Raw genomic sequence first — 72,089 nt, 5'->3', positions numbered from 1 at the left:
CTCTCTCCCCCCGCTCTCTCCCCCCCCCTCTCTCTCTCCCCCGTTCTCTCTCTTTCCCCCCCGCTCTCTCTTTCCCCCCCGCTCTCTCTCCCCCCCGCTCTCTCTCTCTCCCCCCGCTCTCTCTTTCCCCCCGCTCTCTCTCTCCCCCCGCTCTCTCTCTCCCCCCGCTCTCTCTCTCCCCCCGCTCTCTCTCTCCCCCCCTGCTCTCTCTCCCCCTGCTCTCTCTCCCCCCGCTCTCTCTCCCCCCCGCTCTCTCTCCCCCCCCGCTCTCTCTCCCCCCCCCCGCTCTCTCTCCCCCCCGCTCTCTCTCCCCCCCCGCTCTCTCTCCCCCCCCGCTCTCTCTCCCCCCGCTCTCTCTACCCCCCGCTCTCTCTCCCCCCCCGCTCTCTCCCCCCCCGCTCTCTCTGCCCCCGCTCTCTCTCCCCCCCCGCTCTCTCTCCCCCCCCTCCTCTCTCCCCCCCCCCCTCTCTCTCTCCCCCCCCGCTCTCTCTCCCCCCCCGCTCCTCTCTCCCCCCCGCTCTCTCTCCCCCCCTCTCCCCCCGCTCTGTCTCCCCCCCGCTCTGTCTCCCCCCCGCTCTGTCTCCCCCCCCGCTCTCTCTCCCCCCCCGCTCTCTCTCCCCCCCCGCTCTCTCTCCCCCCCCGCTCTCTCTCCCCCCCCGCTCTCTCTCCCCCCCGCTCTCTCTCCCCCCCGCTCCCTCTCCCCCCGCTCTCTCTTTCTCCCCCCGCTCTCTCTTTCTCCCCCCGCTCTCTCTTTCTCCCCTCGCTCTCTCTTTCTCCCCTCGCTCTCTCTTTCTCCCCTCGCTCTCTCTTTCTCCCCTCGCTCTCTCTTTCTCCCTCGCTCTCTCTTTCTCCCCTCGCTCTCTCTTTCTCCCCTCGCTCTCTCTTTCTCCCCTCGCTCTCTCTTTCTCCCCTCGCTCTCTCCCCCCCCGCTCTCTCCCCCCCCGCCTCTCTCTCCCCCCCCGCTCTCTCTCCCCCCCCCGCTCTCTCTCCCCCCCGCTCTCTCTCCCCCCCGCTCTCTCTCCCCCCCCGCTCTCTCTCCCCCGCTCTGTCTCCCCCCCCGCTCTGTCTCCCCCCCGCTCTGTCTCCCCCCCGCTCTGTCTCCCCCCCGCTCTCTCTCCCCCCCCGCTCTCTCTCCCCCCCCCGCTCTCTCTCCCCCCCCGCTCTCTCTCCCCCCCGCTCTCTCTCTTTCTCCCCTCGCTCTCTCTTTCTCCCCTCGCTCTCTCTTTCCTCCCCTCGCTCTCTCCTTTCTCCCCTCGCTCTCTCTTTCTCCCCTCGCTCTCTCTTTCTCCCCTCGCTCTCTCTTTCTCCCCTCGCTCTCTCTTTCTCCCCTCTCTCTCTCTTTCTCCCCTCGCTCTCTCTCTTCTCCCCTCGCTCTCTCTTTCTCCCCTCGCTCTCTCTTTCTCCCCCTCGCTCTCTCTTTCTCCCCTCGCTCTCTCTTTCTCCCCTCGCTCTCTCTTTCTCCCCTCGCTCTCTCTTTCTCCCCTCGCTCTCTCTTTCTCCCCCTCGCTCTCTCTCTTCTCCCCTCGCTCTCTCTTTCTCCCCTCGCTCTCTCTTTCTCCCCTCGCTCTCTCTTTCTCCCCTCGCTCTCTCTTTCTCCCCTCGCTCTCTCTTTCTCCCCTCGCTCTCTCTTTCTCCCCTCCCTCTCTCTCCCCCCTCCCTCTCCTCTCCCCCCCTCCCTCTCCTCTCCCCCCCTCCCTCTCCTCTCCCCCCCTCCCTCTCCCACTCCCCCCCCTCACCTCTCCTCCCCCACCCTCTCCTCTCCCCCCCCTCACCTCTCCCCCCCTCTCCTCTCCCCCCCTCCCCTCCCTCACACCCCCCTCCCTCTCACCCCCCCACAACCCCCCACCCTCCCTCTCCCCCCCCCTCCCCACTCCTATCCCCCCACCCTGTCCCCCCTCTCCACTCCCCCCTCCCTCTCCTCTCCCCCCCACCCTCTCCTCCCCCCTCCTTCACCTCCCTCCCCTCCCTCTCCTCCCCCACCCCTATCCACTCCCCCCCTCCCTTCCTCACCCCCCTCCCTCACCTCACCCCCCACCCTCTCCACTCCCCCCTCCCTCTCCTCACCCCTCCCCTCACCCCCCCCTCTCCTCCCCCCCCTCCCCCACCCTCTCCCTCCCCCCCTCATCCTCACCCCCCCCTCCTCTCCCCCCTCCCTCTCCTCCCCCCCACCCTCTCCTCCCCCCCCTCCTCTCCTCCCCCCCTCCCACTCCCCCTCCTCTCCTCTCCCCCTCTCCCCCTCCTTCCTCTCCCCCCTCTCCTCTCCCCCCTCCCTCTACTCTCCCCCCTCCCTGTCCCCCTCCCCCCCTCTCTCCCCCTCCTCTCCTCCCCTCCCTCTCCCCCCTCTCCTTTCCCTCTCCCCCCTCTCCTCTCCCCCCCTCCCTCAACTCTCCCCCCTCCCTGTCCCCCTCCTCCCTCCCCCTCCCCCCTCTCTCTCCCCCTCCCTCACCTCCCCCCTCCCTCTCCCCCTCTCCCTCTCCCCCTCCCTCTCCTCTCCCCCCCCCTCTCCTCTCCCCCCTCCCTCACCCCCTCTCCCTCCCTCTCCTCTCCCCCCTCCCTCTCCTCTCCCCCCTCCCTCTCCCTCTCCCCCCCCTCCCTCTCCTCTCCCCCCTCCCTCTCCTCTCCCCCCCTCCCTCTCCTCTCCCCCCCCTCCCTCTCCTCTCCCCCTCCCTCTCCTCTCCCCCCCTCCCTCTCCTCTCCCCCCTCCCTCTCCTCTCCCCCCCTCCCTCTCCTCTCCCCCCCTCCCTCTCCTCTCCCCCCCTCCCTCTCCTCTCCCCCCCCTCCCTCTCCTCTCCCCCCTCCCTCTCCTCTCCCCCCCTCTCCTTCTCCTCCCCTCCCTCTTTCCCCCCTCCCTCTCACCCCCCCCTCCCTCTCCCCCCTCCCTCTCCCCCCCTCCCTCTCCCCCCACTCCCTCTCCCCCCACTCCCTCTCCCCCCCCTCCCTCTCCCCCCACTCCCTCTCCCCCCACTCCCTCTCCCCCTCCCTCTCCCCCCTCCCCCCTCCCTCTCCCCCCTCCCTCTCCCCCCCTCCCTCTCTCTTTCCTCTTCTCCCCCCCTCCCTCTCCTCTCCTCTCCCCCCCTCTCCTCTCCCCCCTCTCCTCTCCCCCTCTCCTCTCGTCTCCTCCCCTCCCTTCCTCTCCCTCCCTCTCCCCCCATTCCCTCTCCCCTCCTCCCCTCCCTTCCTCCCCCCCCCTCTTCTCCCCTCCTTTCTCTCCCCACCCTCCTCTCGTCTCTGCACTCCCCCCTCCCTCTCGTTTCTCCCCTCCTCTCCTCCTCCCCTCTCCTCTCTCCTCCCCTCCTCTCCCCCTCCTTTCCCTCCCCCCCTCCCTCTCCTCTCCTCTCCCCCCTCTCCTCTCCCCCCTTCCTCTCCCCCCTGCCTCTCCTCTCGTCTCCCCCTCTCCTCTCCCCTCCCTTCCTCTCCCCCCCTCCTCTCCCCCTCCTTTCCCTCCCCCCCTTCCCTCTCCCCTCCTCCTCCCTTCCTCCTCTCCCCTCCTTTCCCTCCCCCCTCCCTCTCCTCTCGTCTCCCCCCTCTCCTCTCCCCCCTCTCCTCTCCCCCTTCCCTCTCCTCCCTCTCCTCTCCCCCCCCTCTCCTCTCCCCCCCTCTCCTCTCCCCCCTCTCCTCTCCCCCCCTCTCCTCTCCCCCCCTCTCCTCTTCCCCCCTCTCCTCTCCCCCCCTCTCCTCTCCCCCCCTCTCCTCTCCCCCCCTCTCCTCTCCCCCCCTCTCCTCTCCCCCCCTCTCCTCTCCCCCCCTCTCCTCTCCTCTCTCTCCCCCCTCCCTCTCCTCTCTCTCCCTCTCCTCTCACCCCCCCTCCCTCTCACCCCCCCTCCCTCTCACTCTCCTCCTCTCCCTCTCCCCCCCTCCCTCTCCCCCCTCCCTCCCCCCCCTCTCTCTTTCCTCTTCTCCCCCCCTTCCCCTTTGCCCTCCCCCTTTCACCAGGTCTCTTTGGTCCCTGTGGTGTCCCAGCTCACACACTGAGGTGTCCTGACCTTGGTGGAATGTTGGTGTCACGCGCTGGACATTCTCAGGGTGACAGATTCTCTGCGCCCTGGGGCAGCATGTGTCAGGGAAACCGGTTCTGTACGCACAAGGGGTATCAGCGGGGTAACGGGAAGGCGACAGGGGCAGAAAGCGGAACAATAGGGGCCTGTCAGAGGAAAGGGAGTCGTCACAAGATACATACTATACATAATACACACACACACACACACACACACACACACACACACACACACACACACACACACACACACACACACACACACACACACACACACACACACACACACACACACACACACACACACACACACACACCCCCCCCCCCCCCCCCCCCCCCCCCCCCCCCCCCCCCCCATCCAGGAGAACTGCACACAGAGATTGATATTCAAAAAACTGTATTGAAGAACAACACACAAATGGAGGTTTCGATCCCACACAGGTTGGTGTAGCACGCTCGGTGCGCACGCGCGTTCCAATAATAAGGCGGTGCCTGATATAAGAGAGCCTTTCCTTGGATCTAAGCGCGGGTATAACGCCAACGTGGCTTGTGAGGGAAGGGCGAGTGTACAAAGTGAGGGAAACATAAACATCGGTCCATGGAAGGGTTAAAATAAGCAGAACGTCTCCATAATGTTATAGGAAAAGCGACAGCAATATATGCACAAGCAAGTATGGTCAGGACGGTATCCAACCCATGCTGACACTAGGACGGTATCCAACCCCATGCTGACACTAGGACAGTATCTAACCCCATGCTGACACTAGGACAGTATCCAACCCCATGCTGACACTAGGACAGCTGGGTGCTGCGAGTGTAACAGGTGGAAATGCAAAAACCTACAGTATGATACAGTCCTTGTGTCACCGGGGGCTTGGGAAATCTGGTGCAGATGATGTACTGGACCAGCGCCAGTCTTACCGGCACTATTCATACAGAACGTCCAAGATTGAGGTCCTCATTGAGGCATACATTCACTCTCAGGCACGCATACGCACGCACGCATACATTCACTCTCAGGCACGCATACGCACGCACGCATACATTCACTCTCAGGCACGCATACGCACGCACGCATACATTCACTCTCAGGCACGCATACGCACGCACGCATACATTCACTCTCAGGCACGCATACGCACGCACGCATACATTCACTCTCAGACACACACGCATACGCACGCACGCATACATTCACTCTCAGTCACACACGCATACGCACGCACACATACATTCACTCTCAGACACACACGCATACGCACGCACGCATACATTCACTCTCAGTCACACACGCATACGCACGCACACATACATTCACTCTCAGACACACACGCATACGCACGCACGCATACATTCACTCTCAGTCACACACGCATACGCACGCACACATACATTCACTCTCAGACACACACGCATACGCACGCACGCATACATTCACTCTCAGACACACACGCATACGCACGCACGCATACATTCACTCTCAGACACACACGCATACGCACGCATGCATACATTCACTCTCAGTCACACACGCATACGCACGCACGCACGCACGCATACATTCACTCTCAGACACACACGCATACGCACGCACGCATACATTCACTCTCAGTCACACACGCATACGCACGCACACATACATTCACTCTCAGACACACGCATACGCACGCACGCATACATTCACTCTCAGACACACACGCATATGCACGCACGCACGCATACATTCACTCTCAGACACACACGCATACGCACGCACGCATACATTCACTCTCAGACACGCATACGCACGCACGCATACATTCACTCTCAGACACACACGCATACGCACGCACGCATACATTCACTCTCAGACACGCATACGCACGCACGCATACATTCACTCAGACACACACGCATATGCACGCATACATTCACTCTCAGACACACACGCATACGCACGCACGCACGCACGCATACATTCACTCTCGGGCGCATACGCACGCACGCATACATTCACTCTCAGGCGCATACGCAAGCACGCATACATTCACTCTCAGACACACACGCATACGCACGCACGCATACATTCACTCTCAGGCGCATACGCACGCACGCATACATTCACTCTCAGTCACGCATGCATACATTCACTCAGACACGCATGCATACATTCACTCTCAGACGCATACGCACGCACGCATACATTCACTCTCAGTCACGCATGCATACATTCACTCAGACACGCACGCATACATTCACTCTCAGACGCATACGCACGCACGCATACATTCACTCTCAGTCACGCATGCATACATTCACTCAGACACGCATGCATACATTCACTCTCAGACACGCACGCACGCACGCACGCATACATTCACTCTGACACGCATACATACGCACGCACGCATACATTCACTTTCAGACACGCATGCATACGCACGCATACATTCACTCTCAGACACACGCATACGCACGCACGCATACATTCACTCTCAGACACGCACGCATACATTCACTCTCAGACACACGCATACGCACGCACGCATACATTCACTCTCAGACACGCATACGCACGCACACGCATACATTCAGTCTCGCACACGCATACATTCACACGCATACATTCACTCTCAGACAAGCATGCATACGCACGCACGCATACATTCAGTCTCAGTCACGCATGCATACATTCACTCAGACACGCATGCATGCGCACGCACACATACAGTCACTCTCAGTCACGCATGCATACATTCACTCAGACACGCATGCATGCGCACGCACACATACATTCACTCTCAGACACGCACGCATACATTCACTCAGACACGCATGCATACGCACGCACGCATACATTCACTCAGACACGCATGCATACGCACGCATACATTCACTCGCAGATACGCACGCATACATTCACTCTCAGACATACGCACGCATACATTCACTCTCAGACACGCATGCATACGCACGCATACATTCACTCACAGACACGCATACGCACGCACGCATACAGTCACTCTCAGTCACGCATGCATACATTCACTCAGACACGCATGCATGCGCACGCACACATACATTCACTCTCAGACACGCACGCATACATTCACTCTCAGACACGCATGCATACGCACGCACGCATACATTCACTCAGACACGCATGCATACACACGCACACATACAGTCACTCTCAGTCACGCATGCATACATTCACTCAGACACGCATGCATGCGCACGCACACATACATTCACTCTCAGACACGCACGCATACATTCACTCAGACACGCATGCATACGCACGCACGCATACATTCACTCAGACACGCATGCATACGCACGCATACATTCACTCGCAGATACGCACGCATACATTCACTCTCAGACATACGCACGCATACATTCACTCTCAGACACGCATGCATACGCACGCATACATTCACTCACAGACACGCATACGCACGCACGCATACAGTCACTCAGTCACGCATGCATACATTCACTCAGACACGCATGCATGCGCACGCACACATACATTCACTCTCAGACACGCACGCATACATTCACTCTCAGACACGCATGCATACGCACGCACGCATACATTCACTCAGACATGCATGCATACGCACGCATACATTCACTCTCAGACACGCATGCATACGCACGCATACATTCACTCTCAGACATACGCACGCACGCATACATTCACTCTCAGACACGCATGCATACGCACGCATACATTCACTCACAGACACGCATACGCACGCACGCATACATTCAGTCTCACACACACATACATTCACTCTCAGACAAGCATGCATACGCACGAATGCATACATTCAGTCTCAGACACGCATGCATACGCACGCATACATTCACTCTCAGACACGCATGCATACATTCAGTCTCACACACGCATACATTCAGTCTCAGACAAGCATGCATATGCACGCATGCATACATTCAGTCTCAGACAAGCATGCATACGCACGCACGCATACATTCACTCTCAGACACGCACGCATACATTCAGTCTCAGACAAGCATGCATATGCACGCATGCATACATTCAGTCTCACACACGCATACATTAAGTCTCACACACGCATACATTCACTCTCAGACACGCATGCATACGCACGCACGCACACATTCACTCTCAGACACGCACGCTTACATTCAGTCTCACACATGCATACATTCACTCAGACACGCATGTATACGCATGCATGCATACATTCAGTCACACGCATACATTCACTCTCAGACACGCATACATTCACTCTGACACGCATGCATAAGCACGCATACATTCAGTCTTGCACGCATACATTCACACGCATACATTCACTCAGACGCGCATACATTCACTCAGACGCGCATACATTCACTCAGACGCGCATACATTCACTCAGACGCGCATACATTCACTCAGACGCGCATACATTCACTCAGACGCGCATACATTCACTCAGACGCGCATACATTCACTGTCACACACGCGAATACATTCACTGTCACACACGCGAATACATTCACTCTCACACGCGAATACACTCACTCTCACACGCGAATACATTCACTTTCACACGCGCGAATACATTCACTTTCACACGCGCGCATACATTCACTCACACGCGCGCATACATTCACTCTCACGCGCGCATACCTTCACTCTCACGCGCGCATACATTCACTCTCACACGCGCGCATACATTCACTCTCACACGCGCATACATTCACTCTCACGCGCGCATACATTCACTCACACGCGCGCATACATTCACTCTCACGCGCGCATACATTCACTCTCACGCGCGCATACATTCACTCTCACGCGCGCATACATTCACTCTCACGCGCGCATACATTCACTCTCACGCGCGCATACATTCACTCTCACACCCGCATACATTCACCCTCACACCCGCATACATTCACCCTCACACCCGCATACATTCACTCTCACACCCGCATACATTCACTCTCACACCCGCATACATTCACTCTCACACCCGCATACATTCACCCTCACACCCGCATACATTCACCCTCACACCCGCATACATTCACTCTCACACCCGCATACATTCACTCTCACACCCGCATACATTCACTCTCACACCCGCATACATTCACTCTCACACCCGCATACATTCACTCTCACACCCGCATACATTCACTCTCACACCCGCATACATTCACTCTCACACCCGCATACATTCACTCTCACACCCGCATACATTCACTCTCACACCCGCATACATTCACTCTCACACCCGCATACATTCACTCTCACACCCGCATACATTCACTCTCACACCCGCATACATTCACTCTCACACCCGCATACATTCACTCTCACACCCGCATACATTCACTCTCACACCCGCATACATTCACTCTCACACCCGCATACATTCACTCTCACACCCGCATACATTCACTCTCACACCCGCATACATTCACTCTCACACCCGCATACATTCACTCTCACACCCGCATACATTCACTCTCACACCCGCATACATTCACCCTCACACCCGCATACATTCACCCTCACACCCGCATACATTCACCCTCACACCCGCATACATTCACCCTCACACCCGCATACATTCACCCTCACACCCGCATACATTCACCCTCACACCCGCATACATTCACCCTCACACCCGCATACATTCACTCTCACACCCGCATACATTCACTCTCACACCCGCATACATTCACTCTCACACCCGCATACATTCACTCTCACACCCGCATACATTCACTCTCACACCCGCATACATTCACTCTCACACCCGCATACATTCACTCTCACACCCGCATACATTCACTCTCACACCCGCATACATTCACTCTCACACCCGCATACATTCACTCTCACACCCGCATACATTCACTCTCACACCCGCATACATTCACTCTCACACCCGCATACATTCACTCTCACACCCGCATACATTCACTCTCACACCCGCATACATTCACTCTCACACCCGCATACATTCACTCTCACACCCGCATACATTCACTCTCACACCCGCATACATTCACTCTCACACCCGCATACATTCACTCTCACACCCGCATACATTCACTCTCACACCCGCATACATTCACTCTCACACCCGCATACATTCACTCTCACACCCGCATACATTCACTCTCACACCCGCATACATTCACTCTCACACCCGCATACATTCACTCTCACACCCGCATACATTCACTCTCACACCCGCATACATTCACTCTCACACCCGCATACATTCACACACACACACACGTAAACATTCACACATGCATACACTCACTCGCACGCAGACACACACATGCATACATTCACTCGTTCACTTGCACACGTAAATTCACTAGTTAGTTCACACGCACATGTATGTGTGTATATATATTTATACATACAATACATATATATAATATGTACAAACACTGTGTTTAGCATTGGCATGTGTGTGTGTTCCTTTACTCCCTATATACACACTACTGCACATAAATATTTTATTTAGTATGAGAAATATATCACTGCTGGTGCGTGTGTGTATATTCTGTCTATCTATGTATCTATCTCTCGCTCATGGACCAGAAGTGCTGTGTAACGTGATTGTACTGTAGCACACACCCGTGGTATTATTAGCTGTGTAAATACACCCCAGGCTTTCTCTAAGTACCCGTCACTCAGGGTGTACGTAAGAAGTAGGTTTTCATTCACTCACACGCGCATACATTCACTCACTCACATGCGCATGCGTTCACTCACATGCACACGCGTTTACTCACACACATGCATACATTCACTCACACGTGCATACATTCACTCACACTCATGCATACATTCACTCACGCATTCACTCAAATGCTCACATTCACTCACACTCATGCATACATTCACTCACGCATTCACTCACATGCTTACATTCACTCACACACATGCTTACATTCACTCACTGACATGTGCATACATTCACTCACACACGCATTCACTCACACACACACGCATACATTCACTCACACGCACACATTCACTCACGCATTCACTCACACGCTTACATTCACTCACACACATGCTTACATTCACTCACTGACATGCGCATACATTCACTCACACACGCATTCACTCACACACACGCATACATTCACTCACACATTCACTCACACTCACATGCGCATACATTCACTCACACAAGCGGATACATTCACTCACACGCGCATACATTCACGCACACACGCGCATACATTCACGCGCATACATTCACTCACTCACACGCGCATACATTCACTCAAATGCGCATGCGTTTACTCACGCGCATACATTCACTCACACACGCGCATACATTCACTCACACACGCGCATACATTCACTCACACACGCGCATACATTCACTCACACACGCGCATACATTCACTCACACGCGCATACATTCACTCACTCACACGCGCATACATTCACTCACTCGCATGCACATGCGTTCACTCACACACATGCATACATTCACTCACACACGCATACATTCACTCACACACGCATACATTCACTCACATACATTCACTCGCGAGCATACATTCACTCGCGAGCATACATTCACTCGCGACATACACGCATACATTCACTCGCACGCATATATTCACGCACAAACGCGCGCACACATTCACTAACACACACACACTCATACATTCACTCACATGCATACATTAACTCACACACACACACGCATACATTCACAAACGCGAGCATAAATGCACTCACACACATACATTCACTTACTCGCATACATTCACTTACTCGCATACATTCACTTACTCGCATACATTCACTCACATGCGCATACATTCACTCACATGCATTCATTCACTCACACGCGCATGCATTCACTCACACACACACTCACATACATGTGAGTGAATGTATGCGTATACATTCACTCGCACACATACATTCACATACATACAAGCATACGTTCACTTACACGCATGCATACATTCATACACACATGTACATTCACTGACACCACACACACATGCATAAATTCATACACACAAGTGCACATACGTTCACTCAGACACACGCATACATTCACTCACACACACATGCATACATTCACACACACACACACACACACGTAAACATTCCCACATGCATACACTCACTCGCACGCAGACACACACATGCATACATTCACTCACACGCACGTGTACGTTCACTCGTTCACTTGCACACGTAAATTCACTAGTTAGTTCACACGCACATGTATGTGTGTATATATATTTATACATACAATACATATATATATATATAATATGTACAAACACTGTGTTTAGCATTGGCATGTGTGTGTGTTCCTTTACTCCCTATATACACACTACTGCACATAAATATTTTATTTAGCATGAGAAATATATCACTGCTGGTGCGTGTGTGTATATTCTGTCTATCTATGTATCTATCTCTCGCTCATGGACCAGAAGTGCTGTGTAACGTGATTGTAGCACACACCCGTGGTATTATTAGCTGTGTAAATACACCCCAGGCTTTCTCTAAGTACCCGTCACTCGGGGTGTGCGTAAGAGGTAGGTTTTGACAACATCCCCTTCATCATCATTATTATAATGATTATTATTATTATTAATGTTACGTCACGCTGCAGCAAATTCTGCTCTGGCATAAACCGAGGTTCCCTCGCTCCCCGTACCGGCTCAGGACTCTGGGTAGAAAAGTGCCGATTTCAGTCAAACTTTGCAGCGTTACCGTGCGAATTACCCCCCCCTCCCGCCCCCCCGCTACATTTACGCTAAAAGAAGAATTTCTTCAGGTATTTGAAGAAATTCCGTCACAAATGCCTCTCGCATACGACATGAAAACTTCCGCGTTTATTACATGGTTGGCGAGCGTAGAGAGGAGCAGGGAATTTCCCCAAAACGTCTGCAAAGAATGTGAAATAATGACGCTTTTTTATATACATGTATGTGTATATGTATGTATGTGTGTATATGTATATGTGTGTATATATAGCAAATGGAAATATTACTGTGTATTCATTTGCATGTCTTAGACAGGTGTGCAACCCTGTCTTTCACCATTATCACGCAGCACTTCCACTGCAGCAAGGGATTCTGGGAAATGACATGCAAATGAGTGTTTATGTATATGTATGTATACTGTTCTGCTGCCCTTCTGGATGGTATCGTACTCTTTACATTATTTATGGGACTAGTACCAGGCCTCTCTGGATATCTACTTTGCTATATATATATCTATCAAATACAAAGATCACTTGTGAGCACATTGACATGTCGTAGACAGGTTGGCAACCCTGCTTTTCGCCATTATCCCCAGCATACAGTGCTTCCACTGCAGCAAGCTGTGACCATGCAGCAAGCTTAGGCCTATAGGGAACCATGTTAAAAATGGTTTTGAAGCAAAAGGTGACACTGTGTGCGCATTTGCATGTCATTTCCCAGAATCCCTTGCTGCAGTGGAAGTGCTGTGTGCTGGGTGATAATGGTGAAAGGCGGGGTTGCAGACCTGTCTAAGACATGCAAATGAGCATACAGTAATATTTCCATTATATATATATATAATATTTTGGCCCCAAATTAGCCAGTTTTTTTAAATACAAATCCCACTTGTGGTGCTTTTGCAAGTCTGCTGTCCTGCCCTTCCCCATTATCTCTTAACATACAGTGCTGCCAACTGCGGCCAGGATTTCTGGGTAATGACAGGCAAATCGGCACACCGTGTCACTTTTTTTTTTTGCTTCTTATCCATTGTAACATGGGAACCCCTATAAGTTTGTACGCCTGCCGCATTGCGCAGCCTGAGTCATAGAAGTGCAGAGCCAGTGAACCTACTCGCAGACCGCTTTTGCGACCTTTTTGGGTCTCCTCCGTGCCAGGCCGGTTGCTGGCTATGCCAGGTGAAGCTGGTACGTGGGTATAACCAGACATTTAAAAAAAAAAGTTATGGTGGGTAATAAAAAGTGACAAAAACACTCCACCTTCTTTTTAATTAATCCCATGCTGTTCCCCCCCCCCCCCCTTGGTGGTTGCCAGAAGCAGAGCGCCCCCTTTGGTATACGTCTGCAATTATTATAATAACCCCCCCACCCCCCCAAAAAAAGAGTGGGACAAATTAAATGTGACGGCACACTTCGTGCCCAGACATCTCTGTGCAGAATTACAGCCGTCCTACTGCTGGTTATATGCCAAGGCAGAGGACCGGTACCGTTTCGGCTCTCTCCACGTGCTGCTGAAAAGGGGGCAGTCCCGCCCCCCCCCCCCTGTCGCCTGTGAGGCCCGCCGTCTTTAAACACGGCCCCGTCCGCCGGGCGTAGCTGCAGGAATCCCGATCCGAGGAGGCTGCAGAACCAGTGTGGCGAGTTACCGAGAGAGAGACGGAGACACACACACACACGGAGACGGGGGGCCACCATGTAGGGCATCCCAGCTCTTGCTCCCGATAACCGCGGCACGCAGTAGGACGTGGGGTGGTGAGGCGGTTCTGGTCTCTCTGTCAGTGGTGATATTGGATACCGAGGCTTGAGCCCCATTTCTCCCACGTTCTCTCGTTTTGAGTGTATTGTCGCACGTTTAGAAAGCTTCTTGATCTGGGTTACTTCCCAACAGTTGAGTTGGTTTCACAGGGTCAGCGCTGTGACGGGTGGGGTGGTGAGCCTGAGCTGAAGTCCTAAATACTAAAGGGGTTTTTTTTTTTGTGGAGGGGGTGGGCAAGAGGTCAGATGAAGAGGTCGCGCTCTGGCTCCCGATGCCCCAGTGTCGGTTCTCTGTCGGAGGATCCCTCCATGCTTTGTTTACTCCAATAAAGGAATTTGGCATCATTGGATCCGCTCCTCGCTCCTGTTTGGCTGCGGTCTACTTTTTTGCTTCTATTCGGATTCTGTCTGCAGCAGCACGTCCACCCAAACCTAGGCGGTGACTGTGAATACCATACCTCTATGCTATATGGACATTCCCAATGAAATTGAGAGTGAGTGGTCACTCCACTTACCCCCTTCAGTTTTCAGGGATCATGTAATTGCTTTATGGATACACTCATTTTTCAAGTCCTATTGATGCACCTATTCCTATGGGATCTGGACTTTAAGTATCATTACCAGGCTTGTACTTGAGCACTCTTCCCACGCTTCTTATCAGGAGGATCCCATCTGATTCTTGCTAGCGGTGAACGCTCCGTCTCCCCGCCGCGTCTCTCGGCTCCGTCTCTCCGCCGCGTCCCTCCAGATTCTTCTGGCGGCTGGATGTAGGGTTATTTTTTCATCCGGCGGTTGTAGGGTTCCCCGAGCGTGCTCTCCTGTGCTCGGGGGGGGGGGGGGGGCGAGGGGAGAGATGGAAGACCCCGAAGTCGTCTCTGTGGGGTTTCCTATAACCCGGATTCCGAGACCCCAAATCCTGAACGGCAGCCACGTGCTTCCTCACACCGGCAGGTACACGGTTAATGGCGTTTTTCCCCGTTCTGTCACTGACAGGGTGTAGGTCCAGTCCAGTAGGGAAGGGGTTAACTCCTTATCTGCGCCTCCTGGCACTGATGTAGGTCCAGTCTGGCAGGGAAGGGGTTAACTCCCTAGCGGCGCTTCCAGTCACTGACGGGGTGTAGGTCCAGTCCAGCATGGAAGGGGTTAACCCCCTAGAGGCGCTTCCTGTCACTGACAGGTTTGTAGCTCCAGTCCAGCAGGGAAGGGGTTAACTCCCTAGCGGCGCTTCCAGTCACTGACGGGGTGTAGGTCCAGTCCAGCATGGAAGGGGTTAACCCCCTAGAGGCGCTTCCGGTCACTGACAGGGTTGTAGGTCCAGTCCAGCAGGGAAGGGGTTAACTCCCTAGCGGCGCTTCCAGTCACTGACGGGGTGTAGGTCCAGTCCAGCATGGAAGGAGTTAACCCCCTAGAGGCGCTTCCGGTCACTGACAGGGTTGTAGGTCCAGTCCAGCAGGGAAGGGGTTAACTCCCTAGCGGCGCTTCCAGTCACTGACGGGGTGTAGGTCCAGTCCAGCATGGAAGGGGTTAACCCCTAGAGGCGCTTCCTGTCACTGACAGGGTTGTAGGTCCAGTCCAGCAGGGAAGGGGTTAACTCCCTAGCGGCGCTTCCAGTCACTGACGGGGTGTAGGTCCAGTCCAGCATGGAAGGGGTTAACCCCCTAGAGGCGCTTCCTGTCACTGACAGGTTTGTAGCTCCAGTCCAGCAGGGAAGGGGTTAACTCCCTAGCGGCGCTTCCAGTCACTGACGGGGTGTAGGTCCAGTCCAGCATGGAAGGGGTTAACCCCCTAGAGGCGCTTCCGGTCACTGACAGGGTTGTAGGTCCAGTCCAGCAGGGAAGGGGTTAACTCCCTAGCGGCGCTTCCAGTCACTGACGGGGTGTAGGTCCAGTCCAGCATGGAAGGAGTTAACCCCCTAGAGGCGCTTCCGGTCACTGACAGGGTTGTAGGTCCAGTCCAGCAGGGAAGGGGTTAACTCCCTAGCGGCGCTTCCAGTCACTGACGGGGTGTAGGTCCAGTCCAGCATGGAAGGGGTTAACCCCTAGAGGCGCTTCCTGTCACTGACAGGGTTGTAGGTCCAGTCCAGCAGGGAAGGGGTTAACTCCCTAGCGGCGCTTCCAGTCACTGACGGGGTGTAGGTCCAGTCCAGCATGGAAGGGGTTAACCCCCTAGAGGCGCTTCCAGTCACTAACGGGGTGTAGGTCCAGTCCAGCAGGGAAGGGGTTAACGCCCTAGCGGCGCTTCCAGTCACTGACGGGGTGTAGGTCCGGCAGGGAAGGGGTTAACTCCCTAGCGGCGCTTCCAGTCACTGACGGGGTGTAGGTCCAGTCCAGCAGGGAAGGGGTTAACTCCCTAGCGGCGCTTCCAGTCACTGACGGGGTGTAGGTCCAGTCCGGCAGGGAAGAGGTGCGTAGATGGGGTGCAGGTAAAGGGACGGGGACTGCGGGGAGGCGCAGAGGGGAGGCGCTGTAATGTGCATCACGTTCCGGTTCTGCCCTTCTCTTTCAATCAGATTTGTGTCCTTGTATTAGGAGCAGGGGTGAGAGGTATAGCTGCCTGTGTTTTTTATGAGGGGGGGAGAGGTATTTGTGTATGTGTAATAGAGGGGGGGGGGAGAGATTAAGAGGTATGTTACCCTGAAGTCTGTAGTAGGTGGGGTAGGTGTGTGCCCCTGATATCTGTGTACTAGGGGGGTGAGAGGTGTATGTGTCCCTGTATATTCAGAGGTAAGAGGGGTATGGGTCGCTGTGTATTAGGAGGAGGTGAGGGGCATGTCTCCTTGTGCAGTAGGAATGGGGGAGGTGTATGTGCCTCTATTAGAAGAAGGTGAGGGGTATGTGCCCCTGTGTATTAGGAGTGGGGGTAGGGTATGTGTTGCTGTGTATTAGGAGGGGGTAGGGTATGTGTTACTGTGTATTAGGAGTGGGGGTAGGGTATGTGTTTCTGTATTAGGAGGGGGTGAGGGGTATGTGACCCTATGTATTAGGAGTGGGGGTAGGGTATGTGTTTCTGTATTAGGAGTGGGGGGTGAGGGGTATGTGTTACTGTGTATTAGGAGGGGTGAGTGGTATGTGCCCCTGTGTATTAGGAGGGGTGAGTGGTATGTGCCCCTGTGTATTAGGAGGGGTGAGTGGTATGTGCCCCTGTGTATTAGGAGTGGGGGGTGAGGGGTATGTGTTGCTGTGTATTAGGAGGGGGTGAGGGGTATGTGTTACTGTATTAGGGGTGAGGGGTATGTGTTACTGTGTATTAGGAGGGGGTGAGGGGTATGTGTTACTGTATTAGGGGCGAGGGGTATGTGTTACTGTGTATTAGGAGGGGGTGAGGGCTATGTGTTACTGTATTAGGGGTGAGGGGTATGTGTTACTGTGTATTAGGAGGGGGTGAGTGGTATGTGTTACTGTATTAGGGGTGATGGGTATGTGTTACTGTGTATTAGGAGGGGTGAGTGGTATGTGTTACTGTATTAGGGGCGAGGGGTATGTGTTACTGTGTATTAGGAGGGGGTGAGGGGTATGTGTTACTGTATTAGGGGTGAGGGGTATGTGTTACTGTGTATTAGGAGGGGTGAGTGGTATGTGCTCCTGTGTATTAGGAGGGGTGAGTGGTATGTGCCCCTGTGTATTATGAGGGGTGAGTGGTATGTGCTCCTGTGTATTAGGAGGGGTGAGTGGTATGTGCCCCTGTGTATTAGGAGGGGTGAGTGGTATGTGCCCCTGTGTATTAGGAGTGGGGGGTGAGGGGTATGTGTTTCTGTATTAGGAGGGGGTGAGGGGTATGTGACCCTGTGTATTAGGAGGGGGTGAGGGGTATGTGACCCTGTGTATTAGGAGTGGGGGTAGGGTATGTGTTTCTGTATTAGGAGTGGGGGGTAAGGGGTATGTGTTACTGTGTATTAGGAGGGGGTGAGTGGTATGTGCTCCTGTGTATTAGGAGGGGTGAATGGTATGTGCCCCTGTGTATTAGGAGGGGTGAGTGGTATGTGCCCCTGTGTATTAGGAGGGGTGAGTGGTATGTGCCCCTGTGTATTAGGAGGGGTGAGTGGTATGTGCCCCTGTGTATTAGGAGTGGGGGGTGAGGGGTATGTGTTGCTGTGTATTAGGAGGGGGTGAGGGGTATGTGTTACTGTGTATTAGGAGGGGGTGAGGGGTATGTGTTACTGTGTATTAGGAGGGGGTGAGGGGTATGTATTACTGTGTATTAGGAGGGGGTGAGGGGTATGTGTTATTGTGTATTAGGAGGGGGTGAGGGGTATGTGTTACTGTGTATTAGGAGGGGGTGAGTGGTATGTGCCCCTGTGTATTAGGAGTGGGGGGTGAGGGGTATGTGTTACTGTGTATTAGGAGGGGGTGAGGGGTATGTGTTACTGTGTATTAGGAGGGGGTGAGGGGTATGTGTTACTGTGTATTAGGAGGGGGTGAGGGGTATGTGTTACTGTATTAGGGGTGAGGGGTATGTGTTACTGTGTATTAGGAGGGGGTGAGTGGTATGTGCCCCTGTGTATTAGGAGTGGGGGGTGAGGGGTATGTGTTACTGTGTATTAGGAGGGGGTAAGGGGTATGTGTTACTGTGTATTAGGAGGGGGTGAGGGGTATGTGTTACTGTGTATTAGGAGGGGGTGAGGGGTATGTGTTACTGTATTAGGGGTGAGGGGTATGTGTTACTGTGTATTAGGAGGGAGTGAGTGGTATGTGCCCCTGTGTATTAGGAGTGGGGGGTGAGGGGTATGTGTTACTGTGTATTAGGAGGGGGTGAGGGGTATGTGTTACTGTGTATTAGGAGGGGGTGAGGGGTATGTGTTACTGTGTATTAGGAGGGGGTGAGGGGTATGTGTTACTGTATTAGGGGTGAGGGGTATGTGTTACTGTGTATTAGGAGGGAGTGAGTGGTATGTGCCCCTGTGTATTAGGAGTGGGGGGTGAGGGGTATGTGTTACTGTGTATTAGGAGGGGGTGAGGGGTATGTGTTACTGTGTATTAGGAGGGGGTGAGGGGTATGTGTTACTGTGTATTAGGAGGGAGTGAGTGGTATGTGCTCTCCCCCGGGGTGTTGGGGACCTGCTGTAGCCTGCGTGTAAATCCTGCATACTTTGTACTCTCTATCCCGGGAGGAGTCTCTCTCCGCGGTGATATCTCCGCGGTGAGATATGGTGAATTTCAGCGCCCGCTCTCCTTGGCCAAATCCCACTGTGCCTCACTCACCAGAATTAGACTGTCAGCTCTTCGGAGCAGGGAGACTCTATGTACAGAGCTTTATACGCTGTCAACACTGAGCAAGAAGGATGATTCGTATTGTACCCCTTACCCTAAATAGCCCCTTATCCTAAAAAAAACCCTATCCTTAACCCCTACCCTAACTGCTAACCCCACTACATGAACTTATTTTGCTGGCGAGGCGGCGGAGTGACGCACTGGTCCCATTGCGCAGACCGCCCTGCCTCGATGCCCGCTCCCCTCGTTCATCCCTCTGTCGCCTCTCCCCCCCCCCTGTCGCAGCCCCGGCGCCTTCCCGTGCAAAATGAGTGGACCCCCCGCCGTCCCCTCCAGGCAAGACTCGGACCCCTTCTCCATGAGCGACTTCTGGCGGGAGTTGGAGAACATCCAGCAGGCTCGCGGGTCCGACGCGGAGGAGGGGAGCCCCCCCGAACCCAGGACCCCAGAGGGTAAGTGACCCCACCCCCCTTTCGGTGACACCCGCAAAGTGACGCCCCAAGTTATAACATTCATTTTAATATTACGTAAAGATGGGTAAATCTATCAATAAATCGTACAGAGCAAAAAACAAAAAGGTTTATTCAAAGGCATTATAAATCTAATTAGTATGTAGTCCGAAATACTGTATACAGAACAAGAACAGAGACATAAGTCCCTCATTGTGCACACTTGATATCTTTATGGGAAAAAATGGGATATGACGGATAATTAATATATAACTTTTCATTGTAATATTTAACGATCCAGTCCAAGCATTTTAATGCTGCCGTTCAAGCAATATCCTACATGTGTTTTAAAATCAATCAGTTCTGTACTATGATAAAATACTTGTGGCATTTAAAATGAAAATTAAAAAAACTATTTTAAAGAAATGTTAAATGTATTCTAATGTAACAAGCATTTTGAGTTCCTATAGCAACCATTTACAAAGTCACATCCCCTTTCCCTTCTGAAACAGCATCACCTTTTTGAGCCCTGCCCTCTCTCTAGCAGTGAATCAATTGCATTTAGTGCCTGTCTGGTCACATGATCTTCCTTCAGCCAGTGAAATTCAGCAGCTACAATGTATCCTGATATTACTAAGGTAACATTATCTGTTGTTACAGCTTGCAACTCAACCGGCTGGGAATATTGACAACAAATTATCCCAAACAGGAAAGTGTTGCAAAGATCTTGCACTGCTGGGGAGGTGGCTAAATCCTGCTATAGGAATCAAAGGAGGCTCAGCGTATTAAAACTCATTAAAAATGGCAATGTGTTGAATGTTTAAATTAAACAAGGTAGCAAGTACCTAATACTACAGAACGGATTAATTAAATAAAAAACACGTAGGATATATTGCTGGGATTGCTCCTTCAAAATGCGAGGTCACGGGTCACGGAAATATATGAAGGACACAGACATTGTACTTTTGTTCCCAAAAGGGACATTATCTCACAAATAGTGTAATCAATCTCACTAATATTAATAAACGGCAGGGACACTATGTACCACGTCCAAAAGCGTGTGTGGTTCAGGATGTTTGGGATAAAAGCAACAGAACGGGATATCTTATGAGGATTTACTTTTTAAAACAAATCAGTTCTGGAGTATTAGATAATACATACCATTGTTTAAAAAAAAAAAAAATCAACTCCGGGCCATTTTTAATTTATTGAGCCTCCTTTGATTTCTATAGCAGGTTTAGCACCTCCCCAGCAGTGCAAGATCTTTGCAACACTTTCCTGTTTGGGATCATTTGTTGCCAATGTTTCCCAGCAGTTAGAGCTGCAAACTGTAACAATAGACAATGTTACCTCGTTAAAATGTTCTGCTTTTTCAACGGGAACACTGGGGGAATGGGGGAGATTTCTGTAGGGGAAATGGGGGGGGGGGGGGAGATTTCTGTAGGAGGAACTCCTTTTTATGAAGGTTTCATTTCTGTAATGCAGCGCACAAGTAATACTGTAGGTGGGCCTGTACTCCATACTATGTCCCTGTCACAAAGAGCCTTTAGGTGCCGGGCTCTGTATTCCTGTGCCGTCCATGCCTATAGGTGCCGGGCTCTGTATCCCTATGCCGTCCATGCCTATAGGTGCCGGGCTCTGTATCCCTGTGCCGTCCATGCCTACAGTCATGTGAAAAAGAAAGTACACCCTCTTTGAATTCCATGGTTTTACATATCAGGACATAATAACAATCATCTGTTCCTTAGCAGGTGTTAAAATTAGGTAAATACAACCTCAGATGAACAACAACACATGACATATTACACCGTGTCATGATTTATTTAACACAAATAAAGCCAAAATGGAGAAGCCATGTGTGAAAAACTAAGTACGCCCTTACTGCTTCCATAGGGATTAAGATGCTAAGTAGCAGACAGGTGCTGCTAATCAAATGCCCTTGATTAATTGATCATCAGCAAGTGTGACCACCTCTATAAAAGCCGAAGTTTTAGCAGTTTGCTGGTCTGGAGCATTCAGGTGTGTGTTAACACAATGCCAAGGAGGAAAGACATCCGCAATGATCTTAGAGAAGCAATTGTTGCTGCCCATCAATCTGGGAAGGGTTATCAGGCCATTTCCAAACAATTTAAAGTCCATCATTCTACAGTGAGAAAGATTATTCAAAAGTGGGAAACATTCAAGACAATTGCCAATCTTCCCAGGAGTGGACGTCCCAGCAAATTCACCCCAAGGTCAGACCGTGCAATGCTCAGAGAAATTGCAAAAACAAGAGTTACATCTCAGACTCTACAGGCCTCAGTTAGCATGTTAAATGTTAAAGTTCATGACAGTACAATTAGAAAAAGACTGAACAAGTATGGTTTGTTTGGAAGGGTTACACCAGGAGAAAGCCTCTTCTCTCTAAAAAGAACATGGCAGCACGGCTTAGGTTTGCAAAGTTGCATCTGAACAAACCACAAGACTTCTGGAACAATGTCCTTTGGACAGACGAGACCAATGTGGAGATGTTTGGCCATAATGGACAGCGCCACGTTTGGTGAAAACCAAACACAGCATATCAGCACAAACACCTCATACCAACTGTCAAGCACGGTGGTGGAGGGGTGATGATTTCGGCTTGTTTTGCAGCAACAGGACCTGACAACCTTGCAGTCATTGAGTCGACCACGAACTCCTCTGTATGCCAAAGTATTCTAGAGTCAAATGTGTGGCCATCTGTCCGACAGCTAAAGCTTGGCCGAAATTGGGTCATGCAACAGGACAATGATCCCAAGCACACCAGCAAATCTACAGCAGAATGGCTGAAAAAGAAAAGAATCAAGGTGTTGCAATGGCCCAGTCAAAGTCCAGCCTCAACCCGATTGAAATGCTGTGGCTGGACCTTAAGAGAGCTGTGCATAAACAAATGCCCACAAACCTCAATGAACTGAAGCAACGTTGTAAAGAAGAGTGGGCCAAAATTCCTCCACAACGATGTGAGAGACTGATAAAGTCATACAGAAAACGATTACCTCAAGTTATTGCTGCTAAAGGTGGTTCTACAAGCTATTGAATCATAAGCTGTACTTAGTTTGTCACACATGGTTTCTCCATTTTGGCTTTATTTGTGTTAAATAAACCATGACCCGGTGTAATATGTCATGTGTTGTTGTTCATCTGAGGTTGTATTTACCTAATTTTAAGACCTGCTAAGGAACAGTTGATTGTTATTATGTCCTGATATGTAAAACCATACTTTCTTTTTCACATGACTGTATAGGTGCCGGGCGCTGTATCCCTGTGCTGTCTGAGCCTATAGGTGCCAGGCTCTGTATCCCTGTGCCGTCTGAGCCTATAGGTGCCGGGCTCTGTATCCCTGTGCCCATCCAGACCTAGAGGTGATGATCTCTGTTTTTGTCCTAGAGGGTGAGGCAGAGGCCGACTGGCTGCAGGACACAGGTCTGTCCACTCTGATTGGGGACCAGACTCCCCCCGCTGACCACGTCCTGCTGCTCTCCACCCTGACCCCCACGCAGGCGGCGGCCGTACAGCGCCGCGTGGATCACTACTCCCGCTCCGTGCGCAAGCGCTGCAAACACCCGGCCCGGGACGTCCGCGACGTGTTCAAGAGAGCCGGCATCTACGTAAGTACCTCCCGGGGGCGCACCCCCCAAACCCCCAACCCCCCATCCCTGCCGGGACATTACCTCCAAGGACCCGAATCCAACAGATTGGGGGGTTCTTGTCTGAAAAATTTAATTTTTATGCAGATGTGCTCAATTTTATCAGTGAAACCCCATTAAGTCAGGCTGACCATCCCCCCCACCCCCTCCACCCCCCCGCCTCAAAATGAGGGAGACTGGCCCCCTGAGGGTCGAGCTTCATTTCCTTGTGTGTACAGGGAAAGCGTAAGCCAGGGGTTGGCCAACTCCAGTCCTCAAGGGCCACCAACCTGGTCAAGGTTTTCAGGATATCCCTGCTTCAGCACAAGCGGCTCAATCAGTGGCCCAGTCGTTATGACTTTTTAATTGGGGGCACAATACTTTATTCACATCTGACGGTACTTTCAGGACACACAGATATATATATATAGTTAGATAGATATAGATATGCGAACTTTCGAGATACACTGATCTCTTCTTCCCGGCGATGCTACATTGAATAAAGCAAGCAAGGGGTTTACTCAAAAACAGTGTACCTTGGAATGTGACTAGAGCCCATCCCTCCATCCCTCCCCGCACTACACAGGGGGGAGGGATAGGTTCAGCCACAGATAACATTCCAAGAGTTACTGTTTTTGAGTAAAACCCTTTGCTTGCTTCATTCATTGTACCATCGCCAGAAGAAGAGATCAGTCTATCTCGAAAGCTCGCACAAATAAAAGCATTTAATTAGCCACAGAACGGTATCGTCTATTCAGTTTTGATTATTATAGCTCGGCTAACACGGTACTGAGATAGTGTGTGTGTGTGTGTGTGTGTGTGTATATTTATATACCACAATTATTAAGGTTATGGTGGGTAAAAAAAGTGACAAAAACCCTCCACAGTAAAGCATATAGCAACTGTAAATATTACTGTATGTTTATTTGCATGTCTTAGACAGGTCTGCACCCCTGCCTTAAACCATTATCACTCAGCAAACAGCGTTTCCACTGCAGCAAGGGATTCTGGGAAATGACATGCAAATGAGCACACAGTGCCACCTTTTGTCTCAAGCTCGTATTACACAAGCAAATCCTCAAGCCAATGCATGCTGCTTGTGTAATACGAGCTTGAGACAAAAGGTGGCACTGTGTGCTCATTTGCATATCATTTCCCAGAATCCCTTGCTGCAGTGGAAATGCTGTGTGCTGGGCGAGAATGGGGAAAGACAGGGTTGCAGACCTGTCTAAGACATGCAAATGAACATACAGTAATATTTACAGTTGATATATATTCTATTTCTCAGCACGCACTGAAAAAAAGGCCTCAGCAGAGGCAGGTGGGGTGCACGGTAAAGGGTAAATAGTTAGTCTAGTCACAGTTAGCATTTTTGACCCAATAAACCACTTTTTGTGATTATCTCTAGTGTTCTGCCGGTATATTGGATCTCTACGGATCCTTACAGAATGTGTGTGTGTGTGTGTGTGTGTGTGTGCGCTCACACTCTTTCTGTTTCCCGGGCCCCTGTTTTCACAAACCACTCTGTTTTCAGGAAAGTCTTCCAGAGGAAAACGGGACGGAGCAGAAGGTGCGTCACCTTGCCCCTACGGCTCCTGGGAACACCCCAAAATGTAAGGAAGGCCCTGCTGTGGCTGTGTGTACAATTCTGGGAAGTTAAGGGTGTGTGAATTTTTATTACACTGTGACACCCGTAGGTTGCTGTGTGGTGTGTTTCCCAACCTCGCCTCCATCATAGTTTATCGTTCATTCCTTCTGCTGGCGATGGGACTTGGTCACCACGGGAGTGAGCCCTTCCCTGGTACCCCCAGCCTTTCCTAACTCCCATATCCGTGTTCCTGGGGTGTTACGAGGCAGAGGAACAGTGACAGAGAGAAGAGACAGGATGGTCACCTTGAGAGGGAGAGACATGGAAGGACAGAGAGAAGGGACAGGATGGTCACATTGAGAGGGAGAGACATGGCAGGACAGAGAGAGGGGACAGGACGGTGACATTGAGAGGGAAAGACATGGAAGGACAGAGAGAAGGGACAGGGCGGTGACATTGAGAGGGAGAGACATGGAAGGACAGAGAGAAGGGACAGGGCGGTGACATTGAGAGGGAGAGACATGGAAGGACAGAGAGAAGGGACAGGGCGGTGACATTGAGAGGGAGAGACATGGAAGGACAGAGAAGGGACAGGACGGTGACATTGAGAGGGAGAGACATGGAAGGACAGAGAAGGGACAGGACGGTGACATTGAGAGGGAGAGACATGGCAGGACAGAGAGAAGAGACAGGACGGTGACATTGAGAGGGAGAGACATGGCAGGACAGAGAGAAGGGACAGGACAGTGACATTGAGAGGGAGAGACATGGAAGGACAGAGAGAAGGGACAGGATGGTCACATTGAGAGGGAGAGACATGGAAGGACAGAGAGAAGAGACAGGATGGTCACATTGAGAGGGAGAGACATGGAAGGACAGAGAAGGGACAGGACGGTCACATTGAGAGGGAGAGACATGGCAGGACAGAGAGAAGGGACAGGGCGGTGACATTGAGAGGGAGAGACATGGCAGGACAGAGAGAAGAGACAGGACGGTCACATTGAGAGGGAGAGACATGGCAGGACAGAGAGAAGGGACAGGGCGGTGACATTGAGAGGGAGAGACATGGAACGACAGAGAAGGGACAGGACGGTGACATTGAGAGGGAGAGACATGGCAGGACAGAGAAGGGACAGGACAGTGACATTGAGAGGGAGAGACATGGAACGACAGAGAAGGGACAGGACGGTGACATTGAGAGGGAGAGACATGGCAGGACAGAGAGAAGAGACAGGATGGTCACATTGAGAGGGAGAGACATGGAAGGACAGAGAAGAGACAGGATGGTCACATTGAGAGGGAGAGACATGGAACGACAGAGAAGGGACAGGACATAGACAAACTTCAAACAGTGTGGTCACATCATGGATCATATGCACTTAGCAAACCAAGTAGACGGGAGGACAGCGACGACCCGAAGGCATATCCTTGGTGGGCCTGTGTCACCGCATGGGGTGTGATATATTTCGGGGTGAAATCTCCATGCTGGCGATAATAATACCAAGCTGTATTCTGATTCCGTGTCCTGCCCCCCCTCATCCTTCATGTTGGGTCACAGGGGGATGGTTCCGGTAGTGCATTTTTTTTAGGGTGCACCCCTTTAAATAAGCAGCCTCTCTCCCTTGCCCCACAGCCGCCCCATCAGCTTCTTCCAACGCTCTCCCGGTGAACGAAGAGGTTTTTGATACCGATGCGGCGTATTCGGAGCAGGCGGCAGCCAGGCTGAAAGGTTGGGAGGCGCAAGAGGGGAGCAGGACCGAGAAGCCGGGACCCCTTCCTGTGAGTTTTAACAAAGGGATTGTGGCAAGGACCCCTTGGTCTATCTATGCTTCTTCTAGGGTCAGCCACGAACGTCCGCTGCGGTATAACGCCCCCCCATCCTGCGTTAAACGGCATTGACCGGATCGGCCGTGGAAACCTGCGACTGCCCTTCGTGTATAGCCCACTCGGCCAGTATCTGTGGGCCCCTTTTCAAAATGACGTGAAGTGTCTTCCCCGAGCTGGAGGAGATTTTTGGTCACATTCATTGGACTGAAGCTCACCTCTTCTCCGGTGCCGGAAAGACATCTTCACCGTGTATTGATAAGGAGTCGTACTTGAATGTTCGAGGCTCGGAAGTTGTTGTTTTTATTGAACAGTTCCATCAAACGTACAGGACGTTTTCTGCTAAATTGTTGGATGCCAGAAATGCCCCATATTACCACTCCTCCTATTACCCCATATTACCACTCCCTATAACTCCTCCTATTACCCCATAAAACCGCTCCCTATAACTCCTCCTATTACCCCATATTACCACTCCCTATAACTCCTCCTATTACCCCATAAAACCGCTCCCTATAACTCCTCCTATTACCCCATATTACCACTCCCTATAACTCCTCCTATTACCCCATATAACCGCTCCCTATAACTCCTCCTATTACCCCATATAACCACTCCCTATAACTCCTCCTATTACCCCATATTACCACTCCCTATAACTCCTCCTATTACCCCATATTACCGCTCCCTATAACTCCTCCTATTACCCCATATTACCACTCCCTATAACTCCTCCTATTACCCCATATTACCACTCCCTATAACTCCTCCTATTACCCCATATAACCCCTCCCTATAACTCCTCCTATTACCCATATAACCGCTCCCTATAACTCCTCCTATTACCCCATATAACCGCTCCCTATAACTCCTCCTATTACCCATATAACCCCTCCCTATAACTCCTCCTATTACCCCATATAACCCCTCCCTATAACTCCTCCTATTACCCCATATAACCCCTCCCTATAACTCCTCCTATTACCCATATAACAGATCCTATAACTCCTCCTATTACCCATATAACCCCTCCCTATAACTCCTCCTATTACCCCATATAACCCCTCCCTATAACTCCTCCTATTACCCCATATAACCCCTCCCTATAACTCCTCCTATTACCCATATAACAGATCCTATAACTCCTCCTATTACCCATATAACCCCTCCCTATAACTCCTCCTATTACCCCATATAACCCCTCCCTATAACTGCTCCTATTACCCCATATAACCGCTCCCAATAACTCCTCCTATTACCCCATATAACCTCTCCCTATAACTCCTCCTATTACCCCATATAACCGCTCCCTATAACTCCTCCTATTACCCCATATAACCGCTCCCTATAACTCCTCCTATTACCCATATAACCCCTCCCTATAACTCCTCCTATTACCCCATATAACAGCTCCCTATAACTCCTCCTATTACCCCATATAACCCCTCCCTATAACTCCTATTACCCCATATAAAAGCTCCCTATAACTCCTCCTATTACCCCATATAACCGCTCCCTATAACTCCTCCTATTACCCCATATAACCGCTCCCTATAACTCCTCCTATTACCCCATATAACAGCTCCCTATAACTCCTCCTATTACCCCATATAACCCCTCCCTATAACTCCTATTACCCCATATAAAAGCTCCCTATAACTCCTCCTATTACCCCATATAACCGCTCCCTATAACTCCTCCTATTACCCCATATAACCCCTCCCTATAACTCCTCCTATTACCCCATATAACCCCTCCCTATAACTCCTCCTATTACCCCATATAACTCCTCCCTATAACTCCTCCTATTACCCCATATAACTCCTCCCTATAACTCCTCCTATTACCCCATATAACCCCTCCCTATAACTCCTCCTATTACCCCATATAACTCCTCCCTATAACTCCTCCTATTACCCCATATAACCGCCACCTATAACTCCTCCTATTACCCCATATAATCTCTCCCTATAACTCCTCCTATTGACACTACAAGATGGCGCACACGGAGGCCCCGATACACTGACCGACACAGAATAGAAATGCGGAGCGTGCCCCCTGGCACTCGGGGGTTAAACAGGAAACAAAAGTGCAGGAAATAATGTAGTGACCGTCCGCCCGTGAAATAACCCCGTCCTGAGCCTGTCTGTGTAGCTGCGCGGTGTGTATGTTAGTAAAAGCAGCGGTACTGTGGCGGCACCGGGCTGATCCGGACGCGGTGTGTGCGCAGAAGTTTCAGATCCGGAAGGGACGGCTGGGAGTGACGCGGATTTCGGACCTGTCCCCTCCCGACATGAAGCAGGTGCCCACGCTGGCGCTCATCGAGCTGACCGCGCTTTGCGACGTCCTGGACATCGAGCTCAAGAGGAACAAGGCTGGAAAACGCAAGGCAACCGGTGGGTCCCTCCTGGGGGTACTTCTGCCACATTCGGCTGTGCCCTTCCTGGCTTCTCCTTGTGCCCTCTGTGCCCTGCTTACTACCTGTGCCACGTCTGCTCGCTGCCTGTTCCCTCTGTGCCCTGCTTACTACCTGTGCCATGTCTGCTCACTCCCTGTGCCCTGCTTACTACCTGTGCCACGTCTGCTCGCTCCCTGTGCCTTCGGTGCCCTGCTTACTACCTGTGCCATGCCTGCTCGCTCCCTGTGCCCTGCTTACTACCTGTGCCATGTCTGCTCACTCCCTGTGCCCTGCTTACTACCTGTGCCACGTCTGCTCACTCCCTGTGCCCTGCTTACTACCTGTGCCACGTCTGCTCGCTCCCTGTGCCCTGCTTACTACCTGTGCCATGTCTGCTCGCTCCCTGTGCCCTGCTTACTACCTGTGCCACGTCTGCTCACTCCCTGTGCCCTGCTTACTACCTGTGCCACGCCTGCTCACTCCCTGTGCCCTGCTTACTACCTGTGCCACGTCTGCTCACTCCCTGTGCCCTGCTTACTACCTGTGCCACGTCTGCTCGCTCCCTGTGCCTTCGGTGCCCTGCTTACTACCTGTGCCATGCCTGCTTGCTCCTTGTGCCCTGCTTACTACCTTTGCCACGTCTGCTTGCTGTCTGTTCCCTCTGTGCCCTGCTTACTACCTGTGCCATGCCTGCCCGCTGCCTGTTCCCTCTGTGCCCTGCTTACTACCTTTGCCATTTCTGCTCGCTCCCTGTGCCCTCGGTGCCCTGCTTACTACCTGTGCCACGTCTGGTTGCTCCCTGTGCCCTGCTTACTACCTGTGCATGTCTGCTCGCTCCCTATGCCCTGCTTACTACCTGTGCCATGTCTGCTCGCTGCCTGTGCCCTCTGTGCACTGTTTACTACCTGTGCCATGTCTGGTCGCTCCCGTGCCCTGCTTACTACCTGTGCCACGTCTGCTCGCTCCCTGTGTCCTGCTCACTCCCTGTACCACGTCTGCTCACTCCCTGTGCCCTGCTTACTACCTGTGCCACGTCTGTTCGCTGCCTGTGCCCTGCTTACTACCTGTGCATGTCTGCTCGCTCCCTATGCCCTGCTTACTACCTGTGCCATGTCTGCTCGCTGCCTGTGCCCTCTGTGCACTGTTTACTACCTGTGCCATGTCTGGTCGCTCCCGTGCCCTGCTTACTACCTGTGCCACGTCTAGTCGCTCCCTGTGCCCTGCTTACTACCTGTGCCATGTCTGCTCGCTCCCTGTGCCCTGCTTACTACCTGTGCCATGTCTGCTCGCTCCCTGTGTCCTGCTTACTACCTGTGCCACGTCTGCTCACTCCCTGTGCCCTGCTTACTACCTGTGCCACGTCTGCTCGCTCCCTGTGCCTTCGGTGCCCTGCTTACTACCTGTGCCATGCCTGCTCGCTCCTTCTGCCCTGCTTACTACCTGTGCCATGTCTGCTCGCTCCTTCTGCCCTGCTTACTACCTGTGCCATGTCTGCTCGCTCCCTGTGTCCTGCTTACTACCTGTGCCACGTCTGCTCACTCCCTGTGCCCTGCTTACTACCTGTGCCACGTCTGCTCACTCACTGTGCCCTGCTTACTACCTGTGCCACGTCTGCTCGCTCCCTGTGCCTTCGGTGCCCTGCTTACTACCTGTGCCATGTCTGCTCGCTGCCTGTGCCCTCTGTGCACTGTTTACTACCTGTGCCATGTCTGCTCGCTGCCTGTGCCCTCTGTGCACTGTTTACTACCTCTGCCATGTCTGCTCGCTGCCTGTGCCCTCTGTGCACTGTTTACTACCTGTGCCATGTCTGCTCGCTCCATGTGCCCTTTGTGCTCTCTGTTTTGGGTGCAGGGGATAAAAGGGTTGGAGAGTTTCAGATTGAAATAGAGCAACTTTAACACCAACAGACGTCAACAAATGGCGCACACCCTTTGGCTGCCCTTTGGGGCGACGCAAATGTAGACTGAAGGGGTTCGGAATGAATGCAGCTGTGATTTCAGAGTCCTTTTGTCCTCCAGGGCATTAGCATTCCAGTGGGTGGGTGTAAGAGATGTGTGCAGAGGTACATTTAATGGAGACCGATTAGGGTGACATTAAATCCTGGCTTTATTGAGCCTTTTCCTTTAACAAGGCAAAATAAACAAAATAAAGCCCTACTCCACTTTGGAGAAATAACTAAACCTTTACTCCAGCCCCATCTAACTGGGTGGGTAGCTAAGCTGATTACTATACATATATATATATATACACACACATACACACACGTCCAACAAGAAAGTCTCTTATATGTTTCTGTTGTTGTAGCTGTAGGGGAAGGCCTCTCTGTTCTCCTGGGTCAGCACCCTTGTGTGCTATGGCACTCTCTGTGTCCAGGTATAGAGGTCTTGTCCCCTTGTCCTGCTGTCAGCATACAGTCCTTCTGTGAGCATCAAGACATCATCTTTTCCTTAGGTCAGCCCAGTTGTGGGCTAAGGAAATCTCTGGTCTGTCCTCCGTCTCCTTATGTCAGCCAAATGTGAGCTACAGAATTTCTCTCCTGTGTCTCGAATGAGGCTTTTTACAGAGCTCTCCATAGTCCAGGTGGAGACTAGTTACTTGAGGGGCTGCAGTTAACCATCTCTCTGCTGGATTCTCAGCGCTCTGAGGCTGCGTTATTTAGATTGGGATAAGTCCCTATTACAGTGGGGCTGAGGGAACACAGCAGTAAGCAAACGCAGAGATTAACCCGTAGCACGCTGGTTATGTGCAGAGGGGAGCCATTGAGCGCAGATGTAGACTGAAGGGGTTCAGAATGAATGCGGCTGTGCTCGCTGCCTGTGCCACGTCTGCTCACTGCCTGTGCCACGTCTGCTCGCTGCCTGTGCCACGTCTGCTCGCTGCCTGGGCACTCTGTCTATTTTTATTTATTTATCAAAATGTGTTACCAGGAAGAAATAAATTGAGAGTTACCTCTTGTTTTCAAGTATGTCCTGGGCACAGAGATATAACAATGCACAGTTACATTAAAAGAACAGGGTCATATTCTCAGACATTTCATGGACAGATAGAGTTGGAAAATTGGATACAGGAGATAAAAGGCCTGGTGAGTTTCAGATTAAACTAGAGAAGCTTTAACATCACCAAACATCAGCGAAGGGCAGCAAATGGCTCACACCCTTTGACGGCCTTTTGGCTGCGCCAAAGGCTGTCCGCCCTTGATGCGACGCAGATGTACACTGAAGGGCTTCAGAATGAATGCCGCTGTGAATACAAAGTCCTTTGTCCTCTTGGCTCATTAACATTCCAGTGGGTGGGGTTGACGTTCCACAAAGGACAAGCAAATGTTAACCCTTAGCACGCTGGTCCTGAGCAGAGGGGAGCAGCTCTTGTGGTGCCCCATCAGGCGTCTGCCTTTGGGATGACGCAGATGTACTCTGCCCTGCTTACTACCTGTGCCTATAACCTCTCCCCTCTCTCCCTCCTCCAGAGAGCCGACTGTTTGGCGTGACGCTCGGCGCTCTCCTGGATCACGACCAGAAGCTGATTCCCGACACCCGTGTTCCCCTCATCCTGCAGGCGGTGAGACTATAGTTGGGATGGGATACAGGGCTTCAGAGCCTGGCACCTCTAGGACTGGAAGGCACATGGGATGGGTGCAGGGATACAGAGCCTGGCACCTCTAGGACTGGGTATACAATCTTCTTTTATAGAGCTCGGTCAGCACTGCAGGAGTTGTTTTCCCCCGGAGATAACCCAACCTCTGCCATGACACCGCAGTGGTTTCCTGGCAAGCCCTAGCTCTGCTCTGACTGTGTTCACCTCCCTGCAGATCCTGGCGTGTTTGGAGAAGAATGGCTTAGAGAAGCAGGGGATTCTGAGAGTTTCCGGCTCACAGGCGCGGATCAAGGTAATAAGGCGTCACGTAGGACTTCCTCAATATACCACATCCCAACACACACACCCCGCTGTCTCTGCACCATTAGCACTGACCCTTCTCTCTCCCTATACCACTTTTCTCCCCGCTCTCTCCCCACTTGCCCCTCTCTCCACACTTGCCCCCAGTGGCCCCTCTCTGCCCCCACTGGCCTGTCTCTGCTCCTCTCGCCCTTCTCTGCCTCTCGCCCCTCGTGCCCTTCTCTGCCTCTTGCCCTTCTCTGCCTCGTGCCCTTCTCTGCCTCTTGCCCTTCTCTGCCTCTCGCCCCTCGCGCCCTTCTCTGCCTCTTGCCCCTGGCGCCCTTCTCTGCCTCTTGCCCCTTGCGCCCTTCTCTGCCTCTTGCCCCTCGTGCCCTTCTCTGCCTCTTGCCCCTCGCGCCCTTCTCTGCCTTTTGCCCCTCGCGCCCTTCTCTGCCTCTTGCCCCTTGCGCCCTTCTCTGCCTCTTGCCCCTTGCGCCCTTCTCTGCCTCTTGCCCCTCGCGCCCTTCTCTGCCTCTTGCCCCTCGCGCCCTTCTCTGCCTCTTGCCCCTCGCGTCCTTCTCTGCCTCTTGCCCCTCGCGCCATTCTCTGCCTCTTGCCCCTCGCGTCCTTCTCTGCCTCTTGCCCCTCGCGCCCTTCTCTGCCTCTTGCCCCTCGCGCCCTTCTCTGCCTCTTGCCCCTCGCGCCCTTCTCTGCCTCTTGCCCCTCGTGCCCTTCTCTGCCTCTTGCCCCTCGCGCCCTTCTCTGCCTCTTGCCCCTCGCGCCCTTCTCTGCCTCTTGCCCCTCGCGCCCTTCTCTGCCTCTTGCCCCTCGCGCCCTTCTCTGCCTCTTGCCCCTCGCGCCCTTCTCTGCCTCTTGCCCCTCGCGCCCTTCTCTGCCTCTTGCCCCTCGCGCCCTTCTCTGCCTCTTGCCCCTCGCGCCCTTCTCTGCCTCTTGCCCCTCGCGCCCTTCTCTGCCTCTTGCCCCTCGGGCCCTTCTCTGCCTGTCGCGCCCTCTTGCCCTTCTCTGCCTCTCGCACCCCTCGTGCCCTTCTCTGCCTCTCGCGCCCTTTTGCCCTTCTCTGCCTCGCGCCCTCTCTCCCACTAGACCCTGCAGCAGCGCTTGGAGAGGGATTTCTACGCAGGTCTCTTCTCTTGGGATGACGTTCCCCCTCATGATGCCGCCGGTTTGCTGAAACTCCTCCTGCGAGAGCTCCCTGCGCCCCTGATCACCGCCGAGTATCTCCCTGCCTTCACCGCCGTGCAGAGTGAGTGTCGGTATAATACATTATCTATGTATATGTGACGGCCGTAATGGAGAGGTCTTATCACGCCAGAGCGCCAGACTGTCAGTACCCAAAACAGCGGGTCACCGGTATACGGTGTCTATCCAGACTCCGCCTGCTGGGCACGTGCCTCGGTCCTACTGACCGCAAGGTAACCCGCTCGGGTAAAAAGGTGCCCAAAAACATCCACTACCATCCCTAGCTTCACTTTGCCAGGCTGGTAGCATCACCCCCACAGAACCACTAGAGGGCCCATCTCAAGAGTCACGCTCCTATACCCGGGATACCCCTCCAGCCAATCCTAGGAACACTGACCCTGACTACACACTGGGAATCCTAGTCGGGCGTTGCTAGGGGGGTAGTTAACCCCCAGAACCACTAGGGGCCCCACCCGAAGAGCCACGCTCTTATGCCTGGGATACTGCCCACCCACTCCTGGGGTCACTGACCCAGATTGCACAACCTTGCCCAGATGCCCGTATGGGTTCTGGGGACAAGGGGACCTCTGTGAATGCAGAGGGTCCCCAGGATTCCCAGATCACACAACACAGTTACACAATCCCTGCACCCAGATCACAATGATCCCACACTCCATAACCCTGGTGGTTTCTGGGGACACTGGAACCTCCACTTAACCTAGAGAGTCCCAGAGCTCCCACAGCAAGTTACTGAATCACAAAGCACATACAGTAACAACCCAAGCCTGAACTCACTAGTGGGTAGCGTCTGAGCGACTGTCACAATACACAATAGGTTCACAAGTTACACAAACCCTGTGGGCTAACACTCAGTCACGACAATAGAGCGTTCAAACAAGAGTTTAACCTAGTGGTTACAGTACACACAATATAACATACAGTGAGCAGCAGTAAATATACCGGGAGGGTGGTAGAAATGAAAGAGTTTTTATTTGAAATGTACAAGTAATAATTAATACTAATAAAACAAGTGGTCAGTTCCACCCGGGGGTGCGGGAATTAGGTCCTTGGGGTGGTGCAGGGCAGTGGGGTAACTGCACAGACCGACATGTTCCAAAGAGAGATCCTCCGAATGTCTTTCCCCAGTGAGTCCGACTCTGGGAAAACAGGACAGGGCTTTTAAGGATTTCCTTGCCCCTCATTCACTGTGGGAATTTTGTACCAAGCAGAGATGGATTTTTTAATCCTCAGCCAGTCACAGGACTATCCCACACCTAACTGGCATGTGAAAATAAGGAATCCGGCACAGAAGGGGTTACAGGCGGTGACCCTGTCTGGAAGTTGATCTCTGCAGGCGTCATGCAGCAAATGGTGTAGGCCAGGCGTGCACAAATTTTTGGAGCTGTGCCCCCCTGCCTGCTTCCCCCACTGCTCGCTCTCCGCGCCCCCTCACCTTTTTTGCTGGCGTCAAATGACGCTGCAAGGTCATGTGATGTCATGTGATGTCATGTGATGTCACATGACACCGTGGCGGCATTTGATGGCGCGTTATCAGGGCGACGGGCGTCAAAGGCCGCCGCAGGGTTGTGGCGTCACATGACCTCGCTGCGCGTTGCCATGGCGGCGCGCCACTCCAAGCCTCTGAATCTCGGTAAGTTGAGTGGCAGAGGCCTTGCGCGGTCCCCCCCCCGGCATTTAATTTAAATGCCTTGGGGAAGAGTGTGGGGCCTCTGAACCCGGCGCTGATCCCCCCCCCCCCCCAGAAAATCCCACACCCCCTAGTTTGCGCCCCCCTGGTTTAGGCTGCCTGGTACACACAATAGAGGAACCACATGGAGTATCTGGTAGGGGGCGGAGAGTATCTGGTAGGGGGCGGAGAGTATCTGGTAGGGGGCGGAGAGTATCTGGTTGGGGGCGGAGAGTATCTGGTTGGGGGCGGAGAGTATCTGGTTGGGGGCGGAGAGTATCTGGTAGGGGGCGGAGAGTATCTGGTAGGGGGCGGAGAGTATCTGGTAGGGGGCGGAGAGTATCTGGTAGGGGGCGGAGAGTATCTGGTAGGGGGGGGGAGAGTATCTGGTAGGGGGCGGAGAGTATCTGGTAGGGGGCGGAGAGTATCTGGTAGGGGGGGGAGAGTATCTGGTAGGGGGGGGGAGAGTATCTGGTAGGGGGCGGAGAGTATCTGGTAGGGGGCGGAGAGTATCTGGTAGGGGGGGGAGTATCTGGTAGGGGGGTGGAGAGTATCTGGTAGGGGGGGAGAGTATCAGTAGATCATACAGTTGTAACCCGGCAATATACATTTTCCTGATATTTTACCCTAAAATGAAGGAGACAGCAGGCTGGGAGCCCGGTCTAATCCGTCACAGTATGTGTGTACAAGACAATCGTACAGGGGGACCTCCCACAGTGCCTCAAGAGTTAAAGTGTGTGACCCGTGTATCCTGCCTGTGCTCACGTATGGATGTGACCCGTGTATCCTGCCCGTGCTCACGTATGGATGTGACCCGTGTATCCTGCCCGCGCTCACGTATGGATGTGACCCGTGTATCCTGCCCGTGCTCACGTATGGATGTGACCCATGTATCCTGCACGTGCTCACGTATGGATGTGACCCGTGTATCCTGCCCGTGCTCACGTATGTGTGTGACCCGTGTATCCTGCCCGCACTCACGTATGTATGTGACACGTGTATTCTGCCCGTTCTCACATATGGATGTGACGTGTATCTTGACCGCGCTCACGTGTGGATGTGACCTGTGTGTCCTGCCTGCGCTCACGTATGGAAGTGACCCATGTATCCTGCCCGTGCTCACGTATGGGTGTGACCTGTGTGTCCTGCCCGTGCTCACGGATGGATGTAACCCGTGTATCCTGCCCGTGCTCACATATGGATGTGACCTGTGTATCCTGCCCGTGCTCACATATAGATGTGACACTCGGACCCTAAATACGAAGATAATTCAGAGCTTCAGACAACCCAGAGAAGTAGGGAGCGATGCATGCTGGGTATTACCCGAAGTATGGAGAGATGCATGCTGGGAATGACTGTGACGATAGCTTATGACAGGTTGTAATTTACACCAAATACTGGGTTTGAACTGAACGAGGCTTAGATATAATAAAGTATATTTATTCCTTTGGATAGGTGAACACACGATATAGTACAGTAACAAGACAAGATGTACACTTACTTTGGGGATGGGGGATGAGAAGTATGTTGCATAACAATTCTCTCGCAATCTGGTAACAATTCAGATGATATCAGAAGACAAAGGATAAAGGGTGGACAACAGTTTATAAACCTTTTGTACCCTATCCTTAACATTGAGTACAGGTGATTGGTCTTCACTTCAATTACCTCTAGCCACTCTTTAACGTGGGAACACATTTTGATACATGCCCCCCTGCTAGTTGACACATGCTCATTAGAGCTCTGGGGTCTCATTTCTGTAGCCCCTCATCTGCATCAGGAATGCCAGCTAGTCTACCAAACGGAATTCCTGGCAGGATATTCTTTGTTGTGAGGTGTGAAATGGGACACTTAGACTGCTCTGGTTTGAGCCGTCTCCGCCCTCATGCAAACAGTGGAGGTGACAAAATCCTTTGAACAATACTTAAGTCCTAGACATAGGGTCGCCTCTCTGGCCATATGCTACCCTGGTATGCAAAGGAATTTCCTCTGGGTTTTATCCCTGCTTTGGGACACAGTATGAAAGATAAAACACAAACATATTAAAATATCCGGTTCCGTTGGGTCCAGCGGGTCCAAACTTCCCAGTTCTCAATGCCGGAACTGGGACACCCTAGGGTCCAATTTGCGACTTGCTATGACCTTCAGAACCGGAGTTACACAAATACACCTTAAACCGTTTCCTATTTTAATACAAAAAACTACGCTTTAAATTAAATCACGGTTTTTCACTAAATCCCCATTGAAAACAACGGGCTCCGCCGCCATAGACTTTCAATGGCAAACCGCCGCCGTTGGCGGCTATGGGAATCCGCCGCCATAGACTTTCAATGGGGCGACGCCGCCGTTGAAGTCAATGGGGGTTTTCCGCCATAGCCGGTCAATGGAGTTTGGCCGCCATTGGAGTCTATGGGAAAAGTCCTGAACTTTCAAGGGGGTCCATACTCCGTGGGGTTGGGCCAAGAGGGTCAAGGATGGTTCTGCAGTGATGCCGGAGCAGTGACTACAGGTACCCCAAACCCTGATCCTCTGGACCCTCCGGAACCGGAGCTATGGATTCCTAAATTTCAGCTTCTCACATTTAGCCGTTTTCTTGAGCTGTTTCTGCCGCCGCCATTGGAACCTATGGCGCGACCCGTTCTTCTCGGTTCGACCCTTATCGGGGGTCCAGGATTCGGGGACCCGGTTGTGGTCGAGTGGGGGGAGGTCTAGGAACTAGTGGCAAAAAGAATTTTATTTCTATGTGCTCTAGAACTGTTTATTCCCACGCCACTTGTCGTTGAACTTGACTGCTAAGTGATCAAAGCTCTCTTATTGAAAATGTATCCGCTTTGCGGTTTTGCGGTTTGGACGGCAGCCAACTCGTTCCTGGAAAGCTCCTTCGAAGATACTCCATTGAAGTCAATGGGCCCATTGACTTACAATGGGAAACCGCCGCTCCTCCTCTCGGACGCCATCTGCTGGTCTTCACAGGAAACAAGACCCAAACAGCAAGATTCGCCATTGAAACACATGGAGCCCCAATGGCGGCCTATGGGACCCTGCAAAATGGTGCCTGAAAAGGCGGGAAAATGACACAAAGGGCTATAATCATTAAAGAACTATTAACCCTTGTGCTCCCGGATGGATTCTAGTGTGTGTGTGATGCAGACACTGATTAAACCAGATATTACAATAAAGCATGGGAACAGGGGAATACACATTTTCTTGTCATAACAAGGGTTAAATCACATTTCTGGACCTCAGCCCAGTTAACCCCTTGTCTCCCTGGTGAGGTCAGGGGATGGCCAAATGGGGTGCAACCCCTTTAATCCCGGGCCACCCCCTTTCTCCCTCTACAATGACCCGGAGAGACAGGAAACAGAATGAACGTGTTTGAAACCAAACAAAAGTCTGTGACATCATCACACGGGGGGGTGGGGGGGGAGGAAGTAAAATGCCGGTGGGGTGGACATATCGTATGACGAAATTACCATTGTTGGACAAAGATGGAACTCAATCCCAAGAGAGATTAAAGGACCAAGACGCCCAAAAGTAAGACGGGAGGATGGGATGAGGGAATGTGTGGGAGCGACGTGGAGAAGAGAGGCTGTAACCGCGGGACCTGGGAGATCACTGGGGAGGCTTCATCCAGCAGCGGGGAGACCCGGGCTGAAGATGAGATTATATACATATATATATTATCTGTTTCCATTGTCTGTCCTCTCTCTGAATTCACAGATATCCCTGACCTGAAGCAGAGGCTGCAAGCACTGAACCTTCTGACCTTGATCCTTCCAGAGCCAAACCGCTGCACTCTTAAAGTGAGACTCCTCAACACTGCACCTCGCCCTGCACTGCCCCCTCCCCACACCCGGCCCTGACACTGCACCCTCGCCCTGTGCTGCACCCTCTCCTGCACTGCCCCCTCCCCACACCCGGCCCTGACACTGCACCCTCGCCCTGTGCTGCACCCTCTCCTGCACTGCCCCCTCCCCACACCCGGCTCTGACACTGCACCCTCGCCCTGTGCTGCACCCTCTCCTGCACTGCCCCCTCCCCACACCCGGCCCTGACACTGCACCCTCGCCCTGTGCTGCACCCTCTCCTGCACTGCCCCCTCCCCACACCCGGCCCTGACACTGCACCCTCGCCCTGTGCTGCACCCTCTCCTGCACTGCCCCCTCCCCACACCCGGCTCTGACACTGCACCCTCGCCCTGTGCTGCACCCTCTCCTGCACTGCCCCCTCCCCACACCCGGCCCTGACACTGCACCCTCGCCCTGTGCTGCACCCTCTCCTGCACTGCCCCCTCCCCACACCCGGCCCTGACACTGCACCCTCGCCCTGTGCTGCACCCTCTCCTGCACTGCCCCCTCCCCACACCCGGCCCTGACACTGCACCCTCGCCCGGTGCTGCACCCTCTCCTGCACTGCCCCCTCCCCACACCCGGCCCTGACACTGCACCCTCGCCCTGTGCTGCACCCTCTCCTGCACTGCCCCCTCCCCACACCCGGCCCTGACACTGCACCCTCGCCCTGTGCTGCACCCTCTCCTGCACTGCCCCATCCCCACACCCGGCCCTGACACTGCACCCTCGCCCTGTGCTGCACCCTCTCCTGCACTGCCCCCTCCCCACACCCGGCCCTGACACGGCACCCTCGCCCTGTGCTGCACCCTCTCCTGCACTGCCCCCTCCCCACACCCGGCTCTGACACTGCACCCTCGCCCTGTGCTGCACCCTCTCCTGCACTGCCCCCTCCCCACACCCGGCCCTGACACTGCACCCTCGCCCTGTGCTGCACCCTCTCCTGCACTGCCCCCTCCCCACACCCGGCCCTGACACTGCACCCTCGCCCTGTGCTGCACCCTCTCCTGCACTGCCCCCTCCCCACACCCGGCCCTGACACGGCACCCTCGCCCTGTGCTGCACCCTCTCCTGCACTGCCCCCTCCCCACACCCGGCTCTGACACTGCACCCTCGCCCTGTGCTGCACCCTCTCCTGCACTGCCCCCTCCCCACACCCGGCCCTGACACGGCACCCTCGCCCTGTGCTGCACCCTCTCCTGCACTGCCCCCTCCCCACACCCGGCTCTGACACTGCACCCTCGCCCTGTGCTGCACCCTCTCCTGCACTGTCCCCTCCCCACACCCGGCCCTGACACTGCACCCTCGCCCTGTGCTGCACCCTCTCCTGCACTGCCACCTCCCCACACCCGGCTCTGACACTGCACCCTCGCCCTGTGCTGCACCCTCTCCTGCACTGCCCCCTCCCCACACCCGGCCCTGACACTGCACCCTCGCCCTGTGCTGCACCCTCTCCTGCACTGCCCCCTCCCCACACCCGGCCCTGACACTGCACCCTCGCCCTGTGCTGCACCCTCTCCTGCACTGCCCCCTCCCCACACCCGGCTCTGACACTGCACCCTCGCCCTGTGCTGCACCCTCTCCTGCACTGCCCCCTCCCCACACCCGGCCCTGACACTGCACCCTCGCCCTGTGCTGCACCCTCTCCTGCACTGCCCCCTCCCCACACCCGGCCCTGACACTGCACCCTCGCCCTGTGCTGCACCCTCTCCTGCACTGCCCCCTCCCCACACCCGGCTCTGACACTGCACCCTCGCCCTGTGCTGCACCCTCTCCTGCACTGCCCCCTCCCCACACCCGGCCCTGACACTGCACCCTCGCCCTGTGCTGCACCCTCTCCTGCACTGCCCCCTCCCCACACCCGGCCCTGACACTGCACCCTCGCCCTGTGCTGCACCCTCTCCTGCACTGCCCCCTCCCCACACCCGGCCCTGACACTGCACCCTCGCCCGGTGCTGCACCCTCTCCTGCACTGCCCCCTCCCCACATCCGGCCCTGACACTGCACCCTCGCCCTGTGCTGCACCCTCTCCTGCACTGCCCCCTCCCCACACCCGGCCCTGACACTGCACCCTCGCCCTGTGCTGCACCCTCTCCTGCACTGCCCCATCCCCACACCCGGCCCTGACACTGCACCCTCGCCCTGTGCTGCACCCTCTCCTGCACTGCCCCCTCCCCACACCCGGCCCTGACACGGCACCCTCGCCCTGTGCTGCACCCTCTCCTGCACTGCCCCCTCCCCACACCCGGCTCTGACACTGCACCCTCGCCCTGTGCTGCACCCTCTCCTGCACTGCCCCCTCCCCACACCCGGCCCTGACACTGCACCCTCGCCCTGTGCTGCACCCTCTCCTGCACTGCCCCCTCCCCACACCCGGCCCTGACACTGCACCCTCGCCCTGTGCTGCACCCTCTCCTGCACTGCCCCCTCCCCACACCCGGCCCTGACACGGCACCCTCGCCCTGTGCTGCACCCTCTCCTGCACTGCCCCCTCCCCACACCCGGCTCTGACACTGCACCCTCGCCCTGTGCTGCACCCTCTCCTGCACTGCCCCCTCCCCACACCCGGCCCTGACACGGCACCCTCGCCCTGTGCTGCACCCTCTCCTGCACTGCCCCCTCCCCACACCCGGCTCTGACACTGCACCCTCGCCCTGTGCTGCACCCTCTCCTGCACTGTCCCCTCCCCACACCCGGCCCTGACACTGCACCCTCGCCCTGTGCTGCACCCTCTCCTGCACTGCCACCTCCCCACACCCGGCTCTGACACTGCACCCTCGCCCTGTGCTGCACCCTCTCCTGCACTGCCCCCTCCCCACACCCGGCCCTGACACTGCACCCTCGCCCTGTGCTGCACCCTCTCCTGCACTGCCCCCTCCCCACACCCGGCCCTGACACGGCACCCTCGCCCTGTGCTGCACCCTCTCCTGCACTGCCCCCTCCCCACACCCGGCCCTGACACTGCACCCTCGCCCTGTGCTGCACCCTCTCCTGCACTGCCCCCTCCCCACACCCGGCTCTGACACGGCACCCTCGCCCTGTGCTGCACCCTCTCCTGCACTGCCCCCTCCCCACACCCGGCCCTGACACTGCACCCTCGCCCTGTGCTGCACCCTCTCCTGTGCTGCCCCCTCCCCACACCCGGCCCTGACACTGCACCCTCGCCCTGTGCTGCACCCTCTCCTGCACTGCCCCCTCCCCACACCCGGCCCTGACACTGCACCCTCGCCCTGTGCTGCACCCTCTCCTGCACTGCCCCCTCCCCACACCCGGCTCTGACACTGCACCCTCGCCCTGTGCTGCACCCTCTCCTGCACTGCCCCCTCCCCACACCCGGCCCTGACACGGCACCCTCGCCCTGTGCTGCACCCTCTCCTGCACTGCCCCCTCCCCACACCCGGCTCTGACACTGCACCCTCGCCCGGTGCTGCACCCTCTCCTGCACTGCCCCCTCCCCACACCCGGCCCTGACACTGCACCCTCGCCCTGTGCTGCACCCTCTCCTGCACTGCCCCCTCCCCACACCCGGCCCTGACACTGCACCCTCGCCCTGTGCTGCACCCTCTCCTGCACTGCCCCCTCCCCACACCCGGCCCTGACACTGCACCCTCGCCCTGTGCTGCACCCTCTCCTGTGCTGCCCCCTCCCCACACCCGGCCCTGACACTGCACCCTCGCCCTGTGCTGCACCCTCTCCTGCGCTGCCCCCCCCCCACACCCGGCCCTGACACTGCACCCTCGCCCTGTGCTGCACCCTCTCCTGCACTGCCCCCTCCCCACACCCGGCTCTGACACTGCACCCTCGCCCTGTGCTGCACCCTCTCCTGCACTGTCCCCCTCCCCACACCCGGCTCTGACACTGCACCCTCGCCCGGTGCTGCACCCTCTCCTGCACTGCCCCCTCCCCACACCCGGCCCTGACACTGCACCCTCGCCCTGTGCTGCACCCTCTCCTGCACTGCCCCCTCCCCACACCCGGCCCTGACACTGCACCCTCGCCCTGTGCTGCACCCTCTCCTGCACTGCCCCCTCCCCACACCCGGCCCTGACACTGCACCCTCGCCCTGTGCTGCACCCTCTCCTGTGCTGCCCCCTCCCCACACCCGGCCCTGACACTGCACCCTCGCCCTGTGCTGCACCCTCTCCTGCACTGCCCCCTCCCCACACCTGGCCCTGACACTGCACCCTCGCCCTGTGCTGCACCCTCTCCTGTGCTGCCCCCTCCCCACACCCGGCTCTGACACTGCACCCTCGCCCGGTGCTGCACCCTCTCCTGCACTGCCCCCTCCCCACACCCGGCTCTGACACTGCACCCTCGCCCTGTGCTGCACCCTCTCCTGCACTGCCCCCTCCCCACACCCGGCTCTGACACTGCACCCTCGCCCTGTGCTGCACCCTCTCCTGCACTGCCCCCTCCCCACACCCGGCTCTGACACTGCACCCTCGCCCTGTGCTGCACCCTCTCCTGCACTGCCCCCTCCCCACACCCGGCTCTGACACTGCACCCTCGCCCTGTGCTGCACCCTCTCCTGCACTGCCCCCTCCCCACACCCGGCTCTGACACTGCACCCTCGCCCTGTGCTGCACCCTCTCCTGCACTGCCCCCTCCCCACACCCGGCTCTGACACTGCACCCTCGCCCTGTGCTGCACCCTCTCCTGCACTGCCCCCTCCCCACACCCGGCTCTGACACGGCACCCTCGCCCTGTGCTGCACCCTCTCCTGCACTGCCCCCTCCCCACACCCGGCTCTGACACTGCACCCTCGCCCTGTGCTGCACCCTCTCCTGCACTGGCCCCTCCCCACACCCGGCTCTGACACTGCACCCTCGCCCTGTGCTGCACCCTCTCCTGCACTGCCCCCTCCCCACACCCGGCCCTGACACTGCACCCTCGCCCTGTGCTGCACCCTCTCCTGCACTGCCCCCTCCCCACACCCGGCCCTGACACTGCACCCTCGCCCTGTGCTGCACCCTCTCCTGCACTGCCCCCTCCCCACACCCGGCTCTGACACTGCACCCTCGCCCGGTGCTGCACCCTCTCCTGCACTGCCCCCTCCCCACACCCGGCCCTGACACTGCACCCTCGCCCGGTGCTGCACCCTCTCCTGCACTGCCCCCTCCCCACACCCGGCCCTGACACTGCACCCTCGCCCTGTGCTGCACCCTCTCCTGCACTGCCCCCTCCCCACACCCGGCCCTGACACTGCACCCTCGCCCGGTGCTGCACCCTCTCCTTCACTGCCCCCTCCCCACACACGGCCCTGACACTGCACCCTCGCCCTGTGCTGCACCCTCTCCTGCACTGCCCCCTCCCCACACCCGGCCCTGACACTGCACCCTCGCCCTGTGCTGCACCCTCTCCTGTGCTGCCCCCTCCCCACACCCGGCCCTGACACTGCACCCTCGCCCGGTGCTGCACCCTCTCCTGCACTGACCCCTCCCCACACCCGGCCCTGACACTGCACCCTCGCCCGGTGCTGCACCCTCTCCTGCACTACCCCCTCCCCACACCCGGCTCTGACACTGCACCCTCGCCCTGTGCTGCACCCTCTCCTGTGCTGCCCCCTCCCCACACCCGGCTCTAACACTGCACCCTCGCCCTGTGCTGCACCCTCTCCTGCACTGCCCCCTCCCCACACCCGGCCCTGACACTGCACCCTCGCCCTGTGCTGCACCCTCTCCTGCACTGCCCCCTCCCCACACCCGGCCCTGACACTGCACCCTCGCCCTGTGCTGCACCCTCTCCTGCACTGCCCCCTCCCCACACCCGGCTCTGACACTGCACCCTCGCCCTGTGCTGCACCCTCTCCTGCACTGCCCCCTCCCCACACCCGGCTCTGACACTGCACCCTCGCCCTGTGCTGCACCCTCTCCTGCACTGCCCCCTCCCCACACCCGGCTCTGACACTGCACCCTCGCCCTGTGCTGCACCCTCTCCTGCACTGCCCCCTCCCCACACCCGGCCCTGACACTGCACCCTCGCCCTGTGCTGCACCCTCTCCTGCACTGCCCCCTCCCCACACCCGGCTCTGACATTGCACCCTCGCCCTGTGCTGCACCCTCTCCTGCACTGCCCCCTCCCCACACCCGGCTCTGACACTGCACCCTCGCCCTGTGCTGCACCCTCTCCTGCACTGCCCCCTCCCCACACCCGGCCCTGACACTGCACCCTCGCCCTGTGCTGCACCCTCTCCTGCACTGCCCCCTCCCCACACCCGGCTCTGACACTGCACCCTCGCCCGGTGCTGCACCCTCTCCTGCACTGCCCCCTCCCCACACCCGGCCCTGACACTGCACCCTCGCCCTGTGCTGCACCCTCTCCTGCACTGCCCCCTCCCCACACCCGGCCCTGACACTGCACCCTCGCCCTGTGCTGCACCCTCTCCTGCACTGCCCCCTCCCCACACCCGGCCCTGACACTGCACCCTCGCCCTGTGCTGCACCCTCTCCTGCACTGCCCCCTCCCCACACCCGGCTCTGACACTGCACCCTCGCCCGGTGCTGCACCCTCTCCTGCACTGCCCCCTCCCCACACCCGGCCCTGACACTGCACCCTCGCCCTGTGCTGCCCCCTCCCCACACCCGGCCCTGACACTGCACCCTCGCCCTGTGCTGCACCCTCTCCTGCACTGCCCCTCCCCACACCCGGCCCTGACACTGCACCCTCGCCCTGTGCTGCCCCCCTCCCCACACCCGGCCCTGACACTGCACCCTCGCCCTGTGCTGCACCCTCTCCTGCACTGTTCCCTCCCCACACCCGGCCCTGACACTGCACCCTCGCCCTGTGCTGCACCCCTTCCTGCACTGCCCACTCCCCACAACCGGCCCTGACACTGCACCCTTGCCCTGTGCTGCACCCTCTCCTGCACTGCCCCCTCCCCACACCCGGCCCTGACACTGCACCCTCGCCCTGTGCTGCACCCTCTCCTGCACTGCCCCCTCCCCACACCCGGCTCTGACACGGCACCCTCGCCCTGTGCTGCACCCTCTCCTGCACTGCCCCCTCCCCACACCCGGCCCTGACACTGCACCCTCGCCCTGTGCTGCACCCTCTCCTGCACTGCCCCCTCCCCACACCCGGCCCTGACACTGCACCCTCGCCCTGTGCTGCACCCCCTCCTGCACTGCCCCCTCCCCACAACCGGCCCTGACACTGCACCCTCGCCCTGTGCTGCACCCTCTCCTGCACTGCCCCCTCCCCACACCCGGCCCTGACACTGCACCCTCGCCCTGTGCTGCACCCTCTCCTGCACTGCCCCCCTCCCCACACCCGGCTCTGACACGGCACCCTCGCCCTGTGCTGCACCCTCTCCTGCACTGCCCCCTCCCCACACCCGGCCCTGACACTGCACCCTCGCCCTGTGCTGCACCCTCTCCTGCACTGCCCCCTCCCCACACCCGGCCCTGACACTGCACCCTCGCCCTGTGCTGCACCCTCTCCTGCACTGCCCCCTCCCCACACCCGGCTCTGACACTGCACCCTCGCCCGGTGCTGCACCCTCTCCTGCACTGCCCCCTCCCCACACCCGGCCCTGACACTGCACCCTCGCCCTGTGCTGCACCCTCTCCTGCACTGCCCCCTCCCCACACCCGGCTCTGACACTGCACCCTCGCCCTGTGCTGCACCCTCTCCTGCACTGCCCCCTCCCCACACCCGGCTCTGACACTGCACCCTCTCCTGCACTGCCCCCTCCCCACACCCGGCCCTGACACTGCACCCTCGCCCTGTGCTGCACCCTCTCCTGCACTGCCCCCTCCCCACACCCGGCTCTGACACTGCACCCTCGCCCTGTGCTGCACCCTCTCCTGCACTGCCCCCTCCCCACACCCGGCCCCGACACTGCACCCTCGCCCTGTGCTGCACCCTCTCCTGCGCTGCCCCCTCCCCACACCCGGCCCTGACACTGCACCCTCGCCCGGTGCTGCACCCTCTCCTGTGCTGCCCCCTCCCCACACCCGGCTCTGACACGGCACCCTCGCCCTGTGCTGCACCCTCTCCTGCACTGCCCCCTCCCCACACCCGGCCCTGACACTGCACCCTCGCCCTGTGCTGCACCCTCTCCTGCACTGCCCCCTCCCCACACCCGGCCCTGACACTGCACCCTCGCCCTGTGCTGCCCCCTCCCCACACCCGGCTCTGACACTGCACCCTCGCCCGGTGCTGCACCCTCTCCTGCACTGCCCCCTCCCCACACCCGGCCCTGACACTGCACCCTCGCCCTGTGCTGCACCCTCGCCCTGTGCTGCACCCTCTCCTGCACTGCCCCCTCCCCACACCCGGCCCTGACACTGCACCCTCGCCCTGTGCTGCACCCTCTCCTGCACTGCCCCCTCCCCACACCCGGCCCTGACACTGCACCCTCGCCCTGTGCTGCACCCTCTCCTGCACTGCCCCCTCCCCACACCCGGCCCTGACACTGCACCCTCGCCCTGTGCTGCACCCTCTCCTGTGCTGCCCCCTCCCCACACCCGGCTCTGACACTGCACCGTCGCCCTGTGCTGCACCCTCTCCTGCACTGCCCCCTCCCCACACCCGGCTCTGACACTGCACCCTCGCCCTGTGCTGCACCCTCTCCTGCACTGCCCCCTCCCCACACCCGGCCCTGACACTGCACCCTCGCCCTGTGCTGCACCCTCTCCTGCACTGCCCCCTCCCCACACCCGGCTCTGACACTGCACCCTCGCCCGGTGCTGCACCCTCTCCTGCACTGCCCCCTCCCCACACCCGGCCCTGACACTGCACCCTCGCCCTGTGCTGCACCCTCTCCTGCACATCCCCCTCCCCACACCCGGCCCTGACACTGCACCCTCGCCCTGTGCTGCACCCTCTCCTGCACTGCCCTCTCCCCACACCCGGCCCTGACACTGCACCCTCGCCCTGTGCTGCACCCTCTCCTGCACTGCCCCCTCCCCACACCCGGCTCTGACACTGCACCCTCGCCCGGTGCTGCACCCTCTCCTGCACTGCCCCCTCCCCACACCCGGCCCTGACACTGCACCCTCGCCCTGTGCTGCCCCCTCCCCACACCCGGCCCTGACACTGCACCCTCGCCCTGTGCTGCACCCTCTCCTGCACTGCCCCCTCCCCACACCCGGCCCTGACACTGCACCCTCGCCCTGTGCTGCCCCCTCCCCACACCCGGCCCTGACACTGCACCCTCGCCCTGTGCTGCACCCTCTCCTGCACTGCCCCCTCCCCACACCCGGCCCTGACACTGCACCCTCGCCCTGTGCTGCACCCCCTCCTGCACTGCCCCCTCCCCACAACCGGCCCTGACACTGCACCCTCGCCCTGTGCTGCACCCTCTCCTGCACTGCCCCCTCCCCACACCCGGCCCTGACACTGCACCCTCGCCCTGTGCTGCACCCTCTCCTGCACTGCCCCCTCCCCACACCCGGCTCTGACACGGCACCCTCGCCCTGTGCTGCACCCTCTCCTGCACTGCCCCCTCCCCACACCCGGCCCTGACACTGCACCCTCGCCCTGTGCTGCACCCTCTCCTGCACTGCCCCCTCCCCACACCCGGCCCTGACACTGCACCCTCGCCCTGTGCTGCACCCCCTCCTGCACTGCCCCCTCCCCACAACCGGCCCTGACACTGCACCCTCGCCCTGTGCTGCACCCTCTCCTGCACTGCCCCCTCCCCACACCCGGCCCTGACACTGCACCCTCGCCCTGTGCTGCACCCTCTCCTGCACTGCCCCCTCCCCACACCCGGCTCTGACACGGCACCCTCGCCCTGTGCTGCACCCTCTCCTGCACTGCCCCCTCCCCACACCCGGCCCTGACACTGCACCCTCGCCCTGTGCTGCACCCTCTCCTGCACTGCCCCCTCCCCACACCTGGCCCTGACACTGCACCCTCGCCCTGTGCTGCACCCTCTCCTGCACTGCCCCCTCCCCACACCCGGCTCTGACACTGCACCCTCGCCCGGTGCTGCACCCTCTCCTGCACTGCCCCCTCCCCACACCCGGCCCTGACACTGCACCCTCGCCCTGTGCTGCACCCTCTCCTGCACTGCCCCCTCCCCACACCCGGCTCTGACACTGCACCCTCGCCCTGTGCTGCACCCTCTCCTGCACTGCCCCCTCCCCACACCCGGCTCTGACACTGCACCCTCTCCTGCACTGCCCCCTCCCCACACCCGGCCCTGACACTGCACCCTCGCCCTGTGCTGCACCCTCTCCTGCACTGCCCCCTCCCCACACCCGGCTCTGACACTGCACCCTCGCCCTGTGCTGCACCCTCTCCTGCACTGCCCCCTCCCCACACCCGGCTCTGACACTGCACCCTCTCCTGCACTGCCCCCTCCCCACACCCGGCCCTGACACTGCACCCTCGCCCTGTGCTGCACCCTCTCCTGCACTGCCCCCTCCCCACACCCGGCTCTGACACTGCACCCTCGCCCTGTGCTGCACCCTCTCCTGCACTGCCCCCTCCCCACACCCGGCCCCGACACTGCACCCTCGCCCTGTGCTGCACCCTCTCCTGCGCTGCCCCCTCCCCACACCCGGCCCTGACACTGCACCCTCGCCCGGTGCTGCACCCTCTCCTGTGCTGCCCCCTCCCCACACCCGGCTCTGACACGGCACCCTCGCCCTGTGCTGCACCCTCTCCTGCACTGCCCCCTCCCCACACCCGGCCCTGACACTGCACCCTCGCCCTGTGCTGCACCCTCTCCTGCACTGCCCCCTCCCCACACCCGGCCCTGACACTGCACCCTCGCCCTGTGCTGCCCCCTCCCCACACCCGGCTCTGACACTGCACCCTCGCCCGGTGCTGCACCCTCTCCTGCACTGCCCCCTCCCCACACCCGGCCCTGACACTGCACCCTCGCCCTGTGCTGCACCCTCGCCCTGTGCTGCACCCTCTCCTGCACTGCCCCCTCCCCACACCCGGCCCTGACACTGCACCCTCGCCCTGTGCTGCACCCTCTCCTGCACTGCCCCCTCCCCACACCCGGCCCTGACACTGCACCCTCGCCCTGTGCTGCACCCTCTCCTGCACTGCCCCCTCCCCACACCCGGCCCTGACACTGCACCCTCGCCCTGTGCTGCACCCTCTCCTGTGCTGCCCCCTCCCCACACCCGGCCCTGACACTGCACCCTCGCCCTGTGCTGCACCCTCTCCTGCACTGCCCCCTCCCCACACCCGGCCCTGACACTGCACCCTCGCCCGGTGCTGCACCCTCTCCTGCACTGCCCCCTCCCCACACCCGGCCCTGACACTGCACCCTCACCCGGTGCTGCACCCTCTCCTGCACTGCCCCCTCCCCACACCCGGCTCTGACACTGCACCCTCGCCCTGTGCTGCACCCTCTCCTGCACTGCCCCCTCCCCACACCCGGCTCTGACACTGCACCCTCGCCCTGTGCTGCACCCTCTCCTGCACTGCCCCCTCCCCACACCCGGCCCTGACACTGCACCCTCGCCCTGTGCTGCACCCTCTCCTGCACTGCCCCCTCCCCACACCCGGCTCTGACACTGCACCCTCGCCCGGTGCTGCACCCTCTCCTGCACTGCCCCCTCCCCACACCCGGCCCTGACACTGCACCCTCGCCCTGTGCTGCACCCTCTCCTGCACATCCCCCTCCCCACACCCGGCCCTGACACTGCACCCTCGCCCTGTGCTGCACCCTCTCCTGCACTGCCCTCTCCCCACACCCGGCCCTGACACTGCACCCTCGCCCTGTGCTGCACCCTCTCCTGCACTGCCCCCTCCCCACACCCGGCTCTGACACTGCACCCTCGCCCGGTGCTGCACCCTCTCCTGCACTGCCCCCTCCCCACACCCGGCCCTGACACTGCACCCTCGCCCTGTGCTGCCCCCTCCCCACACCCGGCCCTGACACTGCACCCTCGCCCTGTGCTGCACCCTCTCCTGCACTGCCCCCTCCCCACACCCGGCCCTGACACTGCACCCTCGCCCTGTGCTGCCCCCTCCCCACACCCGGCCCTGACACTGCACCCTCGCCCTGTGCTGCACCCTCTCCTGCACTGCCCCCTCCCCACACCCGGCCCTGACACTGCACCCTCGCCCTGTGCTGCACCCCCTCCTGCACTGCCCCCTCCCCACAACCGGCCCTGACACTGCACCCTCGCCCTGTGCTGCACCCTCTCCTGCACTGCCCCCTCCCCACACCCGGCCCTGACACTGCACCCTCGCCCTGTGCTGCACCCTCTCCTGCACTGCCCCCTCCCCACACCCGGCTCTGACACGGCACCCTCGCCCTGTGCTGCACCCTCTCCTGCACTGCCCCCTCCCCACACCCGGCCCTGACACTGCACCCTCGCCCTGTGCTGCACCCTCTCCTGCACTGCCCCCTCCCCACACCCGGCCCTGACACTGCACCCTCGCCCTGTGCTGCACCCCCTCCTGCACTGCCCCCTCCCCACAACCGGCCCTGACACTGCACCCTCGCCCTGTGCTGCACCCTCTCCTGCACTGCCCCCTCCCCACACCCGGCCCTGACACTGCACCCTCGCCCTGTGCTGCACCCTCTCCTGCACTGCCCCCTCCCCACACCCGGCTCTGACACGGCACCCTCGCCCTGTGCTGCACCCTCTCCTGCACTGCCCCCTCCCCACACCCGGCCCTGACACTGCACCCTCGCCCTGTGCTGCACCCTCTCCTGCACTGCCCCCTCCCCACACCTGGCCCTGACACTGCACCCTCGCCCTGTGCTGCACCCTCTCCTGCACTGCCCCCTCCCCACACCCGGCTCTGACACTGCACCCTCGCCCGGTGCTGCACCCTCTCCTGCACTGCCCCCTCCCCACACCCGGCCCTGACACTGCACCCTCGCCCTGTGCTGCACCCTCTCCTGCACTGCCCCCTCCCCACACCCGGCTCTGACACTGCACCCTCGCCCTGTGCTGCACCCTCTCCTGCACTGCCCCCTCCCCACACCCGGCTCTGACACTGCACCCTCTCCTGCACTGCCCCCTCCCCACACCCGGCCCTGACACTGCACCCTCGCCCTGTGCTGCACCCTCTCCTGCACTGCCCCCTCCCCACACCCGGCCCTGACACTGCACCCTCGCCCTGTGCTGCACCCTCTCCTGCGCTGCCCCCTCCCCACACCCGGCCCTGACACTGCACCCTCGCCCGGTGCTGCACCCTCTCCTGTGCTGCCCCCTCCCCACACCCGGCTCTGACACGGCACCCTCGCCCTGTGCTGCACCCTCTCCTGCACTGCCCCCTCCCCACACCCGGCCCTGGCACTGCACCCTCGCCCTGTGCGGCACCCTCTCCTGCACTGCCCCCTCCCCACACCCGGCCCTGACACTGCACCCTCGCCCTGTGCTGCACCCTCTCCTGCACTGCCCCCTCCCCACACCCGGCTCTGACACTGCACCCTCGCCCGGTGCTGCACCCTCTCCTGCACTGCCCCCTCCCCACACCCGGCCCTGACACTGCACCCTCGCCCTGTGCTGCACCCTCTCCTGCACTGCCCCCTCCCCACACCCGGCCCTGACACTGCACCCTCGCCCTGTGCTGCACCCTCTCCTGCACTGCCCCCTCCCCACACCCGGCTCTGACACTGCACCCTCGCCCGGTGCTGCACCCTCTCCTGCACTGCCCCCTCTCCACACCCGGCCCTGACACTGCACCCTCGCCCTGTGCTGCACCCTCTCCTGCACTGCCCCCTCCCCACACCCGGCCCTGACACTGCACCCTCGCCCTGTGCTGCACCCTCTCCTGCACTGCCCCCTCCCCACACCCGGCTCTGACACTGCACCCTCGCCCTGTGCTGCACCCTCTCCTGCACTGCCCCCTCCCCACACCCGGCCCTGACACTGCACCCTCGCCCTGTGCTGCACCCTCTCCTGCACTGCCCCCTCCCCACACCCGGCCCTGACACTGCACCCTCGCCCTGTGCTGCACCCTCTCCTGCACTGCCCCCTCCCCACACCCGGCTCTGACACGGCACCCTCGCCCTGTGCTGCACCCTCTCCTGCACTGCCCCCTCCCCACACCCGGCCCTGACACTGCACCCTCGCCCTGTGCTGCACCCTCTCCTGCACTGCCCCCTCCCCACACCCGGCCCTGACACTGCACCCTCGCCCTGTGCTGCCCCCTCCCCACACCCGGCCCTGACACTGCACCCTCGCCCTGTGCTGCACCCTCTCCTGCACTGCCCCCTCCCCACACCCGGCTCTGACACTGCACCCTCGCCCTGTGCTGCACCCTCTCCTGCACTGCCCCCTCCCCACACCCGGCTCTGACACGGCACCCTCGCCCTGTGCTGCACCCTCTCCTGCACTGCCCCCTCCCCACACCCGGCCTTGACAATGCACCCTCTCCTGCACTGCCCCCTCCCCACACCCGGCTCTGACATTGCCCCCCTGTCACGCTGCCCTCCTTGCTGTCACTGCCCCTCAGTTCTGATCTGCGCCCCCCTGGGTCTCGGGGTCTGCCCCCTGTGTCACTCTATTCCCTCCCCCCCCCCCAGGCCCTGCTGGAGTTCCTGTGTAAGGTGGCCTCTCGGGAGCAGTGTAACCGCATGTCCCTTTGGAACGTTGCCACCGTCATGGCGCCCAACCTGTTCCTGTACCGGGGAGCCCCCAGCAAGGGCCTCGACGGCGGCGAGAAGCAGCAGGCAGAGCGGGCGGCCGGTGTGGTGAGAGCCATGGTGCACTACCAGGACCTGCTGTGGACGGTGAGAGGCGGCAGTCAGGCACTTCATGGGTCGGGTCACCATCTGGTGAGGGTTTTAACACTAGGAGGCAATAAGGCACTCGGGGGGAATTGTGTAACGTCCAGAATATACAATCCCGGAACATGGAAGCGGTCTGAGGAAATAAGGCATTCAAGGGCCTGGAGGGAACACCGTGTGTCACTAGGTAGTCAGGAGTCGGGTTACCACCAGAAGGGAGGACTAGGAAGCAATAAGGCACTCTGGAGCTGGGTTACCAGTGGGTGATATCCCCTGGAATACTAAGCAATGCCATTACCAAGGCAATAAGGCACTCGCTTATTATGCATCTGTAAGGGTCGCTTGGCTGGCACGGGGCAAGTATTTGGGGTTACGGTGCGGAGCGTTGCGAGTGTGAGTAGGTTTTGTGTGTGTTGGTCCTGGGTAGTGTGTGTATTAGTTTGTGTTGCGTAGTGCTGTGTGTATGTTGTGTTGAATCCTTGTTGTTGCGATGCCCTGTGTGTTGCCCTCTGTGTTGTTGAACCCTGTACGATGTGTTCTTACGATACCCTGTGTCTGTTGTGTTGAATCCTTGTGTTGTGGTGTCACGATGCCCTGTTGTGTTGCCCGTTGTGTAGAACCCTGTGCGATGTGTTGTTGCAATGCCCTGTGTGTTGCGTTTCCTGTTGCGTTGAACACTGTTGTTGCGATGCACTGTGTGTTGCATTGCCGTTGCGTTGAACCCTGTGCGGTGTTGTTGCAATGCCCTGTGTGCTGTGTTGCCCGTTGTGTAGAACCCTGTGAGATGTGTTGTTGCGATGCCCTGTGTGTTGCGTTGCCCGTTGTGTTGAACCCTGTGCGGTGTTGCGATACCCTGTGCTTTGCGATACCCTGTGCGGTGTTGTTGCGATGCCCTGTATGTTGCGTTGGCCGTTGTGTTGAACCCTGTGCGGTGTTGTTGCGATGCCCTGTGTGTTGCGTTGCCCGTTGTGTTGAACCCTGTGCGGTGTTCCGATGCCCTGTGTGTTGCGATACCCTGTGCGGTGTTGTTGCGATGCCCTGTGTGTTGCGTTGGCCGTTGTGTTGAACCCTGTGTGGTGTGTTGTTCCAGGTCCCCGCTTTCCTGGTTTCTCAGGTTCGGAAGTTGAATGAAAACGGCAGCAAGAAATATCCGTTCCCCGACCGCAAACTGCGAAACTTCCTGCGCAAAATCCACACGGACAAGGAAAGAGCAGAGAAGATCCAGAGCGAGGTGGGACACCACGGGAGCAGACGCTCTGCCCTGGGAGGGACGCCCCTGGGAGCTGTCACCCTGCCCGGAGAGGGACGCCCTGAGAGGGACACCCAAAGAGCTGTAACCCTGCCCTGAGAGGGACACCCCGGGAGCTGACGCCCTGCCCAGAGAGGGACACCCCAGGAGCTGATGCCCTGCCCAGAGAGGGACGCCCTGCCCAGAGAGGGACGCCCTGCCCAGAGAGGGACGCCCTGCCCAGAGAGGGACGCCCTGCCCAGAGAGGGACGCCCTGCCCAGAGAGGGACGCCCTGCCCAGAGAGGGACGCCCTGCCCAGAGAGGGACGCCCTGCCCAGAGAGGGACGCCCTGCCCAGAGAGGGACGCCCTGCCCAGAGAGGGACGCCCTGCCCAGAGAGGGACGCCCTGCCCAGAGAGGGACGCCCTGCCCAGAGAGGGACGCCCTGCCCAGAGAGGGACGCCCTGCCCAGAGAGGGACGCCCTGCCCAGAGAGGGACGCCCTGCCCAGAGAGAGACGCCCTGCCCAGAGAGGGACGCCCCGGGAGCCGTCGCTCTGCCCGGAGAGGGACACCCCGGGAGCTGATGCCCTGCCCAGAGAGGGACGCCCTGCCCAGAGAGGGACGCCCTGCCCAGAGAGGGACGCCCTGCCCAGAGAGGGACGCCCTGCCCAGAGAGGGACGCCCCGGGAGCCGTCGCTCTGCCCGGAGAGGGACACCCCGGGAGCTGATGCCCTGCCCAGAGAGGGACGCCCTGCCCAGAGAGGGACGCCCTGCCCAGAGAGGGACGCCCTGCCCAGAGAGGGACGCCCTGCCCAGAGAGGGACGCCCCGGGAGCCGTCGCTCTGCCCGGAGAGGGACACCCCGGGAGCTGATGCCCTGCCCAGAGAGGGACGCCCTGCCCAGAGAGGGACGCCCTGCCCAGAGAGGGACGCCCTGCCCAGAGAGGGACGCCCTGCCCAGAGAGGGACGCCCCGGGAGCCGTCGCTCTGCCCGGAGAGGGACACCCCGGGAGCTGATGCCCTGCCCAGAGAGGGACGCCCTGCCCAGAGAGGGACGCCCTGCCCAGAGAGGGACGCCCTGCCCAGAGAGGGACGCCCTGCCCAGAGAGGGACGCCCCGGGAGCCGTCGCTCTGCCCGGAGAGGGACACCCCGGGAGCTGATGCCCTGCCCAGAGAGGGACGCCCTGCCCAGAGAGGGACGCCCTGCCCAGAGAGGGACGCCCTGCCCAGAGAGGGACGCCCTGCCCAGAGAGAGATGCCCTGCCCAGAGAGGGACGCCCCGGGAGCCGTCGCTCTGCCCGGAGAGGGACACCCCGGGAGCTGATGCCCTGCCCAGAGAGGGACGCCCTGCCCAGAGAGGGACGCCCTGCCCAGAGAGGGACGCCCTGCCCAGAGAGGGACGCCCTGCCCAGAGAGGGACGCCCTGCCCAGAGAGGGACGCCCTGCCCAGAGAGGGACGCCCTGCCCAGAGAGGGACGCCCCGGGAGCTATCGCTCTGCCTGTAGAGGGACACCCCGAGAGCTGTCACCCTGCCCAGAGAGGGACGCCCCGGGAGCGGTCACCCTGCCCGGAGAGGGACACCCCGGGAGCTGTCACCCTGCCTGGAGAGGGACACCCCGGGAGCTGTCACCCTGCCTGGAGAGGGACACCCCGGGAGCTGTCACCCTGCCTGGAGAGGGACACCCCGGGAGCTGTCACCCTGCCTGGAGAGGGACAACCCCGGGAGCTGACGCTCTCCCTGGAGAGGGACACCCCCGGGAGCTGACGCCCTGCCCTGGGAGGGACACACTGGGTGGGCCCGGTCCCAGTGTCACCCCTTAGTGGGTGGGACACACTGCACAGAGAGACCCCTCTGTCACTGGATTAAATGGGTTTCTGAGGGTCCGGATTAGGACTTTGAATAACGTTGCACTGGTATTGGGGTGTAAATAGCGCCCTAAACCTAAAGGGGGGCTGCCAGGCATCGCGAATGGGGGTAACCCTTTCTCTGACAGGTGTGGCCAGCCACACAGTGTACAAAGCAATGCGTTGCAAACCCCATGGGGCAATGGAAGGGTTAATTACTTCTGCAGAGGTATTAAATGATGCTCTCCGACTGTCCCCTTTTCTCTCCCATGTCTCTCTTTCTCTCTATTTTTCTCTACCTCTCTCTCCCCCCCTCTCGCTGCCCCCCCTCTCTCCTCTCTATCTTCCCCCCTCTCTTTTTCCCCCTCTCTCTTCCCCTCCCCTTTCTCTCGCTCTATCCCCCCCTTCGCTTTCCCCCCCCCTTCTCTTTCTCCCCCCCTAGCCCTGTAAGCAGGTGACGGTTCGGTCCTCGCTCTTCCTGAAGGAGTCGCTGACCGTTCCCCTGGACGAGGGCACACGAGCTGCGGACGTTCTGCGTCAGTTTCAGAAGTGCCTGAGGCATCACAGCTGGCATATGGTCAGCACCGTGGGCCTTCTCCAATGGTAATGTCTGCTTATTCACTGTGTGTGTGTGTGTGTGTGTGTGTGTATATAATGTGTGTGTGTGTGTGTACTGTATATAATATATATAAACGCCGGGTATATCAGCTAGTAATATATATATATATATGTGTGTGTGTGTACTGTATATAATATATATAAACGCCGGGTATATCAGCTAGTAATATATATATATATATATATATGTGTGTGTGTACAGTATATCACTGTATACCTATATCCATGTTGCCTCTTGCTCTGTTATACTGTATGTCCCATTAACCTCTCTCTCTGTCTCCCAGTAACGGATCCTTCGGGTACCCCAATCTGGAGCTGTTTGAAGTGGGGGGGAATATATGTAAGTATGCAGTAGGATATCTGCACTAGAGAGCCCCAAATATACCCCAGCTCAGCCCTGTGTATATAACGTTCAGGGAGGGATGGTGATAACCCCATATTTGATAGATGTGTGTGTCTCTCACTCTTGACCCTATATCTATAGGCGAACATTGCCTGGATCCAGATACCTACTTGCTAGACTTGTACAACATCAACCCTACCGGAGAATGGGTGATTAAGCCACGCCGCTCCTCGCTCCCGGTCTTATAGGGGCGTGTTGGACACATGTCCCGTGGCCCCACAAGGTGCCTCTACAATTCTGGACTTGCAGGGTCTGTGGGGGACCCCGAGAACCGCCTTTACGTTTAGTGCACCGCTGCGTGGCCAGAGATGGGACTTTACAGTCTGCGGGTTTTTCGGAGGAAGAGCTTGCAGGAGACTCAGGAGGTCCTACTAAGCTCTCGGAGAAGAGGCTCTGTGGGACGTCCCAGCTGGAGTCTTATTGCGTTAGACAATGTGCTGCTGGACTCACGGTCTTGACAATCGGGCGCTGGCGCCGTGACTGCAGGAGAGTGCCTTATTGCCGCTGCTGCCATCCTCCTGAGGTCTTCGCGTGAGTGCCTTGTTGCCGTACCCCTCCCACGCTGGAGGGGGCTCGCAGATGGAACCACTTCCAAGCTCAGTTCCCGGCTGATAACACCGACATTCAAGACCACCAACTTGTTTCTGACTCTCAAGTGCCTTATTGCATGGGGGGCTCCACTGCAGTCCTCAAGCTCCCACCCCTCCCCCCCAGCAGGTCCAGGTTTTCAGGATATCCCTGCTTCAGCACAGGTGGCACAATCAGTCCCTGCTTCAGCACAGATGGCTCAATCAGAGGCACAGCCTTCGCCTGAGCCACTGATTGGACCACCTGTGCTGAAGCTGGGATATCCTGAAAACCTGACCTATTGGGGGGTGCCCCGCCCCCACCACCACCTTATCACATCCACCTTCTACAGGGCCAGTAAAGCCAAAACGCATCGCAAGGGCTTATTTCAGGTAACACAACGGGGAAGAACCCTAGAACATAAGTGTGACCCATATGTGACACCCACAGTGTCTTCGCAATGGGGTTTTTTTGTTTTTTGTTACCTTGCCCCTAACGATTAGATTAGGAACGCAGCGGTGAGCAACGTTCACCTAGCTACCAGCAGAGGGCGTCAGCGCCCCCTCTGCGCGTCCAGCTTCCCCCAACGCTCAAGGCAGAGAGATTGCTGAAGCTGTTACCGCTAGGGCTGCGCTTATAGCGCCAGCGACGTCGCGGCAAAACAAATGCGTAGCCGCCGCCGTCGTCGCGTGTGCTTATAGGAAGAGCGGCGCGATGGAGGGACGGCTTGGTCGCGATCCCTGGAAGTCATCTCTATTTGAGTTTTACAACGACCGTAGCCTGACGTCGCTGTCGCCGGCACTATCAGCGTAGCCTGACGGTGCCGGCACTATAAGCGCAGCCTGACGGTGCCGGCACTATAAGCGCAGCCTGACGGTGCCGGCACTATCATTCGCAGCCTGACGTCGCTGTCGCTGGCTCTATAAGCGCCTCCTGACGTCGCTGTCGCCGGCACTATAAGCGCAGCCTGACGGTGCTGTCGCCGGCACTATAAGCGCAGCCTGACGTCGCTGTCGCCGGCACTATAAGCGCAGCCTGACGTCGCTGTCGCCGGCACTATCAGGGCAGCCTGATGTCGCTGTCGCCGGCACTATAAGCGCAGCCTGACGTCGCTGTCGCCGGCACTATAAGCGCAGCCTGATGTCGCTGTCGCCGGCACTATAAGCGCAGCCTGACGTCGCTGTCACCGGCACTATAAGCGCAGCCTGACGTCGCTGTCGCCGGCACTATAAGCGCAGCCTGACGTCGCTGTCACCGGCACTATAAGCGCAGCCTGACGTCGCTGTCGCCGGCACTATAAGCGCAGCCTGACGTCGCTGTCGCCGGCACTATAAGCGCAGCCTCACGTCGCTGTCGCCGGCACTATAAGCGCAGCCTCACGTCGCTGTCGCCGGCACTATAAGCGCAGCCTCACGTCGCTGTCGCCGGCACTATAAGCGCAGCCTCACGTCGCTGTCGCCGGCACTATAAGCGCAGCGTTGGACTGCACAGCTATGCCCATCGCCACAGGCTTTCTGAATCCGTACACCCCTCTGGACACGGCGTGGAATAACCCCCCTTGCAGTGCGTGCCTGGACACGGCGTGGAATAACCCCCCTTGCAGCGCGTGCCTGGACACGGCGTGGAATAACCCCCCTTGCAGCGCGTGCCTGGACACGGCGTGGAATAACCCCCCTTGCAGCGCGTGCCTGGACACGGCGTGGAATAACCCCCCTTGCAGCGCGTGCCTGGACACGGCGTGGAATAACCCCCCTTGCAGCGCGTACCTGGACACGGCGTGGAATAACCCCCCTTGCAGCGCGTGCCTGGACACGGCGTGGAATAACCCCTCCCTGCCCCCCCCGCCCCCCCTTGCAGCGCGTGCCTGGACACGGCGTGGAATAACCCCCCTTGCAGCGCGTGCCTGGACACGGCGTGGAATAACCCCTCCCTGCCCCCCCCCGCCCCCCCTTGCAGTGCGTGCCTGGACCCTCTAGCGGGGAAGAGGTTGAAAAAAATAACTTTTCTCTGTCCGTTATTGTCAGTGTATTTTTTTTTTTTTAATGATTATTTAAAAACCTTAATCCCAATAAAATCATGTGAAATATATTCTAATTCAACCAATGACAGTGTTTCAACCTGATTTCAAATGTGTTTTTATTATTAAAAACCGGTGTGCTATTTGTCATCGGCGTGAGGTGTCGCGTGACTGTCCCAGAGCGCGTGTTTTTTACACGGCAGCGCGGGGTCCCCCCTATATATAAGGGTGGGGGGTGACTGGGGATCGCTGATTAGGACAGGCAGCTGTACGCTGCTCGCTTAAATGGCTGTAATTATCAAATCTATCAGACCCTCAGTCAGTGGGGAACAAAGGCATTTAATTGGGGCTCATTATGTGGGGGAGAGGGGGGGTCCCACCGCCAGGTGCCTTTTTAACCCTCTAGAGCGGGCAGGCAGCGAGAGGAGGATTCAGATGGCTGTTGGTGGCACGTTCAGAGAGGTCGGTGGCACGTTCAGAGCTGTCAGTGGCACGTTCAGAGCTGTCGGTGGCACGTTCAGAGAGGTCGGTGGCACGTTCAGAGCTGTCGGTGGCACGTTCAGAGCTGTCGGTGGCACGTTCAGAGAGGTCGGTGGCACGTTCAGAGCTGTCGGTGGCACGTTCAGAGAGGTCGGTGGCACGTTCAGAGCTGTCGGTGGCACGTTCAGAGAGGTCGGTGGCATGTTCAGAGCTGTCGGTGGCACGTTCAGCGCTGTCAGTGGCATGTTCAGAGCTGTCGGTGGCACGTTCAGAGCTGTCAGTGGCACGTTCAGAGCGGTCGGTGGCACGTTCAGAGCTGTCAGTGGCACGTTCAGAGCTGTCAGTGGCACGTTCAGAGCTGTCAGTGGCACGTTCAGAGCTGTCGGTGGCACGTTCAGAGCTGTCAGTGGCACGTTCAGAGCGGTCGGTGGCACGTTCAGAGCGGTCGGTGGCATGTTCAGAGCTGTCGGTGGCACGTTCAGAGCTGTCGGTGGCACGTTCAGCGCTGTCAGTGGCATGTTCAGAGCGGTCGGTGGCACGTTCAGAGCGGTCGGTGGCACGTTCAGAGCTGTCGGTGGCACGTTCAGAGCTGTCGGTGGCACGTTCAGAGCTGTCGGTGGCACGTTCAGAGCTGTCGGTGGCACGTTCAGCGCTGTCAGTGGCACGTTCAGAGCTGTCGGTGGCACGTTCAGAGCTGTCGGTGGCACGTTCAGAGCGGTCGGTGGCACGTTCAGAGCGGTCGGTGGCACGTTCAGCGCTGTCAGTGGCATGTTCAGAGCTGTCGGTGGCACGTTCAGAGCTGTCGGTGGCACGTTCAGAGCTGTCAGTGGCACGTTCAGAGCGGTCGGTGGCACGTTCAGAGCGGTCGGTGGCACGTTCAGAGCGGTCGGTGGCACGTTCAGAGCGGTCGGTGGCACGTTCAGAGCAGTCAGTGGCACGTTCAGAGCTGTCAGTGGCACGTTCAGAGCGGTCGGTGGCACGTTCAGAGCTGTCAGTGGCACGTTCAGAGCTGTCGGTGGCACGTTCAGAGCGGTCGGTGGCACGTTCAGAGCGGTCGGTGGCACGTTCAGCGCTGTCAGTGGCATGTTCAGAGCTGTCGGTGGCACGTTCAGAGCTGTCGGTGGCACGTTCAGAGCTGTCAGTGGCACGTTCAGAGCGGTCGGTGGCACGTTCAGAGCGGTCGGTGGCACGTTCAGAGCGGTCGGTGGCACGTTCAGAGCGGTCGGTGGCACGTTCAGAGCGGTCGGTGGCACGTTCAGAGCAGTCAGTGGCACGTTCAGAGCTGTCAGTGGCACGTTCAGAGCGGTCGGTGGCACGTTCAGAGCTGTCAGTGGCACGTTCAGAGCTGTCAATGGCACGTTCAGAGCGGTCGGTGGCACGTTCAGAGCTGTCAGTGGCACGTTCAGAGCGGTCGGTGGCACGTTCAGAGCTGTCAGTGGCACGTTCAGAGCTGTCAGTGGCACGTTCAGAGCGGTCGGTGGCACGTTCAGAGCGGTCGGTGGCACGTTCAGAGCGGTCGGTGGCACGTTCAGAGCGGTCGGTGGCACGTTCAGAGCTGTCAGTGGCACGTTCAGAGCTGTCAGTGGCACGTTCAGAGCTGTCAGTGGCACGTTCACAGCGGTCGGTGGCACGTTCAGAGCGGTCGGTGGCACGTTCAGAGAGGTCGGTGGCACGTTCAGCGCTGAGAGAGGCGTCTTCTCTTTCTCAGGCTCTGTGTTCATTGGGAAAGCATAATTACAGCACATATAAACTGGATTTATACATTCTCTCACACGCGTGTGCGTGTGTATATGTGTTTGCGTGTATATACGTGTGCGTCTGCCTGTGTGATATATATATATTTTACACACACACACACGTGTGTGTAATATATATATATATATATATATATATATATATATCACACAGGCAGACGCACACGTGTATACACGCAAACACATATACACACGCACACACGTGTGTGTATGTTCCGTACAGGACCCAGCACACACTCCAATTGAAAGAATTATGTGCAGTTTAATCACAGAAGCGACGTTCCGTCCCCCAATCGGACTGATTATCGCCCTTTATCACACCACTCCCGGGAGTTCTCTCCCTATAACAACAGTGTGCACACCGAGGTCCTCCGCCTTTATAACAGGGTTCCGCCAGGTCCTCCGCCTTTATAACAGGGTTCCGCCAGGTCCTCCGCCTTTATAACAGGGTTCCGCCAGGTCCTCCGCCTTTGTAACAGGGTTCCGCCAGGTCCTCCGCCTTTATAACAGGGTTCCGCCAGGTCCTCCGCCTTTATAACAGGGTTCCGCCAGGTCCTCCGCCTTTGTAACAGGGTTCCGCCAGGCCCTCCGCCTTTATAACAGGGTTCCGCCAGGTCCTCCGCCTTTATAACAGGGTTCCGCCAGGTCCCCCGCCTTTATAACAGGGTTCCGCCAGGTCCTCCGCCTTTATAACAGGGTTCCGCCAGGCCCTCCGCCTTTATAACAGGGTTCCGCCAGGTCCTCCGCCTTTATAACTGGGATCCGCCAGGCCCTCCGCCTTTATAACAGGGTTCCGCCAGGTCCTCCGCCTTTATAACAGGGTTCGGCCAGGTCCTCCGCCTTTATAACAGGGTTCCGCCAGGTCCTCCGCCTTTATAACAGGGTTCCGCCAGGTCCTCCGCCTTTATAACAGGGTTCCGCCAGGTCCTCTGCCTTTATAACAGGGTTCCGCCAGGTCCTCCGCCTTTATAACAGGGATCCGCCAGGTCCTCCGCCTTTATAACAGGGTTCCGCCAGGTCCTCCGCCTTTATAACAGGGTTCCGCCAGGTCCTCCGCCTTTATAACTGGGATCCGCCAGGTCCTCCGCCTTTATAACAGGGTTCCGCCAGGTCCTCCGCCTTTATAACAGGGTTCCGCCAGGTCCTCCGCCTTTATAACAGGGTTCCGCCAGGTCCTCTGCCTTTATAACAGGGTTCCGCCAGGTCCTCCGCCTTTATAACAGGGTTCCGCCAGGTCCTCCGCCTTTATAACAGGGTTCCGCCAGGTCCTCCGCCTTTATAACAGGGTTCCGCCAGGTCCTCCGCCTTTATAACAGGGTTCCGCCAGGTCCTCCGCCTTTATAACAGGGTTCCGCCAGGTCCTCCGCCTTTATAACAGGGTTCCGCCAGGTCCTCCGCCTTTATAACAGGGTTCCGCCAGGTCCTCCGCCTTTATAACAGGGTTCCGCCAGGTCCTCCGCCTTTATAACAGGGTTCCGCCAGGTCCTCCGCCTTTATAACTGGGATCCGCCACGCCAACGGGGTATCATATCTCATTTACTTTGCTGCAGAAAATACCAATGTTATCTTCGCCCCAACATCTGCAGTGGGGGACCCTCTAATGCAGGGGGGCTTAATTCCAGTCCTCAAGCCCCGTCAACAGGTCAGGTTTTCAGGTGGTCCCTGCTTCAGCATAGGCAGCTCAATCGGTCCCTGCTTCAGCACAGGTGGCTCAATCAGAGGCTGAGACTGAGCCTATGATTGAGCCACCTGTGCTGAAGCTGGGATATCCTGAAACCCTGACTTGTTGGAGGCCCCTCCCTGCACTAATAGGCTTTTGTTATTGACTCGACTGTGTGTTTGTGGGGGGATCCGCCTCGTCCGAGCTTATGAAATAACCCCCCCCCCAAACGTGAAGGTGTTTTTGTTTTCCTTCTCGCTCAGCGTCCTCCATTTTGAACGAGTGCTACATGTGTCAGACATTTTGTCGCCTGTCACCTCGCGTCGCGTTTTCTCTCTCTGAGTCGCATGTTATGGCCGGAGGGTTTTGAAACTGCGGTAGGAAGTGTAACACACACACAGTCACAGGCTGAGCCTTGATTAGCCTCTCTCTGCTTCCAACTCATTGAGGCGCGTAAATAATGCCTCCTGTGTTATCAGCAAAGCGCAGGCCGGCTTGTTGCCAGGCAACCCAGATTGGTCCAGGTCTGGGCCTAGCTGAAATAGCTCGGCCCTCCCCAAAAAGTGTGCAGAGCACGTCCAGGGGTCTGACGCGAGGGCCGAGATTGTCCTGCACCATATTCTGTGTTAGAAACCCAGGAGGGCAGTCTGTCTCGTGTGGTGGCAGTCTGTCTCGTGTGGGGGCAGTCTGTCTCGTGTGGGGGCAGTCTGTCTCGTGTGGGGGCAGTCTGTATGTGTGGGGGCAGTCTGTCTGTGTGGGGGCAGTCTGTGTGTGGGGGCAGTCTGTCTGTGTGGGGGCAGTCTGTCTGTGTGGTGGCAGTCTGTCTGTGTGGTGGCAGTCTGTCTGTGTGGTGGCAGTCTGTCTGTGTGGTGGCAGTCTATCTCGTGTGGTGGCAGTCTGTGTGGTGGCAGTCTATCTCGTGTGGTGGCAGTCTGTCTCGTGTGGTGGCAGTCTGTCTGTGTGGTGGCAGTCTGTCTGTGTGGTGGCAGTCTGTCTGTTTGGTGGCAGTCTGTCTCGTATGGCGACAGTCTGTCTGTGTGGGGGGGGGGCAGCCTCATTCGTTGGAATGCAGTGTGCCTGTTTTGGGGGCAGTCTCATTCATTGGAAAGCGGTCTAGTCTTGCTCACTGGGAATGTCTCATTGGAAGGCGGTCTAGTCTTGCTCACTGGGAATGTCTCATTGGAAGGCGGTCTAGCCTTGGTCACTGGGAATGTCTCATTGGAAGGCGGTCTAGCCTTGCTCACTGGGAATGTCTCATTGGAAGGCGGTCTAGTTTTGCTCACTGGGAATGTCTCATTGGAAGGCGGTCTAGTCTTGCTCATTGGGAATGTCTCATTGAAAGGCGGTCTAGCCTTGCTCACTGGGAATGTCTCATTGGAAGGCGGTCTAGTCTTGCTCACTGGGAATGTCTCATTGGAAGGCGGTCTAGTCTTGCTCACTGGGAATGTCTCATTGGAAGGCGGTCTAGCCTTGCTCACTGGGAATGTCTCATTGGAAGGCGGTCTAGTCTTGCTCACTGGGAATGTCTCATTGGAATGCGGTCTAGTCTTGCTCACTGGGAATGTCTCATTGGAAGGCGGTCTAGCCTTGCTCACTGGGAATGTCTCATTGGAAGGCGGTCTAGTCTTGGTCACTGGGAATGTCTCATTGGAAGGCGGTCTAGCCTTGGTCACTAGGACTGTCTCGCTGGAAGGCGGTCTAGTCTTGCTCACTGGGAATGTCTCATTGGAAGGCGGTCTAGTCTTGCTCACTGGGAATGTCTCATTGGAAGGCGGTCTAGCCTTGGTCACTGGGAATGTCTCATTGGAAGGCGGTCTAGCCTTGGTCACTGGGAATGTCTCATTGGAAGGCGGTCTAGGCTTGGTCACTAGGAATGTCTCGCTGGAAGGCGGTCTAGCCTTGGTCACTAGGAATGTCTCGCTGGAAGGCGGTCTAGTCTTGCTCACTGGGACTGTCTCATTGGAAGACGGTCTCTCCCCCTCTCTCGATATTGTTTTCAATTCCCATGTCTCTCTTTTGCTCAGACCAGTCTCTCTAGTTCCTCCAGCTTCGAAGACGTTAATACTCCACCTGCTCCCCCTCTCCCCCTCCCCCCGCCACCGGAGTCTCAGATAATGGGGCACCCCCCCCCCCCCCTTTTCTCTCTCGCTCTCAGATTGGGCATAAGTATAGAAAATTGTTCCATTACAGAGAAAATTGCGGCTTTGACAATACAGAGGCAGAAAGTGGAGCAGTGAGAGAGGTGGGGAGGGGGAGACGAGAGAGGGGGTGTTATAAGAGGGTATACGTAGAACTTTGAGATGGGCACTCTGTATATAATACAGAGGTAGGGCTGGGTATTGACCAGTATCTCACAGTCCAGCACTGTGTATTAGGACAGAGGTAAAGGAAGTGGCTGTATATACAGTATGCTCGTGTCTCTCGCCCTGTGCCTCTCCTGCCCCGCTCCCCCCAATCCCCCACTCCCCCCAATCCCCCACTCCCCCCCCCCCCCCCGTCTCAGGCACAGAGCTGATTCACAGCCGTGTCTGTCCCTGTGCTGCGGAGATAACGCTGTCACAATACACAGTACGACTGATATCTTCAAATCCCCCGTGCGTCAGATAAGAGAAGCAAAGACATCCCACGGGATCTGTGTCTGCCTGTATATTACTGTCTGCAGCATGAAATGCACTGTGTATAATACACGCGCTGCTCTGTGTATAATACAGAGACACGCGCTGCTCTGCGTATAATACAGAGACACGTGCTGCTCTGCGTGTAATACAGAGACACGCGCTGCTCTGCGTATAATTCAGATACACACACTGCTCTGCGTAGTATACAGATACATATGCTGCTCTGCGTATAATTCAGATACACACACTGCTCTGCGTAGTATACAGATACATATGCTGCTCTGCGTATAATTCAGATACACACACTGCTCTGCGTAGTATACAGATACATATGCTGCTCTGCGTATAATTCAGATACACACACTGCTCTGCGTAGTATACAGATACATATGCTGCTCTGCGTATAATTCAGATACACACACTGCTCTGCGTAGTATACAGATACATACGCTGCTCTGCGTATAATACAGATACGCACGCTGCTCTGCGTATAATACAGAGACACACGCTGCTCTGCGTATAATACAGACACATGCTGCTCTGCGTATAATACAGAGACACACGCTGCTCTGCGTAAATTACAGATTCACCCGCTGCTCTGTGTATAATACAGATACACACACTGCTCTGCGTAGTATACAGATACATACGCTGCTCTGCGTATAATACAGATACGCACGCTGCTCTGCGTATAATACAGAGACACAAGCTGCTCTGCGTATAATACAGACACACGCTGCTCTGCGTATAATACAGAGACACACACTGCTCTGCGTAGTATACAGATACATATGCTGCTCTGCGTATAATTCAGATACACACACTGCTCTGCGTAGTATACAGATACATATGCTGCTCTGCGTATAATTCAGATACACACACTGCTCTGCGTAGTATACAGATACATACGCTGCTCTGCGTATAATACAGATACGCACGCTGCTCTGCGTATAATACAGAGACACACGCTGCTCTGCGTATAATACAGACACATGCTGCTCTGCGTATAATACAGAGACACACGCTGCTCTGCGTAAATTACAGATTCACCCGCTGCTCTGTGTATAATACAGATACACACACTGCTCTGCGTAGTATACAGATACATACGCTGCTCTGCGTATAATACAGATACGCACGCTGCTCTGCGTATAATACAGAGACACAAGCTGCTCTGCGTATAATACAGACACACGCTGCTCTGCGTATAATACAGAGACACACGCTGCTCTGCGTATAATACAGATTCACCCGCTGCTCTGCGTATAATACAGATACACACGCTGCTCTGCGTATAATACAGATACACACGCTGCTCTGTGTGTAATACAGATACACACGCTGCTCTGCGTATAATACAGATACACACGCTGCTCTGTGTATAATACAGATACACACGCTGCTCTGTGTATAATACAGATACACACACTGCTCTGTGTATAATACAGATACACACGCTGCTCTGCGTATAATACAGATACACATGCTGCTCTGCGTATAACCCAGACACACGCGCTGCTCTTCATCTGCGTATAAAACAGATACACGCGCTGCTCTGCGTATAATACAGATACACACTGCTCTGCGTATAATACAGATACACACTGCTCTGTGTATAATACAGATACGCGCTGCTCTGCGTATAATACAGATTCACCCGCTGCTCTGCGTATAATACAGATACACACGCGGCTCTGCGTATAATACAGATACACACGCTGCTCTGCGTATAATACAGATACACACGCTGCTCTGCGTATAATACAGATACACACGCTGCTCTGCGTATAATACAGATACACACGCTGCTCTGCGTATAATACAGATACACACGCTGCTCTGCGTATAATACAGATACACACGCTGCTCTGCGTATAATACAGATTCACCCGCTGCTCTGCGTATAATACAGATTCACCCGCTGCTCTGCGTATAATACAGATACCCGCTGCTCTGCGTATAATACAGATACCCGCTGCTCTGCGTATAATACAGATACACTGCTCTGCGTATAAGGAAGTTATTCCCCTGCCCAGCACTTTCCTCACTGCTGCCCATGAGGCTCTCGGCGTCTCCTTCCGTAGGGGTGAGCGGAGCCCCCCGGGGAGAAGCGTGGCGATCGCTGTGCAGGGGGGCCCCTCGGAGAGTGGTCCCCCCTCCCGCCTGCTGCCCGCCGTGACCTCGGGGTAATAACGCTTGCTCCCTGGGAAGTGGGTGAGGCCGTTTTGAACCTCCGTGTCCGCTCTTTGGGACAACTCCATTTGGCCCACGTTTGTTAAACGGTGCTACAACGTCCCCCGCTCAGTGCAAAATCGCGGGAGGAATTGGTTCCGTTACCGGCGACACGACGGTGACGTCAGCCTGCGGTCGCTGGAAAAATCAAATTGACTTCCAGCGATCGCCGTCGCGCCTACTATAAGCGCACGCGATGGCGGCAGTGCATTTGTTTTGCCGCAACGTGGCGTCGCCGGCACTATAAGCGCACCCCTGCGTTGCCAGGGAGAGCGTGAGCTCTGCGGGGGCAGGGACGTTATCGGTGGAGCCGGCGATACGTTCGGCAGGAGCCCCTGTTATAAGAACTACCCCCCTATAACAAGATCTCGTCGCCCGATGCGCCCCGTCCTGTCCCTGGGTGTTCCTTCCTTGTCTCGTGTTACCGCGCTCTCCCTGCGAGACGCGCGAGCCGTTTACTGCGCTGCTGGGCTTAACCCCTGCTCTGCCAGAGCGAAGCACGTGGCCGGCCAGGGAAGGGGTTACGGGCTGCCCCTGTGTGGGGGCGCTGTGTAATTGGGGTTATTAGCAGCTTCTGTTAGATTTTTTTTTTAGTTTCGGGAAATGTCTGGCACAAACCCAGCTCCCTCCTACGCTCTAATTCCCCTCCCTCCTACGCTCTAATTCCCCTCCCTCCTACGCTCTAATTCCCCTCCCTCCTACGCTCTAATTCCCCTCCCTCCTACGCTCTAATTCCCCACCCTCCTGCGCTCTAATTCTCCTCCCTCCTGCGCTCTAATTCCCCTCCCTCCTACGCTCTAATTCCCCTCCCTCCTACGCTCTAATTCCCCACCCTCCTGCGCTCTAATTCTCCTCCCTCCATCCAGTGATAAAGTAGTCTCGTTTTTTTCTCCAGTTTCTCTCTCTCATCTGGTTCCTTATCGCTCTATCACTGTCTCTTCATCACTCTGTCTCTCTCTCTGTGCTCAATATATTTCTCTTTTTTCTCTCCTCCCTTGCTCTTTCTTCCTCTTGCGCTTGAGCGCTCTCTTTCTCTTCAATGCTTTCCTTCTTACGCCTTTATTGTGTTTCTCACTCCTTTTTCTTTCCCTCTGTCTCTCTTTCCCAGCCTTGCACTCTCTCCCCCATTCTTTGGGTCTCCTGCTTCTCTCGCTCGCTCCCCTCTCTCTCTCGCTCGCTCCCCCCTCTCTCTCTCGCTCGCTCCCCCCTCTCTCTCTCGCTCGCTCGGTCCCCTCTCTCTCTCACTCGCTCGCTCCCCTCTCTCTCTCGCTCGCTCCCCTTTCTCTCTCGCTCGCTCCCCTTTCTCTCTCGCTCGCTCCCCTTTCTCTCTCGCTCGCTCCCCTTTCTCTCTCGCTTGCTCCCCTTTCTCTCTTGCTCGCTCCCCTTTCTCTCTCTCACGCTCGCTCCCCTTTCTCTCTCACGCTCGCTCCCCTTTCTCTCTCTCACGCTCGCTCCCCTTTCTCTCTCTCACGCTCGCTCCCCTTTTTCTCTCTCTCTATCTCTCTCTCTCTCGTTCCCCCTCTCTTGTTCCCCCTCTCTCTCTCTCTCTCTCTCTCTCTCTCTCTCTCGCTCGCTCCCCTCTCTGGCTCTCGCTCGCTCCCCTCTCTCTCGCTCCCCTCTCTCTCGCTCCCCTCTCTCTCGCTCCCCTCTCTCTCGCTCCCCTCTCTCTCACTCCCCTATCTCTCTCGCTCGCTCCCCTCTCTCTCTCGTTCGCTCGCTCCTCGCTCGCTCCCCTCTCTCTCGCTCCCCTCTCTCTCGCTCCCCTCTCTCTCGCTCCCCTCTCTCTCGCTCCCCTCTCTCTCG

At 57.3% G+C, this 72,089-nt stretch overlaps 1 protein-coding gene across 2 annotated transcripts; it reads left to right on the top strand.

Moving 5' to 3' along the window:
- Positions 1 to 14,721: 14,721 nt before the first annotated feature.
- ARHGAP40 (Rho GTPase activating protein 40) lies at positions 14,722 to 61,377 on the top strand. Of its 2 annotated transcripts, none has more exons than XM_075571885.1 (15): positions 14,722 to 14,932; positions 19,980 to 20,146; positions 23,549 to 23,769; positions 25,322 to 25,400; positions 27,009 to 27,154; positions 29,430 to 29,595; positions 33,064 to 33,155; positions 33,406 to 33,483; positions 34,575 to 34,734; positions 40,078 to 40,160; positions 54,661 to 54,867; positions 55,955 to 56,095; positions 58,380 to 58,540; positions 58,840 to 58,895; positions 59,040 to 61,377. In XM_075571885.1, exons 2-15 carry the CDS (start codon positions 20,002 to 20,004, stop codon positions 59,144 to 59,146), a joined length of 1,842 nt encoding a protein of 613 aa, XP_075428000.1. In that variant the 5' UTR covers positions 14,722 to 14,932; positions 19,980 to 20,001; the 3' UTR covers positions 59,147 to 61,377. The 2 variants fall into 2 exon arrangements, with proteins under 2 accessions (XP_075428000.1, XP_075427999.1); XM_075571884.1 differs by having other exon boundaries at positions 14,722 to 15,438.
- Positions 61,378 to 72,089: the final 10,712 nt, after the last annotated feature.

Source organism: Ascaphus truei, chromosome 15, assembly GCF_040206685.1.
Source record: "Ascaphus truei isolate aAscTru1 chromosome 15, aAscTru1.hap1, whole genome shotgun sequence".
NCBI classification, from domain to species: Eukaryota; Metazoa; Chordata; class Amphibia; order Anura; family Ascaphidae; genus Ascaphus; species Ascaphus truei.
Note: the sequence above shows the minus strand (reverse complement) of the source record. Positions and strands in the feature narration are given on the sequence as shown.

Bases quoted from the DNA above. Each gene is read 5' to 3' on its own strand.
- ARHGAP40 (XM_075571884.1), top strand. From the start codon at position 15,341: ATGGAAGACCCCGAAGTCGTCTCTGTGGGGTTTCCTATAACCCGGATT. The intron at 33,156-33,405 runs GTGAGACTATAG...ACCTCCCTGCAG, and splicing joins TTCCCCTCATCCTGCAGGCG to ATCCTGGCGTGTTTGGAGAA. The intron at 54,868-55,954 runs GTGAGAGGCGGC...GTGTTGTTCCAG, and splicing joins ACCAGGACCTGCTGTGGACG to GTCCCCGCTTTCCTGGTTTC.